The 72,089-nt window shown below is 42.2% G+C and overlaps 2 protein-coding genes across 2 annotated transcripts in view; both read right to left on the bottom strand.

Annotated features, from left to right (window-relative positions):
* Positions 1 to 2,718, bottom strand: part of eef1e1 (eukaryotic translation elongation factor 1 epsilon 1) — an 8,270-nt gene extending 5,552 nt beyond the window's left edge. Inside the window, exons 1-2 of the mRNA XM_070928245.1 lie at positions 2,633 to 2,718; positions 1,615 to 1,812 (exon numbers count right to left, since the gene is read on the bottom strand). Coding sequence (XP_070784346.1) covers positions 1,615 to 1,812; positions 2,633 to 2,716 — 282 coding nt within the window. The 5' untranslated portion in view covers positions 2,717 to 2,718. The remainder of the gene's footprint in view (positions 1 to 1,614; positions 1,813 to 2,632) is intronic.
* A 49,098-nt stretch (positions 2,719 to 51,816) lies between these two features.
* Positions 51,817 to 58,954, bottom strand: slc35b3 (solute carrier family 35 member B3). Its single transcript, XM_070928267.1, has 10 exons — positions 58,937 to 58,954; positions 57,394 to 57,630; positions 56,974 to 57,095; positions 56,646 to 56,800; positions 55,070 to 55,177; positions 54,713 to 54,810; positions 54,375 to 54,467; positions 54,050 to 54,161; positions 53,791 to 53,860; positions 51,817 to 53,042 (listed from the first exon to the last, which is right to left on the bottom strand). Exons 1-10 carry the CDS (start codon positions 58,952 to 58,954, stop codon positions 52,892 to 52,894), a joined length of 1,164 nt encoding a protein of 387 aa, XP_070784368.1. The 3' UTR covers positions 51,817 to 52,891.
* Between the last annotated feature and the right edge of the window lie 13,135 nt (positions 58,955 to 72,089).

Genomic DNA, 72,089 nt, shown 5'->3' with positions numbered 1-72,089 from the left:
CAATGCTGGCAGAGTTTGTAGTAGAATTTAGTATCATTGTACAACAACAGAGTTAGAGGCAACAAATGTGAAAAAGTAATTCTGTTTTTGCCCTTTAATTTTTACATTAGACAGACATGAAACTAATAAACAACTAAGAATACCCCACAAGATATATTTATATATTACTATTGCACTTGTCTTTGTGCCCATTTCTTTCCAATGTACTTTTCCATAGCTACTGTTGACAGGTGTCATGATAGTCTGGAGACCATTTTCTATTGTTGCTGCCTTTCTACATATTTGATCCAGATACAGTGACTGTAGATGCCTCGCTCAGGACTCTCCAAATTGTAATGCCCGGATACCATCAAATCCGAAATGAAATTAATTATGTTTTCTATCACATTCACATTAATGGTGCATAGATTTCAGACAAAAACAGACAGCAATCAAAACTCAGAAATCATTAAGCCTGTAATGCAGTACACAGAGTTCAAGATGTTGGTGCTCTCTGTTGACATAAAACAAAGTGGAACTGACCCAGATGTAATTGGCTGTAAGCTCGAGCATTTGCTTCATAAAAACAATGATAATTGTCAACTTCTGAGGCAGCAGGAAGTCACCCAGTGCTTGCCTAATTGGTTCTTTCCCAAACATTAAGCTAACTTTGGGTTCAGGGCCAAATTGGCCTTGCTTGTTTATCATCACATAAGTGACAAGATGTGCACTTCAGAAAGAAGTCTCAGCTTGAAAAACTATGAATTTCTTATTTGCATCCTGGGGTGAGAAAGTTTAAGAAGTCCTGCAGTTGACAGTTTTTCTCCCTGGATAATTTAATGGGAGTTGACTAGTGTGCTTGAAAGAAGAGTGTTAAGGACGGAGCTGAAGCAGCAGGACAGGACAGGGGGCCACCGGGCACCAGAGCTGAGCTGCTCAGGGCGACTTCCTTCTGTAAGTGGCACCATTAAAATATTTAAGAGGCCTGTCCAGATAACATGCTGCCGCACAGCATGACTCCTCAACCATGCCACAACAGTGTGTCACGCTGAGAAGTGTGCGCGCGCACACACACACACACACACACACACACACACACACAAACAGACACAGACACTTCATGCTGACATGACAGTGCCAAGAGGCGCCTAGCGTCCAGCAGGCCAGTGGCTTGAGATCCATTTCACACTGACTGGCATCAGGCACATTAAAGCATTTTTCTCTGTCGTGTGGGGCCATGTCACTGAAGGGCCATACATCAGTCTGCATTCCTGTCGCTTGTGCCTTAACAAGACAAACACACACACACACACACACACACACACACACACACACAGTGGCCTAGCTGGCGGACAACAAAAGGGAATGCAAGAGAAACTGAGATGCTGTGGCGCCTCTCAAAGGTAGGAAATTATTTAAAAATTATTTTCTTTTCAAAAATCCAAAAAAACAATTCAAGAACAGAATTAGCACTGACAAACTGGAAGCAAAAGCTTTATTCTGAGCAAGCTTGGAATCAACTGCGTTATAATCTGGGAAAACTGTAAGTACAGATGCATTTGAGTCTACAAACAACAGCAGTTTGGAAGGACAAGAAAAGATTTCAAAGATTTCCTTGAATATCAGCTTTTCTACCTTCAGGATGGTCTTGGCATCTTCCTTTGTGCAGCCATTCAGCTTGGTGACTCTGTGCTCCAGCCACTGCTGCACCACAGCCCTGCTCTCTGCAGAGTCACCTAGCAACTCGGGGCGCTTGGCCTCTTTCACCAGGTGACAGGCGATGGTCACCAGCCCTACCAGCGCAGGACCATTACTATTCTGTAGCATGGGTACCTGCATGGAGAGGTGAGACAGAGAGAGAGGGCAGTGAGATGGAAAATTTCGTTTTATTTGATTCACCTTCAGACATATTAGCTTTACACCTCCTTAAAGAACATGTTGCTTCAGTTCCAAAGATAGCAAAATGCCCCCTTCATAATGTTGCACATAAATTAATAAAATTGTTTTTGCTCTGAGGGGGGTGTCTCATATGAACAGTGATTATCAACGTTTCACTAAATAAAATAGATGCATTAACTGAGGTTGAGTATGTAGGTTAACATCCAGATGGGAGTGCTCAATATGGTGATACAAGAATAATTGTTTTCAACCTTTTCCATAAATGTTTTGATTTGAAGCCATACATTTCGAGCCATGCCCTTCTCCATTACTTTTACTTCTCTCCTCGTCCTTTCAGTAATCACTATTTAAGGTGCAATTCATTTTGCAGTGCTACAAATCTATGTAAGACAGTGACAGTGACAGTGCCCACTCCTCCCCTCCCTTTACTTCTGTGTACATGCGTAAAGCATGGATCTATTTCCTTTGTGCTGAGTTGTGGAAATAAGACAGCTGGCATCAAATGTGCTCCCTGGATTTGCTCTGACTAGGTTATCAGCCTAATCAATGAAAAAGATCACCGGCTATCACCGCTTAACAAAAGGTAGATATATGCCACGAAAACTGCCTACATTTTCAACACACATGTCTAGCTTGTTAGCATTATCCAGCTAGCTACTGCGTGCTAATTACAATAGCTTATAAGCTTCCTATAAAATGAAACAGCGGGTTAAAGCCAACAGTGGACGCTGCAAAGATGTCACAGGCTTGTCACCTTTTTGTCCCCCTGTGTACTGTACTTGTTCGGCTTTTTCAATCCTAAATATTTCTCCAGCGACGATAGCTCCCGTAACGCCATGTTTCAGACTGTCGGAGGGGACGTGCAGAGTGCGTGTGACCTGATTGGGTAGATGACTCAACACCCGCCCATGACGGTTTGACTGACTGTAGGGTAAGCCAATAAAAAACAGCATGCGACAAGCCATCATCCTTTTAATAAAATAAAATAAGATATTCGACAGTGGGTAAACTTGACAATTGAAATAGCAAATTAATGAGATTAAAACACCACATATGCATACATTTTTCATTTGTTTGATTGGCTGCAATATCAGTTACAAAAAGGAAATATTTTACTTTAGGTTTAATCTCTGGCAAATAAACTGCAAATTGATCTATTTCTAGGCCACATTGGAAATTATTCTCACACATGTCAGCAACAATATTACAAATGCCGTTCATTTCAAAGGTTGTAATGAATGGCATTTCACAAAAACCCCAAAACAAACAAAAATCTGTAGTAACTCTGAGTATGTTTGACTGAAAATTATTTATTTAATTTGGGTTCACACACACATACACACACACACACACACTGCACCCTATCAGTACAGCATGCTGTTATTGAATATGAGCATATCCCAACATTCCCAGGTGGGCTCAACTCTGTAATCCAAACAACCCCTAGCAGTGTGGGGTGTACTGATCAAAAATGAGTGTTATGCAATCCTGCCAGTTCATAGTCTGTTTTTGCAGAACTTCTCCAGGAGGATTTGCAGTTAAATGGAATCAGAATGACAGTGGAAGGTCTGGAGTTTCAGTCTGAAGTCCTGCAGTCCTGTTTCCCTGTCCTGTCTGTCCCTCTCTTCAGTGTGTCCCGGCTGTGACATTGTGTGTCGTGTCTGTTTGGATTTGCACTGCGCCTCTAGGATTTCTCCATAATGAAATGTCACCTGTCAGTCAAAACTGGGCTTATTAACTATGTATATACTGTCCAAGCGTGTGTGTATGTGTGACACCACAGAGAGTGACAGCTGGGATGAGGTGTCACACTACAAGCTTCCTTTCCATCCCCAGCGGTCCCACTTTGTAACAGCTCACCTGGATGACAAGGCTCGAGGTGATGTCTGCAGCAGTACAAATTCATATTTTGGATTTTTATTGACCTTATTCTGACTGCAATAAAATATAAAAGAGATGCAGAGTAAGGGAGACAAACGCCGGCGAGTGCAAACTGAAGCCCACTGTGGCTACCTTGTACTGTAGTTTATGAGGGCTGCATTTACTTACAGTGACCGGGCAGATTTTTGTCATGGTAGAATATGTATTCTGATCTGTAAGTAAATGTAGGAATACCACAATTTAAAAACACTTCATTGCAAGTGAAAATAAAATTTTACTCAAGTAAAACTAGTAATAAGTATAAGTAAAAGTTCTCATTATGCAGGAACAATTGCTCCTGTCTGTTATATTATTATATACCCTTATACTGGATTATTATTACAGATGCTCTAAGGTAGTTTAACATATGGTATTACTGTACTGTCAGAATCTTAACCTGCAAAGTAACTGTAGTAAGTAAAAGTATAAAGTAGCTTGTGCTTGAGTAAATGTATTTAAATGTAAATGTAAATGGATTTGTGAACAGGAGCAAACTGTTCAGTGCAGAAAACAATTACTAACATTAACAATGTTAATGTAAACATTACATTCACAAGGGCTGCATCCTATTCAAGTATTATTTACCTGTGACATGTTAAAAAGTCCTTAATGAAAAACAGCAATATCCATTAATATATAATCATTGTATTTTCTTATTTGTTCATATTTGCCCCTTTTTATTTGAACTTGGCTCATATTTTTTCAGTACATGGAGGGAAATGGTAAATACAATGTCCATGTTCCACGTCATGGAATTCAAGTTAACGTTGTTAGACCTAAGTATACAAGACTACACTGTTCTGTTCAGCTTGTAATCACCAGATTAAAAGAGGGCCACGGAAAAAGAGTCTCTATCTTTTACCTCATTGTGACTGTACATACTCAGTAGTCCTATGGTGTTCCAGATTACATGGAGCATTTCCAGTGCTGTCATGCCTCTTATCACATATCTACATAGCATAAACTTTAACAGAGCAAGTCAATTGTGAATATCAAGCTCACTGCATATGATAACATAATAGGATGAATACCTGGGTCACACTACTTCCACTGATGTTTATTGCCTTGCACATGTCCATGCATCCACATCTTTCCCTTTCACCGTGTGTACTTAATGTAAAAGAACAGATGATATTTTTAAACCCAATTTGTTGAGAAAAAGCTGTCCCAGAAAACAAATTAATTATAAGAATGAGTACACAGACTATCACAAATGATTAGATGCCATGGAACAAGGTATGGCTAATTCTCTGTGCTTTTTTTTTTTCTTCTTTCATCTAACCTTCCACTTTTGCTGTTTGTTTATAGGCTCCAGCACGTCATACACTTTTACCCTAGTAGGGCTTCCATAAATGCATGCCTGCAGCGTTAAAGTGTGTCTCCTTTAACTAAATGCCTCCAAGCTGCCACATCCTGTCTGTACTCAGGCGGGCTGAGGACAACGATCCCCAGTGCCCAGGACTAACTGTAGCCTGTGGGAGTTTTCTCATGCCGATTGTGATACACAATCTGGGGTCACATTAGTAAGGAAATCTACAGTGGGGGTCACTGATAGTGCCGGGGGCTTCCCAAGGCAGGCATAGCCATAAACACAGCCTCAGTCCTGGTAGATATATCCCCCCTCTGCTTAGTCTGTGGCTTACAATATGCTGTTACACTGATTTGTCTAGCCGGGATGCAGGGCCACAGCCCCGCCTGTCTCCTCTGTTACCTTTCATGACCTGTGAAAGCTCTCTGACTGAATACTGTATTTTAACCACACAGATGCTCGCAGAAGGAGAGGGGAAGGGGATTGGTTGTGAGTAGTCGACATGAACGCTGTCAGCACAGATTGGCGAAATTGCATATTGGTGCTAGGTCGGATCCCCGGCGTGGAGTGAACATGGGGACGGGCGTCAGGCGGCTGGGTGACAGTTTGGGAGAAGGCTGTGAGTCGTGAGATGAAGACAGACAGATGTACAGGGGGTCGGAGTGCTGCCTGCACCTTCCGCTCCTGTCAGGTTTTATTTTTGATTTTATCTTGTCCAAAGGGCTTGATGCATGGTTGACTTTTTGAAGAAACTAACATGACAATAGATTTTGGTAAATGGATAATAGTTTACATGGTACAGTGAATGGGCTTTAAGTTCTAACATCATAATAAAAGCATTTTGGTTTTGGTAGAATTTCTTTTTGTAATAGCTTTGAAATACAAATTGAATTCTCCTTTGCCACAGAGAAAATAGTCAACCAAATCATCAATAACATAACTTCTGGTGTAAGTATTTTTTTAGTTCATTTTCATGATCAATTTATTGTTTGGTGATAGAATATCAGAAAATGTTAAAAATAGCAGTCACAGTTTCCCAAAAGCCCAAGGTAGTATCTTAAATTGTCCTCGTATATTAGTTACCGTCACATGAAACAGAAAAGCAACAAATCCTCACTTTTGAAAAGCTGGAACCAAAGAATATTTGTGATTTTAAATGATTATTTGATTACCAAAATAGTCATTTAACTGATCTATTAATTGTGTCAGCTCTAGTTTTAATGTTCCTGTGTTTTGAACATGGGAACAAAACTTAAACCAGATCTCCATGACATACTTCTCGTTCATTTCCAAGCCAGACCTACTATAAAGTAAGTCACTTTCAGCCAGTGTACTCTATGACTAGTGGTAGTCCGCGCAGTGTGTCTTTTGGCTCTGGAGCTGCTGGCTCTTGTAGTGGAGGAGAGTCGGCGGATGCCAGAAATGTCACACCTCCAGGCGGGGCCCTTTGGGCCTTCATGACGACAACAGTGATGGGATTATAGGAACCACCCTGCTGCTCCATGCAGAAACAGGCACCCAAAGGCTAAAAACAACAAGCTGGTCCCCCCACTCCATCACACACAAACACACGCACACATGCAAATGAGTGTATGTTCGAATATGTTTACAAGGGGGATGGAAGGGCTGGATGAGCCAGTGACAGGAGAGAAGTGATGACATTTTTGTGGCATTTCATGTCTTTCCCTTAACATTTGTGACACAAGATTAGCATTGGAAGGCATGCTCATAAGTGTGTGCGTGTGTGTGTGTGTGTGTGTGTGTGTGTGTGTGTAGAAGGAGGGTGGTTAAGTCTCTGATCAGGAGAGGCCCTGGAGTCAAATGAACAAGTAATAAAGGCACTTTCTCCATTTCCTCCTCCTCTGCTTACATGCCAACCCACAAGGCTGTGGGACATGCTGGGGGACACAGTACCAGCTCACAGTAACAACAAACCCTGTCCCTGCCTCCCATCCAGCAGCAGTCACTTAGGACTATTAATTACCGCTCTGAATTTCCTCCTCCTTACCCGTAGCCATCCGTGTCCCCCTCAGACAAACAACCTCGGTGGGAGGATCTTGATTATTATAGCTTCTGAAAAGTCAGATTGTCTTTTATTGAAGTTGCCCACTGGCCATGCAGGTTTCTCTCTCTCTCTCTCTCTCTCTCTCTCTCTCTTTATCTCACTCTCACTCTGTGTCTCTCGTCCATGATTCAGACAAAATCTTGGAGGAAATTGTTATGCCGAAGCCCTTGTTGTGGCCGGGAGGTTGATGAGGGAGACTCCTGTGTTGTTGGAGGTTTGAACTCAGGCAACTCACGTGAGGTTAAAGCATGCACACACACACACACACACACACACACACACACACACACATGCTAAGCGCTGGCTATAAGCTGTAGCTTCTGTGTGCAGCTTCAGAGTCATTTTGCTGTTTTGTGCTTCGCCAGCAGGGAGCACTGTGGGTCTTTCAAAAATCACAAAGTCCAGCTCTCTTCACAGTCCAGTTGCATCCAAACCAGGGCTCTGCCTTGTAAAAATGAACTTTTCTATCTGAAATAAGAAAGTGACTATTAAAAAGAGATGGGATCATGTGGAACTTTTAGGAGTATCAAAACCACTAACCACTAACTGTACCTTAAAAAATAATGAAACCAATATGTTCAGTTTATTATTGAGAAGACAATGGACCACTTTTACTTTACTTTTTCTTTTAGAAGCAATTCTTATTATAATTCAACATTAGAAATGACTTTATCATATTACTTTTAAGACTTAAATCTATGTGTTGACAAGGAAATGTGCACGTTCCGCACATGACCTTATATCAAGGCTGTGTGAATATGAATAGTTTGGTTACATCATTGTCCACAATATCAGATGAGGGACAGGCTCAGTTGTGGCGTTAAGCACCTTGCAGTTGTTAAAGTGCTGTGCTCCGGGGCACATTAATTTTTTTTTTGTTGCAGTTTTCAAAAGGTTAAAATGGAACTCCATCTTTTTGATTGCAAAGTTTGAAATGTTTAAGAATCACAGGCGTATGAGAACACATTTGGGAAACCTCTGCCCAGGTCCTAATCCTCCCGCTCATCCGTCTTCATGTCTTTAACCCATTAGTTTGATTCACTACCTCTGGAGCGGGGAAGTGAAAGCTCAGGCCGGCACTTGTCTCTCCTATGACTGTGTCCACTATATCCCCTTTTGCGTGGCACTTTATGGCCTGCTGGAGAGGGGTGGAAGGGGCATGTATGTGTGTGTGTGACTGAGAAAGAAGACAGAGAGTCGCGGAAGGGGGGGGGTGGAGAGATAGATATAGGGAGATTCAGAGGGTTATTTGTCCCTCTTCCCCTCTCTGAGAGCTAGGAATCATGGTCTGCATGACAGGTCGCCAGCCCCCGTCGGGGGTGATCTATATGAGACCCTCTTTATTGGCAATTTCAACCCAGGGACAGATGAGACTGCAGCCAGCCAGCCGGACAGCCACACTATGATGAAAGCGCCCAGGACTCACCTGTGACTCTCGCACTGAAGGCTAGAGAAATAATGCATCAGAGGTTATATGTGGAGCTATGTGCGGTGTGTAGATGTATGAGCCGTCTGTGTGTGTGTGTGTGTGTAGTAGAAATAATGTATGGGCGCTGTCATGCCCAGAGGTCTCTGTTTAGTATGGAGAGAATCACTGAGCTGTGTTGCAGGCAGATTTCGATTGAGATGGTTTGGATACTTTACATATTGTTGGAATGTAGGGTAAATAATTCAACTCAGAGCAACAGTCAAGAATCTGTCCATGACTTATTGCTTTTGGCTTCCTCTGAGTAACACGGCTGTTGAACACGCGTATTCCATAACAAAGCGCATACTGCACTTCATGTGAACCATATAAACTCTGTTCTGTGCTGTAGGAGTCGAACACTGTTCTTCCTGTGTGCTGCAAAACATTAAAAAGCATTCTAAAACCTGGATGTAACGCTGATTGTAATAAAACATTAAAGCCACCATAAGTACTAAAACATTACTTTAAGATTCCGACTGAACTGAAACAGAACTCCATTCTCCCACAGACTTTTCTTAACATCCTGCACTGTGTAACACTGATATCACATTCAGCCCTCCGCTCCCAAGTCTGCGAAACACATTTCCCATTTTTCAAAGTCTTGAATCGCACGAGGCAAATCACTGGGAACTAGCATGACAACATTCGAGCTCTGAGCAGACAATATATCCCGAGGCCATTCCTCCATCCAACGCGCTGCTGAATGAAAGACAGAAGCTTGCAAAGCGACGAACACCATGAAATAGCCCTGTAATGAACAATTGCTCTCATATGAGAGGGCCTGTTCAGTCAGGACCAGCCATTAGACCCGTCTCCCTCTGTTCATTCCTAATCGATTAGTACAGTCTGCAAAGCATTGATCAGCGGCTTGCTTTTAAGTGTCGGGATGGTGGAGAGGTTTGGAAAATACAGATTTATGGGTATTGAACAGGTTAAGAAAGAAGCTAAAAATCTCCACTTGTGGTTTTGAATAAAGTAAAGCAGAAGAGTGTGACAATACAACAGGCATTATCAAGCCTTATGGTTTTGAGAATAGTGAAAATTAGGATTGTGGTTTGAATATATGCACACTTTCACTCCTTTCTTGTAGTGCCTGTATAAATCTTTTTAAGACCGTATTACCTTAACCCTAATGTTCCCTTTTTATGATGCAGCACTATGATCCCTCCTAAATCTCAAATAAGTATTTTTCTATCATCTGTCATTGGAGTTTCATAACAGCTTGTTCATAAGAGGTGTAACAGGGAGTCAGACCTCTCTGGCATCCAACTGACCCCAAACATCACTAAGATAACATATTGCGCATTTCTTTGTCTGTAAATGACTTTGTGGCAAACAAGCATGTATTTGTTCATGCATAGCCCATATAACGTGCAATATTTCCATATTTGGTGTAATAACAATGCTTTGTGGTAATTTTTCCATTTTGTCACTTTCATCAAATGTGCAGCCCACTTAAATGCTTTTCTACTTATTTGATTTTAATAATGCCAGAGGAAAATAAAAATATCTATATATTTAAAGGAAATAGGAAAATAGGAATTTTTGAGGTCTATGGGACCCCAAACAATGAGGAAGTAAGTTAATGTCAACAAAACACACGGGTGTCTTCAAATGGACCTATTAATCATTTGATCTACTAACTGAAACAACTGCGCTCCAGCTGTTTAAACACAATATCTTAGCCCAAAGGAGTAAAAGTACAACTCAAAGCTAGACAGAAGGTTTCATGGTGGTGTTGAAATTTGAATTCAGCGATGTTAAGAACCTGCAAATCCTTTAATGTTAACGTTATTGATTGAGTCACATACTGCACATGCATTGGTGATATATTGCAAATGTTTTGCCCTTTGTGGTGTTCTGCGTATTGCTATTGGCCAGATCTCTCCCAACGTGCAATCAATTATGATTTCACTTCCACATTTGCAGTAATGACAGACATGCAGGTGCACAGGCTTATAGTATTTAATTTCAGTGGAATGTATTAAGGTAATAAGCTATATTACACAACGTAATTTTATGTGTGTAAGAGCCTGTGAGTGTCTGCTTCATTGCACAAATAGTATGTATACAGCACTGTGTTTATCTGCACAGTCAATGCATGCATGTATACATGTCTATATATAATTATGTGTGTTTGGCTCCTGTGCATTGTGTTGTATACTCTGCAGTGGCTGTCAGCGCTCCTCTGTATTTGTCATTCTGTCTGTCTGTGTTTGTCGTCCTGTCCCGGCCTCCGTGTACACTCAGCCTCTAATTAACGTAATAAAGTGTAGCAATTTTGACATTTAGGGGCCTAATTTGCTCCACAGTTGCGGACTGGCTGACCAGCCTTGCAGATAACGCGGACTGACAGGATCAGAGAAAAGTCTGTTTATCTGGGGAATTAAAGGGTAAAAAGAGGCCTGGCTTGGTGATAGGTACTCTCCTGTATGGTGTGTGTGTGTCGGTGTGTGTGTGTGTGAAGAGAGAACTTTTGTGCTTGCATGTGTGTGTTTGTGTGTTCCCGTGTGTGTAAGTGAGAGACAGGCCCAGTTATTACTTAAATGGCTCATGATATAGGCTGATACGGAGCGTCCGCTTGTTTAGGCCTATCAGCGTTGTCCATCTAAAAACTGTCTGTCTAAAATGTTGAACTTATGACCTTTGCCTCAGGTTTCTCTGGGCTTGCTGGTGACGCTTCACATGCGCTGTCTTCTGTCTTTGCAAATCTCCCTCTTAATAAAGCTATCAGATTTCCCAATAGACAGAGAAACAGACACATACACACACACACACACACACACACACACACACACACACACACACAGCAGTGCTCTGTTTGCAGATACAGCCAAAGACAATCTTCCCATCTACCTGGGGGGACCTGCTAGCGCCGGCGCTCGCGGCTATACACATCCTCCATCAAAACATCACTGACAGAGAAGTCAAGTCGCTCTCTCTCTCTCTCTCTCTCCCCTCCTGCCGCCTCCGACCCGTAACCCATTTATCTTGAGATAACTTTGTCAGATTGTCAACCAAACTCTCCGGTGGGAGCCGAGCCCAAAGCCTATTACGGAGGAATCAGCGCAGGCCGAAGCCGGTCACTGCTAAACAGATACTCCCTCAGAGCTCCCCCTGCCTCGGCTGCATTATTGGGGCTGCTGTTCCCACATCCGCTCAAGTCAGCCAGTCAGGTGCGGTAATCGTGTTGCTGAAATCCCTCACCATTGGAAATTGCGTTGGTTTATTGATTACATAAACAAGAGAGTGGCTATCAGTGAGCAGATGTAATGCTTGTAAAAATGTGAGTATAACCACGTTCAGTGTTGTTGACCTCTGGTGTCACTCCCGTTCTTCCTTCCTGCCTTCCCTCTGGCTGTTAGGACTGAAATGTGTGCACATACTGAATAACCAAAACACTTAATTTAAGTGGTAGCTGTGTTGGTGGCAGCAGTAGTATCAGAGAGATGGGATTGTGTTTTGAGTGTGTGTGTGTGTGTGTGTGTGTGTGTGTGCACATTTTCTTTAACCCCGATGCTTTGTGACATGTCGCCCAGGCCACTCTGTGCTATTCCCGGCCAGGAGATCTTGGGTTCATGAATAATTTGCCACTGTTAATCTTGAGCGGTCTTGATTTACTCTGGGATGCCTTTGAAGCACCAACATGCTGAGGGCTTTACAGGGACAGCTACCAAACTAAGGAGACTAACAACAGCAATAAAGGGAAGTGAAAGGGGGGGGGGTGAGGGGAATCTATTCTTCTTAGAAAGTTGCAGCTCTGTTTTCATTTTTTTTTTTTTATAAAAGATAACACTCCAAGGCTTTTCACACGGAGAGGGAGTAATTTGTTATATAATAGCCAAGAGTGAAATGTTGTTATAACACTGACTTTGCAATAAGGTGAAGTTAGTATGACTTCTTGATCTGGCATCTGACTTTAAGGTACCAAAGTTCTCGACTTGAACATTTCCATACACACAAATGTGAAAATATGCTGGGACAGTTACGACCATTAAAAACATCAGATAGAACAAAAACACCCTAGCTAGCTACACCCTAGCTTTTTGCTAGCTAACAAACCCAAATATTACGCAATTTACTCTAGCGTGTTTTCTAAATATCTAGATACAGATAGCTAGATAGATATTAAATATGGGCATAGAATGAGAGTGAAAGAGAGATGTCCACCCATGTCATCTCCCCTTTAGCCCTCCGTGTGACACCCCAGTTTAGGAGTGTAATGACCTGGCACTAACAACTTTCATTTAACTCTATCAGGGTCAATGTCAGCCACTGTATTCTGTACCATTGGCCACAAATGGACACACAAGACAGGTGTACTATGAATAGATTGTAAATAGGGTGTTCATTTATTTCTTACTCAGAAAAAGGATATACCTTAAAACCAAACATGTGCTGCGTTGATGACAAGATTACATTTCATGCGCAATGTAGAGTAAGGTATATAGGTTTTTTGTATTTGCTTACCCCTTTACATGTCTTTTCTATCAGTTCACCATCCAGTACTTCATTACTGTGGTTTAAAATGCTGTTTACTTCACACCAAACCAGCACTTTTAACTGGTTTTGTCTTGAAAAATGTTTTTCCAGTTTGTTCCCAGATGAGGTTTGAAGCAGGCGAATTTAGAGTAAGACATAATCAAGATAGCGTTGTAAGTCAATTTGCATCTGAATGACTTGTAAAGATAAACATTTTAAGGCTGGTCTAATTGCTGTTGACTTGATGGATACATTCTGATGGCTACTTTCTGCAGTCCAACCAGCCTCACTTCTTAGAAAATGATGATAAACAACCACTTCGACAAATAAAGTGACCTACTCTGGAAACAAAGTCTCCCTGCATGTGTGTTACTGTTGACCCTGGTTAGCATGGTGTGTGTGTGTGTGTGTGTAGATGTTATAAGCTGTCAGGGTACAGAGTGCGGTCCCAGGTGCTCTTCTCCTTGTTTTGGGACCAAGCCCCTGAAGGCCATGATGGGGGCCTGTTGTTTGGGCTCGCGGGCTGAGCACTGAGATTTATTCTGAGGTGGAATCACTAGACTCGTCACTCTCAATAGGATCTAGTGGTGTTTACCGAACGTACCTGAGGCAAAACATGGCAAACTGTTTGTTGAACCAGATCCAAACACTAATGTTGTGTGCATTCATGGTTTTCTAACTTTTTCTTGGGAGGGACTCAAGCTCAACTTAGTTTTGCACGCTAGGCTATTGTGCAGACAAAGCTAACAAGTATTGCTTTGGTTAAGTCTATTGGACTGCATTGTTTTTGTAATTGAGAAAAACTAATTGAGTTGTTACACTTTTTTACACATTTTTTATATGGATTAAATAAACATGATATAACACGTTAATTAGTGAGCTTTAGATGTGTGGCTTTGATCTTCTCATCTAACTCTCAGTAAGATTGCAAATGAGCGTATTTCCCAAAATGTAAAACAGTTCCTTTAAGACAGCTTAACTATACAGTGGTACCACGTCATCTTTTATCATTTTTTGTTTGCGTTTCTGTGGTATTTATAGCTATTTATTTTCAACAAAGACCACAATGGAAATAACTGCTAAAAATGACTAATTATGCTCTCTCTCTCTCTCCCTCTCTCTCTCTCTTTCTCTTTCTCTCACTCTCCATCCATCCTGGTATTAACATCATAAGACTTAAACAATGCATGGTAACCAGCACAAATACCACTTAAAGTAAATGTTTCAGATCATAGTTAACCTCAGACAACAGAGAGTGTGAGACATACAGTATGGTATACTATTGATTTTGAATAACTTTAGCTTCGGGGACTCTGTGGTTATTTTGGTGGCGCCCTGAAGGGTCCAGACAGAGAAGCACAGCTTAAAAACACAAACACATATTATGCATTTAGGGTTTCTGCCTTTGTTAATTTCCTATCTGCATTATCCACTTACAGACAGGCGAGACGAGATGTGTATCACCCCAGATATAAATTCACTTCCTGGAAACACTTAACCAGGATGTCCTGTTTATTAGTCTTGTCACTCATCAAATGAATGTCAAATACAGTGCAAGCTCCTTCTTATTGCACTTACTCTTTAAAGGTAATCCTGGGAATTATACAGGAAGCACCTCTTTGAATATTCAACCTTTTACTTTATACAGCATTTATTTAGCAATGTAAAAACACGAAAATAACTACATTTATGAGACGAATGCAAGGTTTGATGTCTGAATGTTTTTCTTGGATGGATAAAGATGAGATTATTGTTAAAATAATCATAGCTATCTGTCTCTCCTTGGTTATTCTGGCTCATATTCTTCTAAAGTACCCTTCTATTGCTTCATCGTATTGCCCACCATGTTAGTGACAGGCTTATTTGGATGTGACAACTGTGTGCACTGTGTGAATCACATACTATCCAGAGCTGTAGTATATGTAAGGAGGCAGAGAGTAACAAACAATAAATAATGATAACCTCTATGCATTTTAGAAGCACTAAAGCAATAACAGACCGGAAAAATCCAACATATTACCCGACACGACCTGTCTGAAGACAACCAGACTATGTGTGCATTAGCCATGACTAAGTACACACAAATCATCTGAGCAAAAAAAAATGCAATGGGGATGCATTATATCGATTTCTTTTTTTGGGCTCTTTAGTTTTGAAGGCGAACGGTAACTGACCGAGTCGGACAGCCCCATCATTACCCAACTAGACGGAGCCTCCACCTCACCTTCCCAGTCAACTGGCCCAGTCAAGCCAGCGACAATGGCACCGGAGTGGGGGGTGGGAGGGGGGGATAGGTTGGAGGACTCGTCACTGCTGCAGAACGGGTAGCCTGCCTGTCATCTCTGTCTCGTCCACGCTCACCAATCTCACTAACTATACTCTCCCACGTCCCGGGCTCTCTCTCCCACTCACTGGCCGGGTTTTCTACCAGTGCTGACAACCCACATATAATTAAGGGCCATGAATGCAGCACTACCTATGAGTGGAGATGACAGCAAGAGGCCTACCTATAGCTCCTCTCCTCCTCCTTCTTCTCCTCCATCTCCTCTGCACCGGTTGAGCAGCAGCACAGTGGAGCGGTGGGGAGGCTGAGGGACGGTCGCGGACCCACTGGCCCTAATTGATGGTCCCTTATTCCAGGGTGGGTGGGTCTGGGTGGGCGTGAGGAGGCGTGGGGGTGGCTGTTCTTGGATTGGGGGGTGGTTGGACAACTAGACGTCCCCCTTTTTCCTGTCACCACCACCCCACCCCCTCTTGGTGCATCTCTTGCTCTCTTCTCCTGGCCTGCTTCTCTGCAAGTCTGGCACAGTTACTACAGAGTATGTCTCTTTTTCTTGCGGTCGGACTGTTTCTATCTCCATTCTCGTCTCTTAAAGGGCTGGAGGAGAGAGTCGGAGACCTCGTGTTGCTGCTCCAGCAAACAACTCTAAATGTGCTGCATCTCAATATAGAGCCTTAGAAGGAAGCTAAATTAGTGTTGCGTAACGGGCTTCGTGGAATCTAGAGTAGCTTCTCCTGGCCACGGAGAATGAGAGACACCAGAGATCACCAGACAGGAAAAAGCAAGAATTGACACGTAGACTGAAGGAGAGGAGGGGGAAAGATGTGACGAGTAAAGAGAAGATGGATGGAGAAGAAAAGAGAGTGACAGGGGGAGGCGGAGGGTGAAAAAAGTGGGTAGCACTCTCAGTGGCATACCCCAAGAGATCACGTTTACTGTAGACGTTTCTGTAAATGTGTCAACTCTGAGGCATTGATAATCGCGGGACAACTATCCCTGCGCTGCTTAGCCCGCCCACACCCCGATGTTACCACGCCGACGAGCAAACGAGCAGGGGTAGTGGGGAAGACTAGGATGGGGGGGGTCGAGTGATTAGAGCAATTACTCTTCAAGGATCTGTCACAGCCAATCACATCTGTCCCTTTCGTCTCCGCAGAGACAGGCGAGGGGGTGACCCAGACCTGCCTGCGTCGGACCAACTGCAGCCTTCACTGAGAGTGTGTGTTTGTGTGTGTGTTGCTAGTGATATTAGGTTGTACGGGCCTGCCGTGCCTCGACACACTCCAGGTCATTATCTCTTACTAATGATTTCGCGGTGCAGAGGTGGGAGTGGTGTTGCTATGGATGGCCAGTGATTGGGTGGGTGGTTAGCTGGGGTGGAGACGAGGTGTGTTGGCATGTGTGTCATCAGCGCACTTGAAAGTGTGCCCACAAGACCTTTACTTGTATTATTGTATGTAGCTGTCTGTGCAAGTGGGGGTTGCTGCTGAACTGAAACCCCACAACAACATTGTCAAATATACCAAAATGTATCACTAATATAAAATCATGGAGTGTGTGTGTGTATGTGTGTGCATTGTGCTACCAGTACACACAGCCTTTACAGTATTATTCCTGAAATGACTGTTGTCACTTGCTCTGCTCTCAGTGTCATCACCCCTCTCCTGCCTTCTTGCCTGCTTTGGAGGAGCTGCAGCCAAATTCTGCCTCCTGATTCTTCACATTTTTATCTTTTCAGCTCAGCACAGTCACTTTTTCTCTTCCAGAAAAAAAAACAGCCTGGGCAAGTGGAAAAAAGACACCTCACAGTTTTGTACACTCATTTTGTACACATCAAGTCTGTTGGTTACAGAGCAGTATCTGATTATTGTGTCATTTTACATAAACATTGTAACCATTTATGTGTGATTTTGATCTGCCATGACCTAATTAATGTTCACTTTTCTCTATGTGATTTTCCTGTGTGTGAATATTGCTAACAGAGCACCCAAGGTACTCTAATGTTACTGTATTTTACAAAGAAAAGATAAGAATCACTAGCCAGAGCCAGAGAATATCCCATTGAAATCAATTACAAGTAATCATTTACCTCTATGTGTTATCACCACAAGTTCACTATCAGAAGCCATCTGTAGCCTACTTGTTCTCTGTTCCTTTCACTCTGTTTGTTCTCTCTTTGGTTCTCCTCCTCGCTCTCTCCCCTTCCCTCCTCTCCTGCCTGTTTGACTCTGCTAAATTCAGAGCTGTGACACCAAACGAAAGCTTTTGGCAGCGCAGAACTGTTGTGGAGGACCGACTGGCCCTGCAGATCCCCTGCTGCGAGAACCCTGGCCGCACAGCTCCAGAGATCGCTGCAGATGACCTGCGTTGTTGCTGAGCCTCTCGCGCTTGTGTGTTTGTGCTCTTCTGTGTTGTTGCGCCTGTGTATCTCTCAGTCCTTGCCTGACCTCCTCTGCTGCAAGTGTACAAACATGTTATTTCAGTGTTGGGTTAGAAAGCGTCTCTGAGGTCCATCCGATTCCACTTTTCTCGCTGCTTATTCCTCTCACATCTATCTGGATACCTAGTGGCATGTGGGTTACAACAAACAAGAAAAGTATTTGCAATTATGCCAAATACCAAAATTGACTGGTAGTACTATAAACGACCTTTACTGCATATGCACAGGTGGGCTATTTAAAGGACTTGAAGGATTTTTTAGAGCATATTATTTCACATGGAAGATGACATATATACGTATAGACGTATATAAGTAAGAACTGTATGTCGTATTGAAAAAGTGTACATTTAAATAACCATGTCAGAAAAATTTGTACTTTCAAAACGTACTGTAACAAGCAGTTATAATTGTGGATATGCATGTGTGTGTCTGTGTGCATACTTGTGTGTGTCAATGGTTCCTGACCTCTCCCTTTGTGCTGTGACTGCACCTCCACTGATCGTACAACAACTAGCCATGCAATCCACACACTGTGGCACGTTTAAGTGGTTGTAAATTCACGGGTGTTAGAGTCTTACTATGAGCACACATGCACAATGCGGGTGTCGGGCTTTCTGATACATAAGCATGCATAATTTTAGGCTATATATATATCACACCCCATGTTTTGGAAATAGGGGTGATTACGAGTGATTATCCTCAAAAATCCCCGCATGTAGCACATGTATGTCGTATCTCTGTGATTGCATATGTGCATAAATACAAGGATTACATGTGTGCTGTAGTAGGCCTTTGCAATTTTAAGTGTTCGGGCACGCTGCCATTTTGTTCAACTCTGAACTTTCTCTTGTTTTTTATGACCAAGGCATGAAAGAGGAGAGAATAGCGCATGACAATATTTGCTTGATGTATTTAGTTACATATTTATTTTTGTATGTTTCTTTGGTATATGGACTGTGCTTTTAATTAATGCTTTAAATGCAGTAATTTGTCCTTCTGCAGATCCATGTCTTGTTTGTTAAGTGGGCTAATCTCCCTTAGCCTTTTAGAGAAGCGACCACTAAGAATAGCAAACAGTGACAATCTGCCAGAAACTGTGACTGGCTGGGGCTGGGAATATATGCTCCAGGCGTTTTCCAACCTCTATCTCAAAACCTTACATCATCTATTATTCTCCTGCTCATATTGATATGTAATTTTTTTCTTTTATCCATGTACAAATTCAAAACGACAGACGCAGAAGAGCAAAGAAGAACAAAAGAACTCAATTCGTAATTTTCTCTCCAAACAGACACACACATATTTCTGCAAGTGTTCTTTTTTTTTATTTTATCGTTCTCTATCTTTGGTATGATTGTTTTTGAAGTTGAAGTCAGATATATTGTTTGTGATGTCTCCATGCAGTCCGGCTGTCACCAGCCCCCAATGTCTACATTCTAGATATTATTTCTGGCTGTCCGTACTCCATCTTGGGGCACAATGGAGCCTCTTTCATTTTCTGTGTCATAATGCGATAGCACAAATTTCCCTGCGAGGCATCACACTATTGGAAAAGCGAATAACATATGTTGTGTCTCAGACTCACCCTTCTTCCCCTTATCCCACTGGTGCAGATGACCAGTGAGTCTGCCAGTGCCAAGGGCTGAGGACGAAGAGGGAAGGCAGGAGGAAGAAGAAGAGAGTGTTCTGGAAACATGTCACATAGACTATCATTCATCTCCAGAGTGAAGAGCAAAATAATATGAATCCTCCCTATCAAAACCCAGAAGAGGATGCATTAAATGCATTAAATTCAGAGTACCACCACCACCAAACATGGCCCTGTAATGTATTGCCTGTATGTTTTATTGATATTGGAGGAGAATAGTCTTTGCGCTGCCTTGAGGAACCTTCACAAAGCAGATTATCTTTTCCTTGGCATGTACTCTGACTTGGTGCTGCTTTCCAGGAGGGTGTGTGTGTGTTTATATCTGTGTGTGTGTGTGTTTTTTTTTGTATTGTATCATGTTTCACTAGATGGCTTGGCCATGCTAATCTTTCACTCAACACCAAGCTTGCAGGGCACGCTGGCAGCTTTGTTCTGGAGTAAAAAAAAACAAAAAAACAGAGGAGGATAAATAAGCTAGAAGAACTACATACTGGAAGCAGCGTATCCTGACTGCAGGCCCACACTAATGCGCCCGGGAGTACCGTTTCCACATACATCTGTGAGATGGATGGGGACATCTTTGACAGCCAGGTAACTTCAGATGTCTCGGCTATCCCTTGATTGGACGATGAGGGGCGGTTATTAAAGCGAGATAAAGAGAAAGTGAAATGGAGAGCGAGCGAGCCAGTGAGCGGGAAAAAGAAGGAGAGCTGGTGAGAGTGTGAGTGGGTTCAGATGAGGCGAGAGAGATGATGAAAAGAGTAGCCACTTGGTCCTTTGAGACTCCTTTTCTTCCCTTGCTGCCAAATTAGCCCAATTAGTCAGAGTGGCCTCTGTTCAGGCTGCTGTCAAACTCCGACACCGTACAGCAGCGCCAGCGGTCATTCTCTCTCATTTAAGTCAGGCTTTTGACTCTCTCCTCTGCCTCCTCTCCTGAGCTACCTGCACATGTCTCTGCTGAATGATTACTGTAAGTGTGTGCGTGTGTTTGCATGTGTTTGTGGAAGAAAGCTTGAAAGGGAGATGTTCCCTTCAAATCAATCCCCACCTCGCCAGCATGGTGCCTGCGTGTCCTTCGTAACAGCTGCAGCTTCCAAAGCTGAGGTGTGAGAAATCTTTTCATTCCTCAGGTAAAATCTACCAAGTCTCTTTAAAGCTCGCCATCGCCGCAACTCTTTTATCTTTAAACATCTGAAGATCCAAACTTTTACACAGTGCAAAGGAAAAGATTTGAGAAAAGAGGGTGTTGAGGATGAGTAAAGTCTAGAAAAAACGCCTTGAGCGCGGGTGTATGTATGTGCTGATTTGGCAACACAATAACAAAGCCTCACCCCCCCAAAAAAATAAACTACTGCAATTTACTGAATTGTTTAGTCTGCCGTGTTATAATACAAAAAGCTCCTGGAAAGACTGACGGGCACCTTCACCCTACAGCACCTCCAATGACATCACTCCGTCACCACTAACACAAACGCACTACAAGTCCCTATAAAACAACCAGCCCTTGTTCCCAAGATGAAGGAATCACTTATAACTCGATGGCCACAGTCATCGTTCATTTCAAATCTCTGGAATTGGAGGAAGAACTGGTCTCTGATAATCACCTGCCCACGGGGCCTTGGGGAGAGAGGAACTGGGAGAGAGATTGAAGCAGATACAGAGATGGAGAGAGAGGGGGCTAATTGGACGACCTCGTTGCATGAACAAACACACCTGAAGCCACATGAATGGTGGCAGCGAGACGGGGGAAGTCACTGAGTGAGCCAAAGCGCACGCATTCATCTCTTTAATTTACCTCACCAGTGTTGTATTTCACCCTGGGCCCTGTCACAGGGAAGCCAAACACAGTTCTGACCGGCTGAGACGGAGGAGGAAGTCTGTTTACCTGTGTGAGAGTGAGTGTGTGTGTAGCTAATAATTTGTCAAGGCTCAGAGGCCTTCTGATGTATGACAAATACACACAGTGCCACTTAGATGCTCCTACACAACTATAGATGATAATGATACCAGGTCTGCAGCACAATACACAGCTGAATGGGCTGAAAGTGGATAACGAGCATCGTCATATGTCTACAATTAAACATGTTATGTTTTGTATTTTGTACACGTCAGATTGTTTTTTCTTTAGACATACTGTATCTTCACATGTACTGTAGCAAATATAATGAGATGGTGGATTTTCATATCAATCAAAAAAATGCTGAAGATCAAAGAACATTTGATGTAATGTTCTACCTTTTATTCATTCAATCTGTCTATCTACTGTAAATACAGTGACGCAGTTACAGTTATAGAAATCATTTTCCGTCAAGTCTGCTGACATCGCCTGTCAAAATCCTGTCTAAACAAGGTGTTATTGTTGAAGGCTAATGATGATACTGTTGGATCTGTGTCAAAGCCTGTTTACAAAAATGATGTGAAAAGGGCTGATGGGAGTGGATACAAATCCGCACCCTCTCTGTCAAAGAAAAAAAACCCAGACGCACTGATTTTCTTTCAGAAAGGTAAGTAAAGTAATGGAGTTCTGCAGCCAGTGATTGGCTGTGCCCACATCATATTAGAGGTGTGGTTGGTTGTTTTGGATGTATGGGTTGTCTCATTCAGAGGCTGTAATGCGACCTGATGAGAGGGGAATGGAAGGACTGGGAGGGAGGGGGAAGCCTTGTAATAACTTCCCACTCCTTATAATGTCAATACTTCATACTCATGAAGATGTATGAACACGCAGTGTGACCCCAAAACCCCTTTCCACATAACACTTCACTAAAGTGACCTAATTGTTTGAGTGAGGTCTTCATTCCCTGCCTCCTCCTCCTCCTCCTTTTGAACCCTTTTCTTCCTCTCTTGCTCTTAATTCCTCCTCCCCTCTTCTTCCTCTTCTCTATAATTGCTCCTTCATTCTATTCCCAACCCAACCCCTCCTGTCCTCTCCTTTCCCTTCTCCCACTAGCTTCCAACTTCTCTTCTGTCGTCACCTTGTCGGTTTCACGTTGTTCAGCCCGCTGCAACTAAGGTGAGTAACACGAAGAAGCAGCAGGGTGAACGTGTGCGTGTGTGTGTGTGTGTGTGTGTGTATGTAAAACCTGATTATCCTTGTTGGCTGTCTTGGCTGACCTTCAGAGCACTGACCCCTAGATTTAGACACCTGTTCATATGTTTTGATGGGTTTTTAAATGTCAGTTTTGACTCAAAATCAACCATGACACCTGACTTTCCTGAAAAATTCTACTATCTGTAAAACACCGACTCCATTCTTTCCTCCATTTTCAGGCACAAATCTTCTTCTTGCTCTCCTTGTATCATGTTAAATCAAATTTTCTGTATGCCAACAGTTGCCAATTACACCCCTTGATAAAAACCTACTGACTCAAACAGAACTTAAATTCTTAAGACTCACAGACACATATATGCTCCTGTTCTAAAAGAATTTAGCTGCATAACAACACATTTAACATGTTGGTGTTACAAAGATGTTGCGTGCTTCAAAAAGCAACTTTAAGCACTGTTCACTGAAGTTTTTTCATATTTTCAACATTTGACAACAAATTTCCAATGTGCTGTGTTAGCTCCGGGGCAATGAAACATGTTCTCAGTGCTGCTGACAGTGTCAGCTGCTAATTATGGCACAGTGAACTAAAAGAAATTATAACTAATAACAGTGACGATATTGGACCAACGAGAGGAAACTCTTTTGACATCACTGTCTTTCATTATCAAACATTGGAATATTCATGCTCCCCATATCAATTTGCTCTATTCCCATTTTGCTTTGCTGGAGGGGATCAAGCGGACCACCTCTTAGGCCCTGCTGGCCACCTCTTAACCCCAGCTCTGGCGTATGTCAGGCTGCTCCAGGACTCGCCAGGCGCTTCCGAAAGCCCACCGACTAATTAGGCCCTCCGCATGGGTCTGATAAGAAGAGCTCACCAGCGATGGAGAATCGACACAGTCCTACTGAGCGGCCAAATGAGCCGGGCACGGAGACGGATGAACAGACAGATGGCTGCTGGCTGACTGGTGTGAAGGGGCCGTGCAGGGCTGTAGAGGAGACCCAGGGGCCACGAGGGCTGGGTAAAAGGGGTCGAGGCAACCAAGGTCTCGTGCCATCCAAACAAGAAGAAGAAGGGGAGAGTGAGATGCAAATAAGAAGGAAGTTATGGAAAGATTGATGGAAACATAGATGGAGCAACATGACATCATCTGGGGATGTTTCAGGGGGTGGAGGGAGTAAATGTTGGCATGGAAACTGGTGGCCATGGGGGTCTTCTCATTAACCCTTTGTTTACCCTTCACATGACGTTGTTTACTAGTTTTACCTGAGGCGTCTCTGAGTACAGAGACCTCTGTCTTTGGAAGCCTTTTGCTTCATGTTACATCTTGACACGCGTAATTACAATTATTCACTGGAGAATCACATTGTCATATCTAATGATGTGTGTTGCTTGCTTTGAAAGGTGGCCGTTGATGTGTATTATTTGATACTAATCATAGAGGTAGTCTTTTCAGACAATGATATGTAGTACAAAGTTGCTATGTATGCAATGTTCCAGGTAAACAATTAACAGATGTTGGGGCACCTTAAAGATAAGATGCATTGTTGTTTAGACGAGATCTTCCTTGGTATGTGAAAAGTTATCTCTGAGAGGTTAAGGTACGTGAAACATCATTCTGAGAGGTCTCTTTTCCTGACCCCTAGATAGGGAACGGAAGTTTACAGACTTGTGTGTTGTAGTAGGACCCCATGCATGTCTAAAGGTATAAAAGATGAGCTTGAACAGTGTTCGGGGCAGCATTACTGATTCGGCTACGGGTGCTGTCCAGGTTAAGATGCGCATGCCTGTTGATCCTGAACTATGATGCAAATAAAGAATATTATGTGAAAAGTCAGTATCAGCGGAGTTTCCTTCCATCATCGAATCATCACCTACATCCGGGGAATGAAGAAGAAATTAACAACACCGTACATCAAGTTGTAATATTTTTATCTAATACTGCGCATGAATGAAATAACTTCCTGTGCTAACTTGATATTTTTGTAAAATAGGTGTTTTAACCAATAGAAGAAGAGACATGTTACACAGGCCAAACCATTTCTGAGCCTCAGCAGATTCCCTCCAAGCTACGAAGATCTCAGTGACAGAAAGCTTCAGACCTGTTCCTCAGTGTAGAGGTCTTTGTCTGTCATACAGCCTCCAGATAGAAGCAGAAAGGCATTAGCCTAGGCATCAGTCTCTCTCTCTCTCTCTGTGTGTGTGACAGGTAATGTCCACCCTGGTGACATGCTAGCAGCTAGCCCCTCGGTCGTGCTTTGACATACCTTCAACTATGTGTATCATGAAAAAATAAAAAGGTGTGTATGTGCATGCCTTTGAGTGCTTATGTGTTATTTCCTGTGTCAGATGGGCAATGTTCAGCACTTTGGTGAGAGACTGAGGGAGAGGTTAACAGGTGAATGTGTTTATGTGTCATAGTTGGAACTGTTGAACCAAAGGGAAACGCAATGAAATTGTACACTGAGAGGCGGTATCTAAAATAATTTGTATCTATGAATTTAAAGGACCTTTGGGCCTACCAATGTTTTTTGTAAGCTTTAGCTTCTTATAGTTTAATAATAATAGTTTGACATTTTGAGAAATTTGCTGAGTTTGTTGAGAAGATTGATACCAGAAATAAGCTGTGAACACAGCACATACATATTATCACCTTTCGAGTTGATGTATGGCGGACTAGCCTGGTAGCCTTTTCTGGCTCAGAATTTTTTTTAAAACTAATGTGTTTGAACTGTTTCTTAAGAGACCAAAGGCTAACTAGGAATGCACAGTAACTAGCCAGGGTAGCTGCTTCCCCTGAGCTGAGCTAAGTTAATGGGATGACGGCTGTCACAGGGTACATAGGGTACAGGGTACATAGGGTAGAGGGTACATAGGGTACAGGGTACATAGGGTACAGGGTACATAGGGTAGAGGGTACATAGGGTAGAGGGTACATAGGGTACAGGGTACATAGGGTACAGGGTACATAGGGTACAGGGTACAGCAAAAACAAATAAGCATATTTCCCAAAGTGTCAAATGTCAAAATCTACAAATGATGTGTTCTTTACAGTGCCGTTTTGGAATGCATGCCTTATAATTTCAGATAAAAATCAACAAGACGACTCTTGAAAGATGGTGACAATTGTGCAGAAAGTTGCTGATTTCAGTTTCATCAAGTTTATCTTTCTTGTGCAGCCCTGGCAGCTCTCTTTTATTTACTAAGCTATTTTTCTAGTGTTTGACTGCTGAGCCACGAGGCAATGTGTGTGTGTGAGATGCACTTAAACCTCCCCATTAGAGGCTCTCAGTGCTACACCCACCCAGACAACCCACAGTTCACAATTTCAGAAATAGAATAGGTTCAATCTCTCTCAAATTTGACTCACAGAGCAGATGTACATGCCCTTTGTTGGACGCTTTTATCCACAGTCCCTACAACACAGTGAGTATGGGTGGGCCCAGAGGGAATCAAACATTTCTCTTTTTCTCTCTGTCTTCTTTCCTCTCTTTTTCCTCGTTCTGAGGGAAGTGACTGAAGATCTGTATCGGCTTCTGAATGATCAGAGTTCAGCGACTCAGCAGTCTGTCTGAATATACTCACAACAGAAGGAAGACGCTCAGGGGAAATTATTTCAGGTGCTGTAGTTTGATAAATGTGTTGTACAAATAAAAAAATCATACTGTGTATGTATGAACCTTTGAATGTTCAGATTTAAACAGATAAAATCTTCCTCTCACAGTTATTATTTACATATAAACACATGAATACACACTTTTACTTTATCTTTAATCATTGACGTAACTGTGTTGGGTTCATCTTTTCTCTGGTCTGTATTGATGTATATGTAGGTGCACTTGTCATGTAGGTGTGCTGTGTGTGTGTGTGTGTGTGTGTGTGTGTGTGGTCTATGTGCTTGTGTGCTTACGCTCCATTCCTGCTCTCCCAGGAGACGTGCTGGTCCAGGCAGTTTAAATTGGAGCTGCTGAAAGGCCCTTGGCCCAGATGTCACCAGGCCGGAGTCTTTTCCAGGCTTATCAGATCATGTTCCACTTTTTGGACGCTTGTTTTTTGTCTCCCTACCTTCCCACTCCTTTCCATCCAACAGGCTCTACCTGTCTCAGCACCAAAGCAGCTGCCAGGTATCCCTCTCACAGTCATTTTAAGTCCGGCCAGCATTCATTCGCTGCCTGGCCCGCCGTCCCTCGCAATTTGTGTCTCTCAAAGGCAGCTTGATTTCTAAGTAATGGACCTGATGCCAGTTATTCTTTCATATCGAGGCTAAAGGACGTCTCTGGTTCCGGCTAATAGCTTAGCTTCTGTGTATAAAGGGTCTTTGTGGCCACCTGAGTGTACAAGTTCTTTTTAAAATCCCCAAATACACTGTAATGGATCCTGACTAACCTTTTGATTTAAAGAAAGTGGATTTAGACCAAAACCACAGGCTGCTGAATTGGAAAGGCACGGCAAAACTGAAGTTAGTTGTTAAAAATTATATGGAAGAATGGAAAAATAATAAGGGAGAAGTGGCTGCTCCAATTTGAGGCGCAGCCATGAATGAAAGAATTCCTTAGTGGAAGATGTAGAGTGCGACAGTCGTATAGTCGCCTGAATATATTAAGATTTATTCAATTTTTCCGCCCTTCTCAGACTTCATGGTTACAAACTGTTAGAAGTTTGACCCGTGGCATGCTGCTGCATAAAAACATCAATCTAAACCTAGTCCATTTCTGACAATGGGTAAGTGCTGCACATTTCATATAAATAAATACATACACACCCCAGTAAGTGCTTATAAAGATGTAAAAATGCAAAAAAACATTGCACATTAAGTACACAGTTGTTTGGGATTTTACCCTTGCTGCATATGAAAAATGAGGCCTGTGCATGAATTTACAATTCAGATGGGTTTCCTTAGGGATGCCCATTTAAGATGCATTGGTATAATATATTTGTTGTCTTTACCGCTCACCACTGCCATTGAACATCATTAGGTAATGCGCACTCACTGGTGGAAGGAGAGCTGGGGTTTATCATCATTTACTTGGCAAGGAGTCGTTAGCCGGGGCCTTGGGTCGACTCTGTTGTGAACCGGGCGTAGTGTATTACCGCCACCACTGTGCTCCAGCCTGCTCTGTGTCTCCTGTGATCATCTATCATATCAGTTTTACATACTAAAGACCACAGAAGAAGAATACCATTAGCAGCATGTTTAGAGAGGGGGGTATGCGTGAAGAGGGTTTGGATGGCGCACAAAACGTCGACATGCATGTTTCTGTTGTGTGCCTGTGTGTATGTGCATACATCTGCCCGACAAACTCATTTATAAGTCTGTTGGAAACTGCAGACGGAAAAATAAACAGAGAAAGTCTGGACGGCCATATTGGTTATGGGAGCGACAAGTCCATACTGAGTGGATCCCCCCTGCCTGCTGTGAAGGATTATGAGAGTCATTTTCTAGGGTCTTGAGAAGAGGTCTATATTGAACTCAACAATCCCTGTTTTAACTCCATTATACATCTCCCTGTGGGGTGCAAAGGAAAACCATCCATCATGTTTTGGGGGAAAGAGGGAAATGAGGAATGGCCACATCAGTAACCTTGAATAATTTTCCTTCTTTCAGGCTTTTTGTGGTCTTTTTTATATGTTTTATTTCAGTCCTACAAATAGACTTTTATTATTTTCTTAGTTTCTATAATGTAAATACTACAGGACGTGAATTGTTTTGCCTATTTCCTTAAAATATTTTATATTTACATGCTCCACATTCTTTCTTTCTCCCTCCCAATGCATCATGTCTGTTGTCGTCCTAGTTTTAATAAATACAAAATTCTATTGTTATCCGCCCATATCAGTAGAAAATGGATGGACAGATGAGAACAAATACACATGGACGGATTTGCATTCATAAGGCAAATAATATATTTGGCTTCGTATAGAGAAACTGCTTATTTGCTTATGCTGGATTACGATTATTGAGGTTAGCAAGCTACATACAAGGCAAACTCTAGTCTAACACTGCCCTGAAGCAAACAGGGCAAAAACAGCCTCTTTTTACCATTTTGTTTTTTTTTTAACAGGGGCAGGCTGGAAATACTTTCTGACTCTGGATAATGGGGAGACTCATTTGACATGGCACTGCATGTTCAATAAGATTTCTTTCCCCCCTCTACTTCACTTCTTACACCACTCGTGTTGATAATTGAATTAGACGTTTAAGACTATTATGATACTGCAATTAGAGATTATTTAATTCCCCTTTATCAGAGGGCTGTTTAATTTAAGCAGCCCACTGTCATTATGTTCCAAACAGACTGTCAGAATGCCATTAGTGGGGCCCCGCATCTCTTAATCCTTAATATTTTTGGTAGCCTCTAATAGCCTCTAATTGCACCATAAATTGCGTTTTTATCCGCTTTATATGTTAGGTTTTCCACATTATTTGATTATAATAATGAATGTGTCTCTTCAGCTTATTTCAAAACTATCTGAATATAATTAGGTGCGGTGTGAAACAGAAAGAAGCATGCATTAAATAGGTACAATAAATATGAAGCTACTTAGCTTAGCTTAGAAAATACATCTGGCAATAAGAAAAAGTCACATAACCTCTCGTAAAAAATGATGTGCTGTCTTTTTCACAGACTGAACAAACATAACATGTTAATTAGTGAGCTTGGAGCTGCTGTAGCTTCATATTTAGCGTACTGGCATCAGAGAGTTATCATTCTTGTCTTCTAAACAACATAAATATTCATTAGTGTTCAGTTTGCTTCTGATTGAAATGTTAAAGTTTTCAGTAGCATATCCGGCATCGCATCAGAAAATGTCTCTCTAGAGACTGAAGTTCTTCAACCTTTCGCAGTCTTTGTACCTCAGGAAGTTCTATACGTCTTTCACACAGACACACAAACACACACTTTCTTTTATTTTGTTCCTCCCTGTCCTCCCTGTCCTCCTCGTCCTCCCTCTCTCCTTCCCTCCCCCTCCCCCGTCCCTGGCCCGCCACGCAGCTTCTCCCACAGTGGGTAATGTGAATGGACTCAGTCTCCTGGGTGTCGTGGCCCCCTCTCTAGCCTCGCAGGCAAATCTGCGGAAGCTGCTCAGACGGGGGCAGCAACACACGGAGTCTACAGCAGTCTGTAGGGGCAAAGCACAGAACGATGTGAAAGGATGATGGGTTTCGTCTTGGACTTGGAGGATTGTATCGCCCGCTGCATGCAGAGCACAGCAGAGCGGGGAGCAGGCTGCCCAGCCAAGGCAGAGCGTTCCTGACAGTGCTTTGTTTTGAATCCACAAGGACTTGACATATGCCTCAAATCGTTTGCTCTCACCACGCTGCAGATCCATGCTCCGCCGTGATCGGAGACAGGGCCCTGCTGTCTACTGCTGAGGGTGTGTGTGTGTCACCGCACATATGTGTGTGTGTCAAGAAGATGTGCATTCCATCTATGTGTGTGTTGGCGTGTTTGCAGTGCACGTGTGTGTTTGGTGTGTGCGTGATGGGGAGCATAAACAGCAGCATCCGACAGTGCTGTTGCCTGCTTCACCGCCTATCTGTCTTTGTTCAGTTTCCCTTCACGGGGCAAACTCCGCTCTCCAAAGTGAAACATAGTAAACATCCACTTGACAACTAAAAACATCCAAATCAATAACCCTTGACCTTCTTCAGTCTAACTGTTCCCCTTTGGAGCATTCGGAGTCTTTTCCAATTCATTTCACCATGACTTCTTACATATGAAGCAGACAGTTTATCCCCTGAGTCGATTTACCTAATGTAGACAGGGTCTGTTCCGATAATGTAGCCATGCTGAAAACATATCTTGCAAACTAATTGATTTTCAGCTTATTTTCTTCTTGTGTACGAACTTTCTTACATTGACCTTGTTGACCTCTATGTGGGAAATGAGTTCCATACTCCAGTTTATTTGACAATTTGAGATGTCTTTGCCATTTCTTGAAATGTATATACTGTATGTTTGAGTAATTGTACATTTAAATGGAATATTGTGCATGTAAAACTGTCAAACTGATTGAAACCCTATTGAAAAGACATATAAGATAATACCAACTGTACATTCCTGTGTGTGTGTGTGTGAATATGTGTTTGTCTGTTGCATCAAGAAGTGAGAGACTTTGTATGGAGTCGGTATAAAATAGGTCAGTTCTCAGAGCTTCTGATCGCTAGAGCATGGCTGCAGCATTTCATGCTACATTAGTCTGGTTTTAAGACCTAATCTGCCTCTATTAATGTTTTATGCTTAATTTCATGGAGGTGAGGACTGGCTGATGCTGCGTGGGCACCAGAACTGTTACCTGGTAGCAGTGGGTGGCACTGGGTGGCATGGGTGAGTGAGCATAGTGCAGGTTTGAACTGAATGCACATTGTTATTCTGCAGAGACGTCACCCTGCACTACATGAGCAATATGATAAAAAAAATGTTTTAAATATGTGTGCTGTGTAAGATACAGTACATTAATTAACCGCATGTAAATGGTACGGGAATAATTCCACTGTGAAAAAGAGATGCCTCTTTTGTTGACTGTGATGGCAAACATAAAGAGATGAAGACTGAAATTTCAACGAAACTGTGAAAAAATAAAGCTCATGACAACATTACTTTAACAAAGCTTGGCATCCGAGGGAACAAAGGTAAAAAGACAGCCGAGGTTGGTCATAATTGATGGCAAAATTGCCAAAGTGGCATTGCATCCCTTATTGCCTGAAACTGTTGCATGACCTAGACTTTTCAGGTTAAATTTTGGCTTGTGTGTTTTTGTAGCATCAGTTTGACAGCTCCACCATAAACGCACTACGGTTAAAAACCAAGTACACTTGGCAAGAAGAGCAGAACAGCCACACTACAAGATGAAGGGAGGGAAGGAAAATGTTGGAAGTTCCTTTGAAGATTCTTAAAGCAAACTAATCACTTAAATAAAACACATTTAACCTGCATGTCGTGAAGTTGAAGTTGCTGCTGTCACTGTGCACCAAGGTGGCGCGGTGCAGCGTAGCATAATAAATGACTTGCATCGCCCTGGAGCCAAGTGCTAATCAAGGCTGTCCCCTAACTCCAATCTAATTGTCCACACACCCAGCTGATCAGGCATAGGAGGCCTTTTTACCAAGCACTTACTGAGATCATTGATTTGAGAAATGATCCAGTGGACTGTACTAACTCAGATATGATTGGGTGGGCATTTAATAGCGTTCGGGGGATGGTCTTGTCGATGTCTGCTGCAGCGCTAATTGTGGCTAATTTAGTGTGAAGCTTATCCCGAGCTGCAGTTGTTGGGGGAGCACCCATAATGGTTTTTATGCTCGCTATTTATCGATGTAAGTAGGAGAGAGGGCAGGGGAAAGAGGGGGAAGATCTAGATTAGTTTACATGCAAAGGTCTGCGTTTATAGTTGGAAGATTTTAATTGCAATTAATTTTGGTTGTCAATTTCTAACTGTATTTAAAGTCATGCAAAAGACTATTTTGCTTGACATTTTAATGAGGTACTGTGAAGGATTTGTTTTAAATACCATCTCAAAGCATACAGATAGAAGCAGCCATTATCCAACATTCATTCAGTCATTGCTTAGTATTGTGTTTATCACCATATCCGACTACACTACACACCCATCATTAGCCATTTCCTTATGTTATTCAAATATCCACGCATCCATCCAAAGCAAGGCACATGATAAAGAAGCACATACCACAATTTGTGTAGTCATACAGTAGGTGATACTCAGTTGATTGCTTGGTCAAGTGTTCAACATAATACATGCAAATGTCGAACAGACATCCTGCAAATGGCCTTCTTGTTGGATACTTATTAATCTTCTCCCTGCCCATGCCATCAGCTTTAAGGCTGTCTAATGACTCGTAACGAAGGCAGTGCTCAGTTCTTAATGTGGGCCTACTGGGATCACCCCCATACTCCAACACCAGGCTGTCCACTCATCAGTTCCAAAGGACAACCTTTCCTTCCTCTTTCAAAACATGTTGGTTATGCTACAGTTATTTTTCTTTGTCTCTTTCTCTTTCTGTCTTCTGCAGTGGTCCCAATACAGTAAAACTGTGAAAAATATTAGCTGTGAATGAAACTGAAACAAATGCACTAGTTCCACTTGTTTGCTAGGACTATACCAACACTCCTCATCTGCACTCCTGACTGTACTATTATATCACATTCTAACTTTGTTTCAAACATCTCCTTCATCTCACTTCCATCCATCCAAAAAAAGAAAAGTCTTATTATTGCTTCAGTTGCTCTCCAAGCGAACTCGTCACCTCTGTGTTACCTCTGGGTTTGCCCCCACTCCAGGCCCTAGCTCTTTTCCAGGCCGCATTATTCCATTTAAACTTCAATCCTATTTACGGCCTATCCTTTCCCCCTCGCCCGCCTGGGGCTATAAAACTATTCATCCAGCGGACTTCATGTCACCCGGCCCTGTCATAAAAGCCTCTGTTAGGATATGTGTGCTGGAGATGCGTGTGTGTGTTTGAAAGACGAAAGGTGTGTGTTTGTGGTAGAGAGGTATGAGTGTGCATGTTTTCAAGCGTGTACAGTTGCACACACACCCGTTGTGAGTTTGCTTGTGGCAGAAACAAAGGCTTTGTATGTACATGTGTACATTCATCAGAAATGAAGATATACGATAAGTTAGTTTGTATGTGTTTGCTACGCATGCCCTTAACTTTGCACACAGTACCTGCTCAGTCAGGTGTGCAGGTGCAAAATCAGACTCATAAATCTGCTTCCTCTTTGACTTTAGAGCAGGTGGCCTTCTGTGTTCCCACATTTTGACAGACACAAACAATATTAAAGAAAAGCTGAATGTGCTTGCGTGGCAATATTTGGATACATGTGTCATGACTGCGTGTGTTGTCAGACAGGCAGACAGATCCATAGTATCACCAATTATCGTCCTGTTTTAAGGGAAACTACCACGCTGTCAGCTGACTTGTTCCAGCATCGTGAATCAAGTAAAAGGTATAGATAGACATGAGGCAACAGACAGCATGTAGACACCTTAGAGGGATGTGATAGGAAGAAGTGGTGGTAGAGAGTCCAAAGCAGATAGATAGACAGATGGAGAGAGGTTAAGACAAAGTATGAAGGTACAGAGGAGATTGACGAAGACAGATACAGCACATTGACTGAAAGAGAGACTAAGAGAAAGCTACAGAGAAAGCTTGAACATGAGCTGTCAACTTATGGCTTAACAGATTCTCCCCTTTGACTCCCTCCCTCATCCCAATTTGTGCCCTGGTGGAACCTCCCGGATCAGCAGAAAGGGGAAGTTGGGGAAGAGGCAGGATAAAAGATATGCCCATCACCGTCCTTTTCTCCCCTGTTTTTGTTGTTGCTTGTTGTTGTTTCCTCCTTGTCTTTTACGTGGTGTCTCCCACCAATTAGTCTGGAGGATGCTCCTAATGGGACGCTGCAGCGATGTTTCAGGCGAGGCTCTTTGCTCTTTGGTGTGCTGGAGTCAAGGGGTGTGGGCGATACAGCAAGACAGGCGAGATGAGGCATAATGTGAGATAGATTGACAACCACAAGAAGGCATTAGGCAAATGGCATCATTAAAAAGTGCAGTTACCTGCGCCAGGCTTCATGTGGCGTCAGATGAGAGGGAAAGAGTGAGAGGGGGAAACACATCGGGGCTGTACGCCCCCAGCTTTGCTGCTGCTCTGATAATTTTGATCTTCTTGCTCTTCTTCTCCTGTTTTAATATCCGCACCACTTGACTTTCAGGCTTGCTCATGAGACAGAGACCAAAGGAGAGGTGCTGCTGTTAGGGGCGTCCCTCTTTGATGCCGTGTGCGCATGTGTGTGTGTGTGCTGTGGTGAAATGCTGAGGTCCTAATGAAAGAGATTCAAACAAACAGCTAAAGGTGTTACAAAAAGATATAAAGTTTTATAGCCTCACATATTGGATACTCAGGTTGGATAAGAAAGCCAACAACCACGACTTTTGACAGATGATTTGTAATTATAAAAATAATTAACAAATGTTATCATTTTTACTATGGCTATTTTGTGTCTGTGTGTGGACATGACTTAATTTCATCAGTTTATTCATGAAACTGTGGACTGATTGACACGAGGCTTCTAACAATACAATCAAAGACAACTGTGCCTCTGTGTATCTTATGCCTTTGACACTGCATGTGAGTGGAAGTTGGGTTTGTGCATGTAATGTGTGTGTGTGTGTGTATGTGTGTATGTGTGTTCTAGGCACATATGACCGTCCTCTGTTGGTGCTCTTTGTAAATGGCAGCACAGGCAGCCAAGGAGAAAAGGGAATGTGAAATCATTTGACTGCAGAGATTCCTGCTGGGGTGCCTCTGGCAGCTAGTGACACACACACACACACACACACACACACCCACACACATGCACACACACTGTATTTTATGTTCAGACCACTGTGTTGAAATATTATCTCTGTAACCCAGTTTTCTTTACTGGTCCATAATACACACTGTAGTAGCAGCTGGTGTAGAAACTCCATATCTTGCATAAAAAGACTGCAACAGGAACGACTGCACCTTATCTTTTTTTCTCAATTGCTGTATAGCTGAAAAGGCATATTACACTGTGTAAGTAGCGTAGTTTCAACCTGTTGTTCGACCCCTCTTTGTGCTTTTTGAGGGTTAAGCAACACAGTGTGACATTTGATTTCTTATTGAATTTAAACAGGCACTAAAACTATTACATGTAATAGTGTAACAATCTAAACACTTATTGTGAAAGTTACGTTTTCGACTCTATAGGGATGGCAATGTCGGATTACCATTCAGCATGCTAGGATTGTCATTATGCACATGTTAGCATGCTGACATTAGCCTTTAGCTCAAAGCACCGCTGTCCCTTAGTACAGCCACAGAGCTGCTAGCATGGCTGTAGACTCTCGGGTCTTGTTTCAACTCTAGCTGTTTCTCAGCTGCATAATGACATAATAGCAGATGATAAGAACATCAGAATAATACAAAGGACGGAAAAATGATAACGGATCAGAAAAGGAAGTACTGAAATGTAAGAAGCCAAATGATCAAGTTGCAGGCCTTATCAGTCATTCGCTTGTTATAACGTAAGGTTGCTCATTTAAATGTATAAATAACATAGGTGTAACAAGGTACCAATATTGATGTTGTGTGTGCACAAGTCCCCATGCCTGTGTGTGTGTGTGTGTGTGTGTGCACGTGTGCATCTGTGTCACTTTCAGAGGTCTACACCGGCAGATGAAACAGTTTTCTCATTCCCAACACAAATTGGATTCCGGCACTAAGCGTAGTCCAGGACGGGAGAAATGTTCCCCTCATGATTGTCACAGACCGACAACTTGCTTGTTCCTGGGTGCAATAGACCAATGAATGAATAATGAAATAAATAAAATCAATGCCTCGCACATGTTTCAAATCCATAAACCTATCTAATCGGCTCGGCAGAGAAATGGAAAGCAGTTGAGGCCTCACTTTCTCAGCGTTCCACCATTATGTAAATTGAAGCCAATCAAACTGCCGCCATGGAGAAGCTTTGTAATAGAGCGTTGATTAGCTAGGCGGCTTTGAATCAGCCATAAAAAGAGTCATATAAATGGGTAAATTCAGCCTGGCATAATTTAGCCCAGTGAACTTAATTTGACTCTGAAGTCACACTGTGTTATACATATGAACATTATGGTAACCATCGACGTTCAGTGGAAATTTATCTTTCATCTTTGATGTTATTAATGGATTTGATACTAATTCAGCTTAACTTGAGACTTTCCCATCAGTCTCCAGTGTGTCTGCATAACCAAAAAGTCCCCTTGACATTTTTTTCAGTGAGCCCCTTAAACCCATAAATAATCACATATTGGGGGTATGCGGGGACCATATTAGTGAATGGCACTCTTCTTCTACACATGAACTAATTGTTATCAACATGTCAACCGCCTCATGTACATGAAAACCAGTAAGAGCCAAAGCTAGTAACTGATCTAAAAGATGTGTCAGGAACTAATAAAGTCCAAAAAAATTGCTGTACTTAAAAAAAAATAAAATTAGTAATTGCAGAATAAATGATGTTGCCTTTGAGTGCAACTTCCACTCATTCTGCACCAAACTCTGTTGTGCACCCTCTCTCCTCTCTGCCCTTGTTTGTTTTTATCGTCCCTTCCAGAGTCAAAGATAGGTCTGGCCTGTTTGGGTGTCCTTGTGTGTCCCTCCATCTCTGCCAAAGACATGTCCATGATTAGAAATAGGTGAGTGAGCACTTCCTCTAGTTGTGTCCCCTCTGACTTGCTGTTGTCCTATTTAGTGTTGTTAGCCAAACGATATCACTCTGGCGTTTCCCCTTGGTGACAGTAAACTGCTGTTTCTGCCGACCTTGTTGCACACTGAGCCAGGCTGCAGTTTAAAGTTTGGTCTTTGGTGGACTTGCCCCTCTGTGTTGGTGTGTCTGGGAGGAGGAGGCGTTGAGGTTACTGTATGTTTGGGCATGTGAGTAAATGTATGGAGAAACACATCCTAGTAGTGAGGCAGCAAAGTGTCATACAAATGAATACTGTCATTCTGTAAAAACATCAATCATGCCATTCTTTTTATTTAATTTAAACAGACCAATGAATGTCATGACGGATTTTGCAGAATCATTCAACATTAACGTTCTTGTTTGGTGCTTGTTTGGTACTTTTGCACAGCACCAACAATAAGCAATGTCAAGAAAAACATTCAAATGACTTGATAATTTCTGAAGTAATGAGATTAATTTAGTGATTAGTTATCACATAAATCTATCAGTTAAAATGATTTGAAGTCTAGAAACTGTTTTATTAACTGAAAGTTAACCATTCATCCAAATAACAAAACACATATTTTCCAACATACCCCTACTCGTATCCAGCTATGTATACAGTTTCAGTGACTTCCTCTGCCACCTAAATACAATGGAGGTTAATTGAAATTAATGTGGAGTGTTGAAAGCATTTAATTCTGCCATTTGAAAACTTCATAGACACCATAAACAGTGACCCAGTTACTAAGGATAATGCACAGACGTTACAGCTGCAATTTTCAATTATGAACAATGTTTTATTGGTGGTACAAAATACTGAAAACATGGCTTGTCACCTCTAGGAACTAGTGGGAGAGTGTGTTGCTGAACTTGAGTGATTGAGTGATGCAGAAGAATGTTTTTTAACAGTCCTAATTTTCTTGCCCATGGATCACTGCAATCTCTGTGCATCTCAGTGCATTCCTTTACTCCAGAACTGAGGCTGACTGGTAGGTAGGGCAGTGACAGTGCATATCTATTTTAGTGAGTCCTTGCCTCTTTTCACCTCGCATCTGGAGAGCTTTGTCTCATCGCCCATATAAAGCCACTTTGTATGGCTTGTGCATATCTGCAGGCGGCACACCTTGCTGTACACATATCATTTGGTCTAGTGGCAACACCCAGAAGACAGAAGACATCACACTCTCACACATGCACACACACACTCACACAAAGACGGATACATATTGGCCTCCTGAGGTCCCCTTTCCGCTCTTTCATCTTTTATTCAAAAGTGATGAGTAGGAATAAAAGAATTGGACAATCCAGTCAGAGTGGGTCGAGAGGGAGGGGAGGGTGGTGTGTGTGTGTGTGTGTGTGTGTGTGTGTGTGTGTGTGTGTGTGTGTCTGTGGGTAGTGGTGCTGAAGACACATTTGCGTACTCATCTTTTTTTCCTCTCCTCTTCGCCTGCTGTCGGCAGGGGGGTTCTCTAATCATGTTTTTAGTAGTGTTTACTAATGTTTCATTCATTAAGCATCAGCAGCCACGGGAGAGCAATGCGGAGAGGCATCATCCATCCGCCAAAGTGGAGGTTATTATCACCTTAAATCATCTCACAGTGTACCTGTTTGGTTGGCTGTCATGGGCCGAGGGAGGCCAGCCCCTGTTAGCCCCCAGGGGGAGAGAGGCTGTCACTCTCCCTCCCTCCATTTCTCTCCCTCTGCCATCCTTATTCCTCCACATTATTCTCCCCTCTTGTTGCATCTTTTTCTTTCCTTCTTTCCTAACCACATACCTGGTATAACTGTCATATTTGCTCATTATGCCCTTTTAACTGGAGTTTAACTGCAAGAATAAATAAATAACAGACTGCTGAAATAATAAAATAATAATAATAATAATAATAAACAAAAACTAGTTTTAATAACTGTATAATTTCCTGTCTAAGCATCAGGGCTGACCATTGTCCTCGCAGCGCCAGTATGCTTTGTCCCCGGATCTGCCCTCTAGCAGTCTCACACACACACAGACATACACACATATGCACCGGATGCACTATTCTGTTCTCTCCCTCTCTTTCTCTTTCTTCTATTCATCTCTGCCCCGCCCTCCCTCTTTCTCTCTCCCTGCCATCCTTCACTTTTTGCTGCTCTGCACAGCAATTATCGTCCCACCTCGCTTTGCGGTGACCTCTGAGATGATTAAGTGAGATTACCTGTTCAGTACTTGTGGCGAGAAGCATGCTGTGAGACATTTTGTCTATGTGCGTGCATGTGTGTGTGTGTATGTGTGTGTGTGTGTGTGTGTGTGCGCAGGATACAGTAGCTACAGTCATCTTTAGCCACAGGGCAGGTGAGCCCCTACAGTGTCTGTATGGCTGGCTGGCTGCTTACAGTATGTAACAGTGATTTGTAGCCTGGCATACAAATGCAGCGCCTATCATCTGAGGCCTAAATGAATAGATTGGAGTGAAAGAGAAAACAAAAAAAAGTGACAATAGTCTCTTGTGCTCACTTACCTCAGACAACTCATCACATAACACAATCCGGGTGCACATTTAAAAGTGGCCCAAGACTTGTACAGTGTTGTTAGAACTGAGGATATTCATAAAAGTTGTCATCCTATACCTGCTCCATGAATACAATACAAATTATATCCCCTACAGAGCAAGAAATATATACATTGCTCAGTACGTCTCAGAAGTCTTTCCTCACACCCTAATTTGAGAGCCCATGCCTGGATCTGGGCGATTGTTGGTTCCCTGCTTTCATTACAATATGCGTCTCATTAGGTGTTCGTTGCTCAGCACCACCTCCGGGTGGAACTTACACTAATGAGGACACTACATCTAACGAACATCCTCCTCCCTCTGTCCTTAATTACAGCGCTGTGCCTCTCCCCGAGCCAACACAGCACCCAGAGTTGCAGCACAAAAGCCCAGCTGAAACACAAGCGCCACAAACCCCTTCGTCCCCAAGAGCCGAAATAGAAGACACATGTCCGTGTCCGCTATGCTGCAGTGCCATGTTTGGAGGGTGTAGCAGCGAGGCTGTGTGTGTGCGCGTCTTTGTGTAGGGAAGCGGGTGTTTGTTCATTACACGGTGAGCTGTGCTATTATTTGATATTAGTTGAAACAAGCTGTAGGCTCCTGGGTAGATTGGTGATTAAACATGCCGTTACAAGTCCATGCGTGTTGCGCGGTTCGTCAGTGGATAATAGCTTAACAAGGAATATAATGACTGATACACTCGCTATTTACATACTGATGTAACCACTATGGAAGTGTGCTGGTTGTACTGTACAGTAAACAAAGTTGTCCTGTAATGTCTTCTTAAAGGGGAAACATTTGCAGTTGAGATTCTGCTCACAGTTGGCTTTCAGAAAGTGCAAAACATGGAGCAGTAATCAGTTTTGCTATTACAATGCTGGAATGTTACATGATCTTTTGGTTAATGACGTCTTAAAGCGGGTAAAACATTGAGATGTAGACTGGGATAACTTCAGACAGAACCTCATCATCCAGAGCTCCTGCTTCATGTTTCATTTGAGACTAAACACGCTGTAAAACAAATGCACACTGGCACTTATATGACAGTGAAGGAGGTAGACTCAGAACAATATATCACAATGCTTAATAATACCTTCAGTGGAGGCATGACGGCTCTGTCAGTTTGCCATTTTGAGTTGATTCCCAGACATGAGCTTTGTTTTATGAGAATCAAAGTATACCACACGCCTGTTGACCTATATGTTACACAATACCACATGCACATGTTCACATTTCTTCGGACTATCTGAGGATTCCTTTACAAATCGGTGTAGTAATTACAATTCATGCCTTGTGATTCAATGAATCATTTAACTGTGCGGAGCTGCTGAGCCCTTGAAAGGATGAGTTGTAGCTAATCCTCAGTAATAGGCATGAATTATGAACGGAACATGTTGACCGATTCCTGCATTATCTCTGGCCAAAATAAGGCCTAATTGGTCATTTTGAGCTTTTGAAGACCTCCAGCCCCATTCCATGTGGACATGCTTCTGGGCCTACATTTCCCATGAGCACCCAGGGCTATTGTGTGCAGATTCATAACAATTTCTCAAAGACTGACCCATGGTCATGGCCGCTGGCTTCTCCTCCCTCCCAGGCTTAGTGAGGATGTGAGGCCACTAATTAGGGCAAAGGGGAGATCCAAGTATGCCTCAAACTTTTGGACCCATTTTCATTTTCCTCTTTCTCTTCTTCCTCTCTGGGGATGTTCTCTCATGGCTGAATTAAGCTGGGCTGAGTTCAGCCGGCCATGTACAGTTAAATCCTTCCTGTGTCTTCATATCCCCCTCCATTTATTCATTTGGTTTGTGGGCAAAAAAACGGCCTAGGTTATTAAAGCATCCTCCCATTCCTCCTTCCATCCTTGACTTCACTTTCCTCTCACTACTCTCTATCAGCCTTTACTCCCTCTTCCTTGCTGTGTCTCTGGTACCAAGGGCGCCCACAGCTTATAATAAAAGGCATAGGATTTTAAATTAGAAATTAATTTGGATAATTTGTCTCCAACGAGCACCCTCCTCCTGCCGTTCCTGCCAGAAATATGTTAATATATCATATTAAGTAATTTCTGGGCCCAGATACACGTGCTTAGGGAGAGAGAGAGAGAGAGAGAGTGTGTGTGTGTGTGTGTGTGTGAGAGAGAGAGAGAGAGAGAGAGAGAGAGAGAGAGAGAGAGAGAGTGTGTGTGTGTGTGTGTGAGAGAGAGAGAGAGCACTCATCAAGGTTGGATCTCTAATTAGTTAGGTTGGCTCTTTGGGCATGCTCAGTGCCTAGCCTGCTAGCACCCTGCTAGCACCTTAGCACCGTCACCACTTAGAGCACCTTGGAACCAGAGATGACAAGTTTAATATAGGAGAGGGGTGGTCAGAGGGGAGGGGGAGGTAAGGGCACCACAGAGAGATGGAGGGTGGGAGGAGTACAGATCAAGAACTGGGTGGAAAAAAGAGAGGAGAGAGGAGGCAAGAATTGGTGGAGGGGGATTAGGCAGCAGCGTAAAACATTTTAGTGACAGATGCCTGCCTCAGTAAAGTCACTATTCCGTATCACACATAAAGCAAGGTTTAGTTTTAAAGAGTAACTTTTAACCCTCTGAAAATCTTCTTTTTGCTGCAGTGATGTACAAATGTACTCAATGGTGTGGTCAGTACACCGTCACATCACTGTTGGGTGTGGTCAAAGGTGCAAAAGAGCCCACTTTTGACCAAATTCAACCTGTTTCATTAAAGGGCTACATTTTCAACCCCACCAAATGTTACTATTGTGTTTTGGCCACTTTGGGGCAGTGGAAACGCTGATATCACCATTTAAGTTGATTTAGCAAACTTGCTAGCAAAAAGATGTCTATGGACGCATCCAACAGATAGCCAGGCATGCCCGCTTAGCTCTGTTTTTGCTCTCAACTAATTCCTGAGGAAAATCCCTGGCTCTTTAGATGCTAAATGCTCCACTATGTTTACCAGCTAGTCACTAAATTTGTCTGTCTGCTGGGGAGGAAGTGTACAATTGCTTTTTAGAGCTTTTTCACTGAAAACCAACCTGCTGCAGCTGAAAACGACACTATGAGAGTGGTGAGAGTGAACCACAATGAAAACAATCTGCTGAAAGATACTTTAAATCTCTGTAGAGCTTTTTTATGGGTTATTTACTACAAGTGACCCCTTTCAAGTACAAGTAGTCATGTAATCCATTGTTTTAACCACAAGGCCACAAGCATGTTAAAACACAGGACAGCTTTTAATGGAGAATAACATATAACATAAAATGGGTAGAAGATCCGATTTTTTGACACTAGCATCGATACCCAAAAGAAGTTGTATTGATACTTTAAGTGTCAACACGCCCACCCTCGCCAGCCATGTTCGTACATGTGTGATGGAGGCTGTTGGTGCAACTGCAAGTGTTCTGTGGACTCAAGATAGTAAATAGGTAAAGGTAATGAAAGAGGAATCTGTCAGTGGCGCTATTCAACCTGCCTGCTTAATCAACGTTTGTGTGTGTGTTTGCCCAGCTACGTATCATCAAATAGACCTGTGCTGGTCCAGCATGTGCAGTGTATTTCAGCCAAAAGTATATGAGCATATTTCCACGCTCTGATGAACTGAATCATTCTCCACTATGCAGAGAGAGAGAGAGAGAGAGAGAAAAAAAGATGGACATAATACGCTTTGCTACTGCTGCACACGCTGGGAATTGAATGGGGAGAGAAATGTCATGGCAGCAATGGGGGTGGAGTGTGCCGAGTGGAACTGGTGTGTGTGTGTGTGCACGTGTAAGCGACTACAACCTGAGATCAACTTCACATTAAGAAGTGCCCTGTGGGTAGTTTAACAATGAGGGAGCGGGCCAGCTGGGAAGAAATATGCATCGCAATGAGACAGAGAGAGCGGCAAGGTGATAGACGCACATATCATGCTGTGTGTTTTGACCAAACACTGTTTAATCTGTTATGGATTTTCTTGCCCTCTCTTTCTCTGTCTCTCTCTATCTCTTGCCCCGCATGCTTGACACTCTTTATGTGACTCTCCTCAGGTCTAGCGACTTGCCATGCCTCGTGGCCCGTGATTAAACAGTGCGTCATGATTCAAAGTCAAATCTACCTCCGCCGTGCAGCGAGAAGCTGTCATCTTGCATGTTTTAGGAATCAAATTAGTTTCCAGAGTCTCCTCTAGAAGTGTGCCCCTCACCCCCCGCCCTGCCACCAAATCTTTGCAGTTAGTGAAATGTTTTCAAGAGGAACCCAGAGGACTCTAGTTGAAGGGCGAGAAACACAGCATTCCCAATTACAAGTTTTCTTTGAATCTTCAATTATGGAAAGACAAACTGCAGTTAAAAGGCACTCTAAAGCGTCTTTTGCATTATTAACAACCATGATGTAACCACAAAACAACTTTTAGGGAGGGGGGCAAGCCGACGATTAGGCAATCGTGGCTCATCAAGAGAAAAAAAAACAACAACAAAAAACAGTGCAGATAATGCATTTCACAAATGTTTAATTAGACCGTATTAATTAAAGACTTTCTCTTTCTTTTCCATCTCCCTTTCTTTCTCTCTCCCCGTCCCTCTTTCTTTTTGTGATAGATCTGCAGCGTGACCCCCAGTTAATTGAAACCCAGGAGACTCTTCTTGCATAAAATCAGATTTATCTATCCATAAAAGGATTTCGTTAAAAATAGTCCAAATCCAGTGGCTCACAACTAAAAGCCTGCAGCTACCGAGGCGAGCCTGGCTCCAACCCCTTTCGCCCCTCTCGCAGTCGCCACGGTGAAACAAGTGCTGCCTACTGCTAACTAGCTGGGGACCCATTAATTAATTGCAGGAAAACACAGACATTATGTCTGTGGGGCACATTTTTTTTTCTCCCCCAAAAAGAAAGAAATGACTGTGTGTGTGTGTGTGTGTGTGTGTGAGTGTGTTGTCCCTCATCCACAGCTCTTCTGAACTGTCTCGAATGTCCCCCAGACTATAATAAGAGGAAAGTAATGATGGGCCATAGTGATAATGAAAATCCATGCATCAAACAAAACACTGATTCTATGAGACAGGTCAAATGAATAGCGAGCAGAGTGGCGTCGAGACGGTCCAGTGTTGCTGTTTGCTACCAAGGATGAAGAATCGCTGTGTCGCTGGTAAACAGAATTCGTTTGTGGCCAAATATTTAAAACTTTAAGTGAAGATAATTCTTCTTTCACCCTGCCACTGAGGAGGAAGTAATGCTTAGGCTTGTGGGATGGGGAACACATCACATTGTTCTCTATTCTGAAATTGAAGAAACACTGTAAGAAGTTCAGCAGCTGTGATGATTTTAAGATCATATACTTGTTGCCTGTGCCCCCTGCGTGCTTATTGACACCACAGTGGTCGTTTGGGACCAATGGTGGCCCATGTCCAAATACCTCTGGATTTATAATGCCTCCCTCCCCATGGTGAAAGAGGTGTTGTTGTTTGGATCAGCGCCAGTGATATTGGTGCTGCCACGCACTGATGTGAGGGAAGGAAGGGAGGAAGGATAGGAGGAGAGATGGAATGAAGGAAAGAAAGAAAGAGATGGAAAGAATGAATCCATGTGTATGGAAAATGGACAGAGAAACTAAAGACATTCCTATTGTACCTGCGGAAATATTTGTTATTTGGGAAGCAGGGGAGGGGTCGGAAGCAGGGTGTCTAATTAAAGCGGACTGGGATTTCCAGCAAATGCATAGTAGAAGCAGGGACATCCTGCCTGGGGGGCCTATTATTGATGCAACACCCTGAGGACAAGAGTCACATATGGGCCTCTCTATCTGTAGGCTTTCCTTTTTAATCCACTATCATTAGGCATATAGTACCACCTCGCAACCACTGACATTGTGGGAAACAACAGCACGATTACAACTATGACTTCTGCTTGTGTTGGCTTGTGTGGATTCATGTGTGTGTATGTGCATTTATGCATCTATTTGCGTGTTTGTCTTGTTTGGCTCTGAAGTGATACATGATGCGGCTGTGTTGTCCCTCCAATCAGTGCCCCCATCCTCCCCCTCTCTCCTTCTACAGGAAATTAATAGGAGGCTGCCACTGATGCGTTAAATTGCTTTGCGTTGGGCGCTGCAGACAACTGGATTATTTATTCTTTATATTCTCCATATTGGAACAACTGCCTTCTGCTTTGCTATTGTTTTTAAATGAGATCTTGTTTCCTAGTGTAGCGTTAAAAGATACTGTGGGTAATTGTTCCCAACCGTCACATGGTTGGAGGTTTGGTATTCTGTTTTGTGATGTTTGATCAGAAATTTATTTTGCCTATTTTATGAATACCCCCTTTGAATGAAATGAACAAAATATTAATAAAAAAATAAAAATGTAAAATCACAGGCTAAATTCTGCTTCCAGTTGAACATCTAACTGGTGGATTGTCAGAGGCTTAGGGATTCATAAACCACTGTAAGATATCAGATGAACAGAGGAATACAGCTTAAAAAGGACCATATCTACATGGATCAGCAGCATAGGCAACATAGACGTGTGTCTGGTGAACCAACTGTTTGAAGGCATCATGTTCAAGCGCTCAACAACCTTCTCACCTGACCCTCGATGAATGTGATCTAAAGACAAAAACAAAGCTTGGGTGGTGTAATGCTTTAAGGGACCACTTTTAAGACTCACGTCAAAAGATTTCACCCTTCCAAAGTGCCCTTGAACAACACATTTTCACCCACACTGATTCTGACTGCAAGAGGTATTGCCTCATGGTTTTAAGTATGCATTTTTATTGTTAAGACTTGACTATTACAGTGTCCTTAATCCTCAACTGCTGCCAGAATCTTGACCAAAACAAGGTGATTTGACCTTGTAAGAGCCCGTTCACAAAGAATGAGACAAAGTAATGGTGGCGTGAGACAATTTTCTGTTCAGAGCTGAACGAAGAGACTTCAAGCTCATTGAAAAAAGTAAGAAAAAGGCAGTTTGACAAAAATGCAGCAGTCCTGACTTCCAGCTCCTCAGTGGATTTGCTGCTTTTCTTTGTCTTACTCTATGTGATGGTATCTTTTTCTGACATTTTGTAGACCAAAGGATTAATTCATTAATTAAGAAAAAAAACAGCACATTAATTGATAATGAAAATAATTGTTAGAGTCTATGTTAGGGCTGCAACTATGTCATTGACTAATAATTATTAGTAATAACTAATAACTATGCTAATTCCAGTTCTGGCCAAATGTGACTTCTATGTTGTATGATATTTTGTAATTAAACATTGTGCCATCATGTAGTGTATCTGTCTTTGTATAACAATGTTAGTAACATGGCTGAAACAAAACATACTTTAACAATGTGTGATACTTCATTGTTTCCCATTATGGAGATAGATGACTATTGTACACTCTTGTCATCATTTAAACATGCAGTATGCCAGCTACTCACACACCAGCTGACATAAACTGGCATTTCTTTTATCCTTTAGTCTCTCATTCTCAGCACCCATGAGGCTGCGCCTCTCTCTTTGTGTTCCTACCATGTAGTGAAGAAGGCCTGCCGAGGTCTCCTCTCCCCCCACCGGACCACTGTCAGTGGGAATCTCCTTCAAACCCCTGCTGCTGCCTGGCCTGGCATCGCCTCACGCTGCCTCCGCACATATGCATGTCATGTGGTGTCAGCGCCAAGGTGTACTCTGACGTTATGGGGCCTGATGGTAGCATATTCCCTGCTGATAGCGATGATTGCCACTCAGGTATAGTATAGTATGTGTGTGTGTGTGTGTGTGTGTGTGTGTGTGCCCTCTGAGCCTGCCCTTCACGTTATGGGTCTACGCCCGAGCTGACTGGCTAGCCCCCTGCACTTACGTGAGTCTGCAGTGAGGATTCAACATGGCAGCTGCAGGTTTGTGAGGATGCTGGCCCTCCTCCCCTGTTCTATATGCTCTATTTCACCTGGTTCTCTATCCTCTTGCCCCCGTTTTTTGCCCTTCTTCCACTGACCCTCCCATTTTTCCACGTGGCTGAGCTTGGAATAGAAGGGGGTGACTCACACACTGTGGCACTATCAGTGATCCACTGCTTCAGTTTGCATCCCCCAGTTCAATGTAAGTGAGTGAGTTGCCTGGTGGGGAGGGACGCAAAATTGGATCTACCAAACAGTTTCAGTGCAAATGCAGTGTTATGGCTCCATATTCTCTTCCATTTCTGTTCCTGCCAAGATCACAACAGACGTCACTCGGCTTGCTTGTCTCTTGTTTTTTTAAGTTTTCAAAACATTAATAAAATATGACATAGGATAAGATATAAAGGCCATCAGTGAAGATGAAATCTGCAAAAGTTATTCAGATAAGGCCTTGGATGAGTTTTTCCACTTGTATTAAAAACAGCGCTGAGTAATATTCAAGTTAGCTGTGATTTAATATGACATTTAGTAGATTTTCCTCTAGCACACAGCGCACACCAGGCAGCACCCATGGGAATCCTCTCTGCTGGTATACAGTTAACATTCCACATTTGTCCGGCACTCTGTAATTTATTGGATCTCATCTGTCCGGCCTTTGATTTATATATTGATTTGAAAAATAAATAAAAGTGATAGGAACCTGCATTGGGGTGTAATGATGGACTGTGTCGACATGCAGGAGTAGGGATATGAAACATTGGGAGGAAATTAGATATTATGCCCCCAAGACAACTGCAGCCAGCAGCACATTCATTATTGGCTAGATATTTATTATTAAGAATTTCTCTTCATGAGTGACTGCAGCGGAATATTTCGGCCCTGCTCGAGCTACCAAAAATGGTGTGTGTGAGGCTGTGTGTGTCTGTACAGTATCTACATGCCTTTGCATGCGTGTGCACAAATGTTTGCTGCCATGTTGTCAGTGGATGCTGACAAGCCGAATACAAGAAGATTTGGTTTGTCATGTGTTAGACTCTTATAGTAACACACGCACACTCACACTCACACATATACACTGCTGTACAAGCTCCTCTGGTGAAACTGAAAAGTACATGCAGTACATGTATAAAAAGCCCTGATTTTTGGTTATACAAAGTACAGTCACACCCTCCAACTAACCGTTTTTCACCACATTAACAGAAACAGTGGGATAGAAAAACACTAGACAGCTGTTAAAAACCAAAACTCCCTGCCAGGACTTCCACCACCGCTCTGCAGCAGTTTTAATCACAGCACAGTGAATTTTAAACAGCAGTATAGAGAAAGGCCGCTGTCCAAGCCTCCAGAATTTTTATTTCCTTTTTTTTCCCCCTCCCACCTCTCCGCTCTAATCCACTTCAATTATGTTTCCTCCCATTTCTCCTGATCACTTTACAGCTCAGCAGCACCTGTGCTAATTGTAGTGGTGATGATCGCTGATATGTTTTGCATTCTTAAAGGAGTTTGAGAGGGGGACGACAGATAAACATCTAGCCTCGGGGCTTTTGGAAAGCGTGGCTCAGCCTAGCAGATGGCCATCATATTATATGAGGAGAGCTTCTCGCAGAGGCTGGGGTACGGGTGGGTGGGGTGTAATGAGTCTGAGGTAGGAGGAGGAGGAAGAGGAGGGGAGAGGGGGGCTGATGTGAGGGAAGGAAGGGAGGAAGGATAGGAGGAGAGATGGAATGAAGGAAAGAAAGAAAGAGATGGAAAGAATGAATCCATGTGTATGGAAAATGGACAGAGAAACTAAAGACATTCCTATTGTACCTGTGGAAATATTTGTGTTAGTTCTTTAGTAGTTTGACATTTTGGGAAATATGCATATTTGTTTTCTTGCCAAGAGTTAGATGAGAAGATGATACCTCATATCTTTACGGTAAATATGAAGCTACTGCCAGCAGCCCGTTAACGTAGCTTAGCACAAAGACTTGAAACAGGGGGAAACAGCTAGCCTGGCTCTGTCCAAAGGTAACAAAATCCTCCTACCAGCACCTCTAGAGCTCACTAATTAACACGTTTTATCTTGTTTGTTTAAGCCATACAAATACCGAAGTGTGACAAAATTACTGAGCACAGCAAAAAAATAGTAACATAACCTCCTGTAAAACCACAACAACTTAACATAAAGACTTGAGGCAGAGGGAAACAGCTAGCCAAGCAAGTCACTGTGTCCCACAACTGGGAGCCAAGTAATAGTGATTCCCTGTAAAACCACAACTTTGGATTTACTTCAGAGACGTTATCTTATTGTGCACAGAGCCTGGCTAGCTGTTTCCAGTCTTTATGACAAGCCAAGCTAACCGACTGCTGGCTGTAGCTTCATATTTATCTTACAAACATGAGAGTGGTGTCAATCTTCTCATCCAACTCAGCAAGACTATAAGCGTATTTCCCAAAATTTCTTATTTATATATAAGATATATATTATCTTATATATTTCTTAAAAACATGACACAAGACTGATCTAAAATGTTCTCAAACTCAAGAAAAATATAAGAAGTGAATCTTAACTTTCAAATACTGACAACTGTCATACAACTGGCTATGTTCAAGTTTAAAATTCCACATAAATCTCTGTTTGTGTGTACTTCCTATTTAGCCAAGGACAACAAGGATTGTGTATGAGAGAGAGAGCAGGTGTGTGCGTACATGTCTCTGTGAGAGTGGCTGTGTATCCCTCACCTGGCCACCTTGCTGCCCCCATTGAACCGATTGCACCCATAATGAATGGGCTGCCAGCCCTCACTGCTGTGGCTATCCGAGGTCGGACCACATATTTTATAGCAACCTATCTGAAGTGGACCGCATATTATACTGCAGCCTATTTGCTGGGATGATGAGCTCCGGACACCTCCCATTATTTACTAGGACGGGCTGCAGCCATGTGAGAGCGGAGGTTGGATGGGTTACCAGGTGTGTGTGATGGGAAGTGGGGGGTTGAATGATGAGGACGAAGTAAGACAAGAAAAGTAAAAACAATACAGTGCTACCACATATGAATTATGAATTTATTGATGAAACAGGACATCCCTTAATCATACACAGAAACAATTCCACACGTTCACATTTCATAGCCTTACTAAAGACACAACACCTCAAAAATGTTAGTCTAAAACAATAAAAAACAGCTGACTTCAGTGGATGGAAAATTCCTATGTGGCTTTGAAAAATGGCCCAAATCCTCAGCGTTCTAACAGGGGTCAGCCTGCTTTGTTAGGTGTGTTCTCCTGGTGCTAAAAGACAAATGATGTACTTTGCCTTGGGTCAACTGGGCTTTCCCATCCCATAATGACCTTTCAGGGAGCTGGAAGAGAATGGCCGTTCCCATAGCGATGAAGCAGTACTGTACGCTGCACATCAATAGGTGTATATAGTGGCAAACTAATGTTTTAACACTGCACCATGATCTCTCAACCTCTAATGGACTGTTTCACTGTTCATCAATCAAATAAAAAAAGTAGTTTAGCGAGGCGCTGCGTGTCATAAAAGGAACATTTTTCCCATATCGTGCCTGTGTGAAACCTGAATCTGCAGCCAAACAAGATTGCATCCAAAGTCATTTTCTGTTTTCATCTGAGTTACGTGCTCCCAATATGTTCTCACTCGCCACTTTGCTTTGGAAGAAACTTAGCAGCTCTGTGTGTGTGTGTGTGCGTGTGTGTGTGTATACTGCTGTACTGCCAAAGGTTCCCTGGAGGAGAGAGGATCTTTGTCAGTTTGTCATCAGACACAAGCTGCCAAATTTTATGAAATACCAAATTACTAATTGGCCCAGCGTTAGGTTTCCCGCCTGGAAGTGAGACTGTAATATCTGGGCCTCTATTAGGATCACAGAGAGAGCCACACTCAGCTACCTCCTGCTGAGCTGGCAAGTCTCTGTCATTTCACACCACGCTATGGCAGTGTCACTGTCACACACACACACACACACACACACACACACACACACACACACACACACACACACAAAGCCATCATCAAGGACAAAAGACTTCTCAAACATTTCTAAGTTATCCCTAGCCTATACTTATATACTACTATATATATATGTATATTTCCTTGATTGTGCCTTTTGGGTTTGCAATCAATAAACAAAAAGTGGATCAGATTTCCAGTACTGGACATGTGAATTGATGTAATATAACACTTTACTGACCTCTGTAAGGAAATTCTCTTCTTACCTGTACATCTCCATTGAGAGGTCAAAATGCATGGTATGCACGAGACAGCAAAGAGAAAAAAAAAAAAAAAAAAATCCAAAATGTACCACGCAATCACTTGTTAGAAACACTATTGTCATTGAGGAAACCGTTTTAACAAATGGGGACAAAATAAAACTTAAATCTGTAAATCTCAACACAATATCTTTGAATGGCCCAACAGAGGAAACTGTAGAGTATTGCTGAAGAACCAGGTGTGAGCTTCATCACATCATCATCATCATTTAGAACGAATGGAGACTGGCATTCATGCAAATGACACACACACAAACACAGGATGGACCCAAATGAATAGGGCAGCCTCGGCACAGTGAAGACTGCTGTTTATTTTCTGTCTAGCAGTGCTATCTTTTTTTCAGGACTCCTAATCAAACATGCCTAAGGCCACTGGATGGATAAACACACACACACACAGTTTGGCAACATTTCAACTCTTCTCTCAAGCGGTGCAAGGGGAGAGAATAAGGGTTGGCCGACGACACACACACACACACACACACACACACACACACACAGAGAGAGAGAGAGAGAGAGAGAACACTGGACTTGAAGAAATATGTCTGAGTTTGTTTTAATGTAAAAAGAATGATACCCTTTAACCCAAACACATGGTTAGCAAATTATGGCAGTTGACATTTCTGATGTATTGATGTACACAGGAGCACATGTCTCCATATGATCACACAGATCCACATTTTTCATGATTTGGGTTACAGTCAGTCAGATATAAATTATCAATAAACCATGAAAAAAGCCACTTTTATCAAGACAACGATTATGTAAAACAAAGTTTTGTTCCGTCTTTCTGGCACATGCAAGGGCAAATATGCCTTTTTATCAATATGTATTTTTTCTTTTACGGTGGGAGGGGGCAAACATTCATTTCAGACATGACAGGTTAACATGTCACTGTGCTCTTCTCTTCCAACATTTCAGTTTTCTCCAACCACTCAAGGGTTTAAGCGTACAAGTCATTTCCAGTGCAAAACTGTGCGATTTGGTTAGCTAAGGCGTTGGCTTCCCTTTAGAGAGTCTTAAAAGTCCTCAGTATTGTCCTCCATGTTGGGAATGTTTCGGTGGGGCTCTGAAGCATTGCTTTAGAAGAGCCTACTAGCATTGATCCCCTTGTAAAAAAACAGTTCAGAGTTCCTTCAGTTTGCTGCAGAGAGTTTGTGGAAGTTCTACACCAGTGGTGTACCGATAGATAGAGACGGGATACAGCGGCTCTATCACCCATTGTAGTTTAATCGTGTGTCAGCTGTTTTTGAGGCTGATTGGTGGTCAGACTCCGTATACCTATCCTGGGCTCAGTGTTGGTGGTGATGAGGCCCGTAGCTCGGTACGGACTTCAGCATGTCCCCTGAGACAGGTGGGCCAACTCTACATCTGAACAGTCGTGCAGTCTGCCAGCGCAGAACTTCTGCTACGCCTGTGGGTGCCTCCTATACGTTTTGTGAGAGAAATCGGACTTTCTTTCCCGTCAGAAGCCAGCTCTTGAGGTCCTTGATGGAGGGGAGCTTCATTTTCTCTCTGTTTTTACTGTAAATATTCAAGAAGATACCGAAGAGCACCAGAAGGCCGCCCCAGATGTACCTGAAAAGGGAGAGATCGAAAGGTTAGATATTTTTAAAGGGATGCCAGAAATTAAGTACAAAAATGCAAAATGCAAACAAAAAAAACAAAGTCCCTCCAGTAGAGCTCCACATACTTGTACAATCTAAGTCAAGGAGCATTGCAGCTGTTGTGGTGGCTCGTGGTGGCCCAACACCATACTAAAGCCACTCTGTTGGTTTCCCCTTTAATTTGTCACCAATCTATATTTCACCATGTACAGTTTTCCAATAAAGGTAAATAAGTCAAATTTGGTGTTTGATCAAACTAACTGTTTACTGACAATATTGGACAGATACTGATAATAAAATATTTTGGTTTAAAAAGTGTAAACTGCAGCCATGAAAGGGACTGTGAGTCCAGCAATGGTGGAGGGCAAACACCAGCTGGAGGGAGAATGAAATTGGCCATGAAGATACACAAAAAGTTTTTTGTATCGTGTGTGTGTGTGTGTATGCATGTCAAAAGTCACGTTGGAGAAACAGAGCAGGAGAGGTACAGAAGAAAAAACGAGACCCTTTTGACAGCACGGAGGAGTTGGGGTGAGCAAGAGTGAAGGACAAGGAGAAAGAGCAGAGGAGTAGTCAAGGTCTGAAAATGGATTGAGGACATGAAAGAAAAGCGGGGGCAGGGGAGCCAAATCAAGTTTTATTGGTCAAAGGAGAGATCAGTGTAGAGTTAGTTTAAACTAGAAGAACACCGATCAAAGTCAGAAGGTGACTGTACTTACTGAAAAGTGAAAGGTTTTGCGAAGAACATGAAGGAAAGTACGATAGTCATGGCCTTTCTCCCAGTGGTCACTGCAAAGAAGGAAAACACATTTGTGGTTTGACTTAATTACAAATAAGAAATGAGGAACAAAAGCTCAACAGATATGACTTTTGCTCAAAGAGACATTTCTAGTCCACAATTTTCTGTTTAAATTAAAATTACAAATCAATGACTCGTCAGATTATCCCAGAATGAAGAGAAGAAGAGACTGTTCTGACCTGTCACTGCGACCAGGGCACCAAAGAGCTTGATCAAGGCCAACACGAAGGAGATGCCAAAATAACCCGTAAGAGAGAAGAAGAATGCATAACCGTACGTCTTCACAGGATGCTGGGAGGGCGGAGAGGACAAAAGATCATTCAACAAATTTAACACGGAAACATTACTGAAAACTGCTGCAATAACATCAGGACTTACAATAAGCAAATAGTGTGCGTATTGTCAGCCATTATGAGTATATACGGCCTAAATGAAAAAGCCGCAGTGGGCAGCCACATAAAGTGCAAGGGGTCTCTAGTCTTATTGTCTTAAGGTATACTTCACCTCCGAGCAGAATGCCACTGCTGGCCCCAGCCCGCCCACACAGAGCAGGCCTGTCAGTATGTAGACAAAACCGATGGAGTACGAGTACAGCACCTGTCAACACAACACCATGTGACCAGTCAGTGGCTCTCTCTCTCTCTCTCACACACACAGAATAATAACTATCATCATAATTCACACAGCCTAAACATGGGACGCAGCAGTCGAGCAAAGCTACTGTACATATTCTGCACTCACCCCCAGTATTGTGTGAACAGATCTAGTTGCCAGTAGATTTATATATTTTATCATATGTACGTGTATATATATATATATATACTGCTAGATAAACAGGGTACCATTTCAGAGTTGGAGCCATTATGGAGTTTCATAGCTTTCTCCTGCACGTTTCCGATGGCTGCGTCTGCACACAGTGCCAGGGAGATGAGGAGAACACCTGTATGCAACACACACACACACACACACACACACACACACACACACACACACACACACACACACACACACACACACACAACTAAGAACATGGATATTTGAACACATGAGTACATGTGTATTTTAGCTGACGCTGTACAGAGATAGAGATAAACTAGTGAGTTTGTATGCCACACGTGTCTTTTAGTAGTGACAAACTGACCATGTGAATATAGTATGAAGATGAAGGAGTCTTGCTGTTGGAATCTAGAAGAAATTACCTGTGACATTAAAGTTTGGGGCCACTTTGCTGTCGGCTAGAGTGAACCAGATGAGTCCCAGACTCATGCAGAGAGCAGCGGACACATCGGCCAGATTATAGCGTTTACCTGGAACACAAATACACACCACTGAATCATTCTGAAAGTCTATCTACAATTCTGTAATCAGAAATCTAATCACAAACCTAAACTCCTAAAATCTTCACTCCACAAAGAAAAACAAGGAATACGTTTTAGAGATTACTCCAGCATGAAATCTAAACTGAAACGCATGCAACTGGTAAAACTTCCAAAACCTTTTACAACATCACAAACACAGAGTAACCAAACTGAGACAATGCACGGGGAGAGTACTTCCCTTCAAGCACAGCTTGAAAAGAAATCTTCAAAAGATGACCCACGTCTTTTTAAATAAAAGACGTCTTTTTAAATAAAAGACGTTGACATTGGACTCAGGTAAAAATGTAACAAAAAGTTTTTGCAATGGATACAATTCAAAGTTTCTGAGGTTGTGCACGTAACAATGCACCAAAAAAAAAAGCTGTGTGAAAAAGCAAAAGTTGGGGGAAAAAAACAACAGGATGAAGGAGTCTTCCAGAAACAGGCTGACGGATAGATGCCTTGAGGTTGACAAGGGGACGCAACATCAGGTCGGCCGTGGTCGGCTTTGATTCCCTGACTCGCCTTTGAAGGGCCTCACATCAGATACAACCCCACACCCCCCTCCCTTCATCCATCCATCCCTCCCTCTCTCCCACTTTCTTTCCTCTTTGCATTCTAAGTGAACAAATTCTTTTTTCACTCGAACCCTTGAGGGACCGTGGTCCTCACATCTACCCATCCAAAGAGAGAGAGAGAGAGAGAGAGAGGGGGACGCAGGAAGACAAAAAAAACACATAACCTGTCTGACGTTGAGGACACAGAACCTTGAGAAGGCCGGTGTGAGGATGAAAGGACAGACAGAAGCAAGAGGGTGAAACAGCCGACTGGACTCTGACAACCGAAAACAACAGTCATAGATCAAAAGGAGGTATCGCATGTTGAAAGGTGGTCATCTGATGACTATGGTTAAATCGTTTTAAGTTCATTAAGCAAAACCTGTAATTTTTTCTTCAAGTAATAATGCAACCTTTATTTTCCTCTATCTTCTGAATAAAAATGCTTATTATTTTGTTTATTTTTGAGTTTTTAAATTCTGAAAGAAAAATTCAATTCCTGATGTTCTTGAACTATTCAAGGCCCAAATCCTTACCCTTTTGGGATAAATTCAAATGTGCAATTTAAGAGTTTGTCTGAATGATGAAAAAGTCGAAATAGGTGTGTTTGTCAACTGATCACAATACTAATACTGGTCTGTGGGTAAGGCAGGAAAGCCGGACAAGAAAATCCTGACTTTGGTTAATCTAAACTGTCGATTCAGATTTAAACTATTCCACAAAGCCAACTCAAGTGTAGATCAGGTGTCAAGTGTGGATCAAATAATTTCATAAAGAGACAGCTGATATATTCACAGCAACAAATGCAGTTGCATCTGTAAGGTCTGTGTATAAATACATATATGGTAGGACCAGCTTACCTTGTATAAACACTCCTCCAATCATGACTGGGATGAGTTTACAGCACTTGAAGATGACCTGTGTGGGGTAGTTCAAGTAGCCCAGAGAGGTATTGGACAGGCCCATAGTGCCCACTGTTAGAAAGGCTATTATCATATAGGTCTTTCCTGGTATCCTGGAAGACAGGAAAATATAAAGTAGTTGACAAACGGATTTCCATGTGACACTGCTCCAGAAAGAGATGGGGTATACATCTTTAAAGAATAAATTAAATTTGAATTATAGTGTCACAAAAAAACCCAAAACCTTTTACAAATGAGTGTCAGTGATGAAGCTGAGATTATCTACCTTCTGCGTTTGTCCTGTGTGAGCTGAAGCTCCACTAGTCCAAACATGGAGTAGAAGCCAAACTGGACCAGAGTGAGGTACCAACCAAAAGGTTTGAATCCTTCCACGGAAAATATCAACTCCTGGGTGGAGGGACAAATAAAGAATCACAAAGAATGTAATGATATTCTTCTGAGGCCCTCATCTGGGCTGTCTTGTATGCCATCTGTACCAGCATCTCTTTCTAACTACGCCTTAACTACACCTAATAAAACAGTACATGTAAACAAACCTTTGAGAGACTAAAGTTGCCAGTCTTTTGTGTCTGTACATGCAGACAGACACACAGATCCTTTACAACCTCACTATCCTTTCACTGTAACAAGCTACATCTGATTACTTCACGATATTTTACCATATCCATGTGTCTTCCTGTGTTACCTGTAGGTATCCATAGATGAGGTAAAAGAGGAAGACTCCAGCCACACAGATGAAGAACTGTGTGGGGGAGCTGAAGCTGCTCAGGTTGATACCCAGGACCCTCAACTCTTCCACAGACTTTATGTGGGGCGACATCACCTCCGTGGACGATGGGATGGAGATTGAAATGTGCTTCCGTGAACTGTTGTAGCCCACCAGGCCATATTTGGCACTCATTGTGTCTGTGGCTGCCGGGAGCTGTGGAGAGAGATTTAGGCAATAATCATCATATAAGACAGTGGCGTCAAAAGTAAGACCTGTTCAACTTGTTGCACAAAGGGAATCACGCCAATAAAATGGGTGATGAGATGAAGACAATTTCTCTATTATTTGAACATGCAGAGTTTCTTGTTGATAAAGTTGTGCAAAGAAGTGAACATAGTGTAAACATTTGCTAGTCAGTCTCTGGTAACATTATCAAAAAAGATGCACGCAAGGACCTTTTGAGCACCTACTTGCATTCATGCTCAGACTGCTACTGCACCATAACAGTTATTACAGCATATGCCATGTATCCCTTGCCTTTGTTAGGAAATGTAAAGCATTCATAAGCGGTTGTGTTGTTTTCATTGTAAAACATGACTCGTTTTTGTATTGCTAATCACAGCCCTTACTTAATTGCAGTCAGTATACATGTTGGAGGGGAGGTTTTTAAACAAGCATGCCGTGTCAGCTCTGGATATGTGAGGGGAGAACAGTTAAATACCTGTGCTCTATACCCCGATCTGGACCAAATATATTAGTCTAAGACCCCAAACCACTGCATCACATTCAGCTTCATATCCAACAAATTGTAAATCTTTAGTAACTGATTTAATTTTGATGCAAGAATGTGTTTAGAAAAAGTATGACGTTAGCTAGGCTACATGAAGCAGCCGGTTGCTAACCTCAGTAATATTAGAAACTGTCATTGGATTAGCTAGCATAGATTAAGCATCTAAAGACAAGTGGTAATCCTAAATAATCAATGTCAGTTTATGAATCGATTACTATAAGCGATTTATCTCATCCCTGACTTCGATTTCTCAGCCAAACAAGCAAGCTACAGTAGCAAGCTTGTTACCTTCAACAACACTTCCGGGTGTCTTTACGTTAGCTTCTCCTCTTCTTCAGAGGCGATACCGGTAAAAATCATTTCCCTGGACGTGCCGGCTTCATCTTTCGCACATTTCGATCGTTTTCGTGTTATTCCTTTCTAATGACAAACAGCCAAAAGACACTGAGAAGCGTGTTAGCCTGCTAAAAGCTGCCTGCATTTGCTGCAGTGGCAGAAGCAGCCAACAACTTCCGCTCCGCTCCGACCTCTGAACTGTGACGCTATTGGTCTACACAGCCATGCGCTGCAGCAGGTGAACCCCTTCTCAATATTAGCCCAGTAAACAGGCTAGACTTAAATTCACTCTTAAATATGTAAACGTATGTCATCCTGCGCCATGACCAGAACAATAGTACGTTCAGAAAATGCTTTTAGTGGAAGTAAAACAGCTCAGGCTGTATGTTTTACCTGTGTTGAAGAATCCATCTTGAGTTACACGGTGAGTTTGCTGCCTCCTGTCATCGCCGTCTTTCACTTTAACACATGCCAGTTTAGCTACTTTGTCCGGATTAGCATCATACTTCCCTGCTGTTCAAGCATGGTTTTCTTCCTGTAAAGACTCATCTGCAGAATATCAATTTATGGATCATGTCCTATTTCAGTTGTCCAGTTGATATATAAAAGTTGAATGGACTTCAGCATTATGCTACTTTATAATTATAGTCCACTACATTTAAGAAGGAAATGTTTAACTTTTTATTCCACACTGTTTTTGACAACTATAGTAGTTTTAAATCAATGTGCATGTATCAGTAAGAATATTCTAAATATGTATAAATATATATAATCTAAATTATGATGATTTATCTGTGACTGTGGCCATTCTGTCGCATATTGAGTACTTTTATGTTTGATACTCTAAGTACATTTTGCTGCTAATACTTATGTACTTTTACCCAAGTAACATTTTGAATGCAATGACTTTTTATTTTTAATATTGTGGTACTACTCAGTAAAGAATCTGAGTACTTTTTGGACACTTTAAGATGTCTTGGTGTGAAGCTACAGCCATGGTCAAAGACATAATGGTCTGCTAGCAATGAAATGACAGAAGCGTAGAGAAGTTAAGTTGAACAAGAAAATAATATTGTGATGATCATGTGCCGGTATCATCTTAACGTTGTGCTTAGGTATACACTGTAACACTTCTTTCCCTTCAACTTCTCCAGCCTTTCCCTTGCCTCATTCACCATTTCTTCCCTTGCAGTCATGTCCATATATGCTCTTCTCCCCCCTTTCCTCCCCCTACATTTCTTTCAGTCTTTCTCTCTAAATCCTTATTGCATTATTCCCTACTCTCCCTTCTGTTCTGGCTCTGTTTCTCGGCCATCTCATATCCCTGTCTCTCCCTCTTTGGCTTCCCCGACATATAAGACATGGAACTCTCTTTTGCCCCTTCATTCTTCTCCTCCCTCTTCTAGCCCTCCTTTCTCCCTGCTGTCCAATCTCACCCCCCCCACCCCGCCTGCATTCTTTCTCTCTCTCTCTCTCTCCCTGTCCTCTTTCCCCAGCCAGAGGTTAATACACTCCAGGATGGCATTATTTCCTCCCTGGCCCTCTGACAATATAAAAATTCAGAATGGACAGCTCAATCCCTCTTCCATCTCAGATTTGATTGTAATGGTATTGCCTCCTGTCCCTGGGAGGCCCCTGCCGCCTCACCAACCCGGCCTTTATGACACTAAATGGCCAGGCTACAATTTTTCCATCTATTCAAAAAATTCTGTTAATAACTCATTTGGAATGAGACGTCTGCACTCCCTGGGCCGTCTGCGGCCAGGTCTCACACCCCCCTGCTCATAGGGGTCACAATATACAGAAAAAGATGCAGGGCTGAATCGCAAATGTAAAAGGTTAATTAATCTCTCTGAATTTACAATCCCCTTCCCCCATTCCCTTTGCACTCCAATTGACAGTCCCAAAGAGACAAAAATGTCATATTTACAACCTCGCATGGAGAAAGTGCTCAGCAAGGCGCAGCGGTTGGGCGCAGGCGCAGGCCTGTCCGACCACTTTCCCCTCTCCCCCGTCCAACTTTACAAGTGTACCCATTCATCACGCCTGATGGATTTATGTAATAAAACCCATTTCCTTTTCCCATACGATCTTATTAAATAATAAAATAATTATTTATTGATTATTCAAAAAGGTACATATGCGCGGGTAATGGCTTTGTACCACACCACTGGACCTGCAATAAATAAAGCAGGCAGAGAGAAGGCGTGAGAGAGACGGGGAGGAATAAAGCGGAGAGAGGGAGAGAGGGAGAAGTGAAGGGGAATGAAATGACTTTTGAACCAGTGAAATCTGGATCCAATATGGCCTCTTGCAGCGCGGATCAGGAAGGACATTATTCAATCTTCAGGAGGCTCATATGGGAGCATGACCTATGAATGGTTTTGATATACTATATGGACCATAGAAATGAAAATAGACAACTGGGTGAGTGTCCTGCACAGCGTTTGTGTCTCGGATTTTAACATTTGTTGAATTGACAATAGTCAACGTTAAACCACAATATCTGTTTTAATGAAAATGAAGTTAAGGACGACATACATCTTTCAACCAAAATGTCTTCTGATAAGATTTTGCATGATCAACCAAGGCAACTGAAAACTCCATTCCCTCTTCTATGAAAGCCATTTCAATTTCAGGTTAGTGGTGAGAGTCAGGAAATACTAACAATGCATATTTTAATCATTAGCAGGCATTTAAAGTGTGTGTTTTGGAGTTTTTTTCTGACAGAACAGGACTTCTTGGCAAGGCACATATCCACACATATAAACACCCACTCCCTTTATAATGATCCTTCATATTATTTATTCAACATCAGCATCATAAAAAGCCCCCTCTCCCCAGCAGTGGATCCTTTCAAAAAGAGACACTTTAATGTCAGCCAGATATTACGTTGAGGGCTTCTTAATAACCCATTTGTGTTTGGTCTTATCCTCGGCTAAAGTGCACTCGCTCTCCGTTGTCTTTTTCCTGGGCTTGTCTCAAGCCTCCTGCATGCTACGGAAAACAGATGCTATCTAGGCTATATTACTTCTCAAAGCACTCATATCCTCTCCCATGTTATTTTCTTTGATCTGCTAGGCTTGCTGCTCTTACATTTTTCTTTCCCCCTAGTCTCACGCCCTCCCCTCCTCCCCCAGCACCCCCTTCCTCATTTTCCCCTCCATCCTCCATCCTCTCTGCCAGTGACCAGAGAGCAGAGACAGACCGGCCAGACTGGTTCATGGTGGCTGTGGATGTTTTTTGAAATTCAGCTCATCTGTTCTCTGTCATCCGAGGGCAAAGGGTGCATGGCGGGTCGGACCTCTTAGATTCTCCATTTAATATGCCTTTACCATCAGAGGAGGGCTTCATATCAGGGCTGTGGGTCAATCTACATTCAGTGAGAACAGTCCATTACATTGAAAACAGGAACTGTACTTATGATACTAGCAGCTTTATAGGAAATTTTTTTTTGTAAATATTTCTAGTTTATTCATTGAAAGAAAATTCATTTCCTATAATGAATATTTGCTGAATTGAAAGGGAAGTAATTCAACGCTGGTTCCCTTGGTTTCTGTTAGAACTGAAAGGATGAGTCAAGTAGTTGATAAGTCAAATGACAGAAAAGGAATTGGCAACAATTTTGATAATGCGATAGTCATTTAGATCCTTTTTTAAGCAAAAATACCAAAAAAATGATCCAGCTCCTCACATGCGAATATTACTTTTGAGTTTTGGACTGTTGGTCAGACTACTTGGGCTTTAGGAAGTTGCGTTGTGCATTTTATTACTTTTACATTTTACATGTCATAGGCCAAACGATTAATCGATTAATCATTAAAACATTCTTCAGATTAATCAATAATGAAAATAATTGTTAGTTGCAGACAGTTTTAGTTTTTTTCCTCTTACATATTTTCTATGAATGAGAAGAATTAAAGAGAAGTTAAAAGTGTTTTTGAGTTTATGAGAATTCAGTTCGTATGAAAGTCAAACTTTTTTCACTAGAGCAAGTTCAGGCATTGCACTACATTGCTCTATGTTGGACAGCTAATGGTTGACCCATTAAGGCGTGTCTTACCAGTACCTCAGCTAATCATAGTTACTCGATATAACAGTTTAGGAACTGTATCTCCTTGTTAGAAATGATTTCTTGTAGGATTTGAAGCTAGACTTTTTTAGACCCTCATGGGTGGGTGAGAGAGAGGGGAGTGACATGCATTAAAGGTCCCAAACTGGAATCGAACCAGGGTTATATGGTATACCACTAGGCCAGAAGGATGCCCCATGAAGCAATACTGTCGCCACACAAAATGAATGAATTCCCACTTTTTAATTGGAGTATGTGCTCTTTTGGATGTATCATATATATATATATATATTTGCGTGTGTATATATGTATGTATGTATGTATGTATATGTGTGTGTGTATTATGAAGCAGCATAGAGTCCAAGCCCGATTCATAATCCCTTGTAAATGTATATATTTACGTGAGTGTAGTGTCTCTTAATCCCGAAGTCACACAAGGAATCACAAAAACGTCAGTGAAAATACAAACTTCACAGTGAACTAAAAGTGAACCTAGTAGCTGCTAACGTTTTTGGAAATGTTATGGGGATGCTTGCTTGCATGAACACACACTCACACAGACAGGTGGCACTTAGGGCAGGCACAGGAGACCGGGGAGTCTTTTGGCTTTCTTATGAGCAGCCAGGAGGGGGAAGCATCCCTCTTTGCAAGTGTGCTCACAAGAAAAGGAAAGAAAAAGTAATTAAACAAACAATTTACCAGGAATTGTGTGTCTGCTTATCCAATCTACCACACTCGCACTTGCTCTAATACATATAGACAGAAAATGGGGTGGAGGGGGGGGGGGCAAGAAAAAAAAAAAGATTGTTTGTTGTCTCCTCAGAGTGACGGTAAATGACACACATGTTTCATTGCCCATTCATTTAACCTGCGCTGTGCTTATGAAGAGAAAGGGATTGAGAAACAAATTACGTAGTGTCATTTAATTAGGAGTTTTGCTGTGAGCAATAATCCTGTTTTTTTTTTTCTCATAACCTTTAACTACTTAATGGATTTGAGAAGCTATTACCTTTCAAGATTTCTGTTTTTAATTATTTGGAGTATTGTCACAGATATGAAATGTCAATCACACACAGGATTAATGCTGTGGTTTATGTGTGAATATTATGTACTTATGGATTGAAGCTGGAGGAGTTCTTTTCCGTCGACAGGTTTGCGACAACAATGGAATTGTGCAGTATGCAAAATTCTGCTCTGTGGCCTAATAAGCTTCTCACATTCATTTATCCTTATGTACCCATTTGTTATTTAACATAGCCTCATCTTAAATCCACGAGAGGTGGTTATTTACATAGATATTAACATTGTATTTATGATAACGGCAAGCCATGGTAAATCTCAGAGTTATATTAGAATCTTGGATGAGATTATAATAATGACTCAGTTTTAATATGTACAAACTCAATTTATAGTTTTCCTCCCTTGGCGTTTATACTGTAGGTGTGCATGTGTAAAAATATAACCCAGTAAGAGTGTGTGTGTGTGTGTGTGTGTGTGTGTGTGTGTGTGTGTGTGTGTGTGTGTGTGTGTGTGTGTGTGTGTGTGTGTGTGTGTGTGTGTGTGTGTGTGTGTGTGTGTGTGTGTGTGTGTGTGTGTGTGTGTGTGTGTGTGTGTGCTCTGCAGCCGAGAACCTACCTCTCACCCTGATCACGTTTAGGCAACAGTGTGAAAGTGGCAGACAGAGTTTGTTTAGTTTCCCCTGGAGGACATCGCAGTTCTCTGCCAACAGACCAACCCACGTGCTGTGACATCAGGCCCGACTGTGTGTATATGAATATTGCCTTAAATACATGAGCCATGTGAGGTACGCTCGATTTATTTTGCCAGACACTCGCAGGACGGTGAGGGCATGTGTCCTGATCTTAAATCAGTGCTGCTCGTACGACAGCAGGCTGCACACCTGGGCAAAATCATCTATTTTGAATACTTAAGTGGATCAAAAAATATATATTAGGAGCGCCTGATATAGCTTGTCTGGAAGTTGATAGTTTCACTTGAGGATGTGCAAATGTCTGGGAGGACAAATGGAGCACACCCCGAGCGGTTCAAATATTCAAAACCTTATTCAAATAGATGTTTTCACCCAGGTTTGACACGGCTCTTAGGCTGGCGTGTTGGCTCCTCAGACCCCCCATGGCACGGGGCATGTAATCATCCTGAAAGTCTCTTTGGGTGTCTGCACTCTCATAAAGCAGGAAAATGGATCGTGTGGCCCAGGAAGGGAAAATGAAAGAAAAGGAGAATGAAATTACAGACCTGGCTGACTGCACAAATCATGCATATCATGTTTTATGGCTTGCCAGAAGAATTCAACACCTGTGGATCACCGTAGCTATAATTGTACATGAACGTACCGGGATGGGGGGTGGGTGGAGAGTTGTGGTTTGTGTGTCACTGAATATGTGAGTGAGAGTGTGTGAGCCTCGTAGGTGTCTGCGTGTACGCAAGTATGTTTTTCTTGGCATGGCCGGGTTTCAGAGACAGAGAGAAGATGATAAAAGAAAGTTACGGGAACGCCTGTTGTTCACTTCTTCAGTACATCCTGGGTGAGCCGCCCACAGCCCACAGGGCTCGCTCACAGAGGCTTCATTTACCATTGTAATTACCCTGTTTATTTACCCTACCTGCTTTTGGTGGTAAAACGGGGGCCAATTCATCAGATCAGGACAATTTGGCCTTGCTTTTGCTTTGCCATTTGCTTTAATTAAATGAGGCAATCAGTGAAACATAAATCACGATCCGTGTGACCACTGGCTCTGTTTGAACCTGGTCCTCTTCTTTCAAGCCGACTCACCTTGTGCTAAAACTTACAATAGACTCACACAAGCTACTGCTCCTGAGCCAGATGGGCGTGGGAGTTTTTTCTCAATGTTCATGCAGAAAAACATCCTTTAATCCTCTAAAAGTTTTAAAAGTACAGCTGGATATGTGAATGAAGGCTAAAACCTAAATAAGATGACAACATAGGGGATCGAAGAGTCCTCCCTCGCCTCCTCCCTCCCTCCCCCTCTCCCTCCCCTCCGTCGTGGATGCTGATGCTTGAGTCAAATTGATTACACCACTCCATCTGCATCATGGCTGGCCTCCTCCTGTGTTTGCCGCCTCTGCCTACAGCACAGAGTTAGTGTACAATTACATATAGTTTAATATATCTGCCTGAGCACCTTTAAATAAGCATCACAAGTCCACAAGGTGATTTGTCTTCTAGCCCCATTACTCCATTGTACATCTTGATAGCCAGGGATCGCTCCTAGCTATGTTTAAGCATTAAATAGTGTATTATTATTTCACATAAATCAAGCTGAGATGTGAGGGGGGTATTCATAAATTTTGCATTTCACACAGACAGTATTTTAAAGCCTCCCTCTCTCTCTTTCTCTCCGCCGCTCTGAATTTTGAGACTAAAGCAATTCTGCTCCCCGCACTTGATAGTACATTAAAGACAGGCATATCAGGGAGGTATATTCAAAACAACATGTAATGCAGTTTAGATTAAGTTTGAGTTGCTCCAACACATTCATCACAGCACTGTTTCCATAATAAGTACCCTTGCTTTTGTCAGTGATGCAGTCGCACACATGCACCATTACCATCAGGGAACATTGTATTGTTATTGTCATGAAAAATGGTGGAAAATACTAATAAAAGCCCATTTATCATAATATTTTCCCAGTTAACCGTGGCTACTGAATCTGTTATCTGTGCTTGACGATGAAAGGGTAAAATTCAATTTAAAGGTGAATATTTGCTGTCAGCCGTTTCCTTCAAGACAAGTGCCCCAGAACCCCCCCCCCCCCCCTGGATATTAGTCCTGTGTTTGTGCAAAACGTCTACTGAGGAAATGACTTCACTCAGGAAACTGGATGTCAGCTTCACACACGGGCAGGAGAGCTGCCAATGTTTTAGTCAGGCCGACAACACGTTCTTTTCTCAGCTCGCTCTCCAGTTGAGTGTAAAGCTACAAAAAGTGACAAAGGAGGAAATTGGACTCGCAGTTGTTTTGGTTACTCCAAGGATACCTCGCACATTTGTTTCCATTTCCTGTCTTCGGCCTGGTTTTCTGATGTGCGCTGATGTACGTGTCAGGGACTATAGCGTGCCGGGTGAAACCTGGAGTTTGTCAGTGGCTAATGGAACTCGGAGGAACTTGGAGTTACTGTTTGCCAGCTTGGTCCAGGATCTGGGCTTTGCGTACAAGCTTACGTTATCACTTGAAATAATAGCCATTTCTTGAGAATGTGCTTCTCATTCTCGCTCAGTCTGACAGATGTTATAATGTAAACAGATTCAGAAGAAAATGGTCCAGTCATATTCTAAAATGTGTCCAGAATATTACCTCAACCATCCCGTGATACTGGAACCAGCCCTTGAAAATCATCCCAAAGATAAATCAGCCAAATTGTTTAAATAATGCAAAAGTCTCATAAGTTTGACTTTTTGTGATTTCATGCTCACATTGCAACCATACACTACAATTAAACCTAATTTTCACTTTTAAAACATGCTTATCATTTCCAGCACATAATAATTATATGACCCACTGGCCCGGGGGCTTCAGTGTTGCAGCAAAGTCAGTAAAAAATCTTGTAAAAGTCATTGGAAATTGGAAATTGACTAGATGCCAGGACAGTAAGTTGAGGATTGGGGGGGAGTGAGAAAAAAATGTCTTTGAACTAGTTTTTGCTTGTAGAAAATATCGCTTCTGGGTTGATTATTCTTTCTGAAGTGTTTCATGGCAATGAGAATTAAGGAATAAAGCGCAGCGCCAAATGATTCAGTGAAAAGATGGCACACACCCACAGGTATTCTGTTCACATGACATCACCCTGTGTAAAATTGACAACTTCATGTTTTTTTTTATTAAACTAGGTGGGTTCTCTGGGTGTATGAAAATCTATTTGCAACAAAGACCATGGAGAGGAAGCAGCATCACACTAAAAGAAAGCTGTGGACAATATCAACAAATGCAGTATATGTGAAAGAAAATCAGTACAAATGTAGTTTCTACTTTATGTGATGATAAATGGCTTTAATTGATTGGTTGCTGTTTTTGTGACTCAGATCTTTTACATCCTTTGTTGTAAAGCTCGTCAGAGCCACATCAAGGTGCATGAGAAGGAGATCTGTCTCTACCTCTCCCTTCATTCCTCAGAAGAATGCATCTTCTGACCTTGACATGTGCAGGCTGGCTGCATGTTTCCCTCTCAGTGCACTCTCACCTCAGCTCATGAACTGGAAACTCTGCTCCTGTCATACCTCTCTCCCCCCCCCCCCCCCTCTCTCTCTCTCCCATGATCACTCTGCTTCTTTAGCTTCCACACACTGGCAACAATACCTGGGAGGATAAATGCTCAGTTAAATTGAATAAACATAATCCAGACATGCTCCATTCCTGCCTGTCTGTCACGGAGAAGTTGCACTGCGAGCCCCTGATCCCATCAGCGGAGAGAGGCGCACAAACATGCAAAGATTAGATGTCAGCTGGAAGGCCGGTGTCAGATAAAGGATTATTCGCAGCTCTCCTGATAAACATAATTTTAATCAAACATCAGATAATCAGCGATTTTACTGAACCGGTTTCATTGCTTCCTTTGTTATCTTTTTGATGACAGATAGCAGTATGTATCGCATACATTCACACAAGTGTTTCCTCTTTTTACATTTTTTTACACATTCCTGTTGTTTGCTTATGTTTCTGAGGAAGGCAAATATTACATTTATCCGGTCACAGGTTAGGAATGCTGTGTTTATCTCTACAGTGTAAATGAAAATACTGTGCATATACATATATCACCTGGCCTGACCGTTTATGGCAGTGTGATAGCTTGCAAGTGTTTCATTAATGTTGCATAAACACAGAAGTAAAGAATAACCCCCCCCCCCCGCCCCATCCCTGTCTGTGCTCCCTGCGCTCCGATGTCCTCTCATGTTAAAACAAAGCATCTGCCTGTCTATCATCTAACCATAGGTGCTCTGGGTGGGGCAGGATTCCAGTCTTTTGAAGTGAACTTGTCATGGGAAATCTGCATCAGTACAATCACAGGCTCAAGATTAATTGTTTGTGGTGCACCACTTCAAACATCTTTTAGACACTGCATTATGGGATGAGCTTTTGCAAAGCCCGTCGTCACCTGTATACACACCTGCACACACACACACACAGTAAAAAAATATGCTCACATTCCTGCGTGGCTATAAAAACACACACACATGCTCAGATTCATACATCATACTTCAATCGTAATCAAACACATAAACATAGCATTTACTTACTAACATGTACATTTACAGATGCAGTTGCACACATATGCATTAACAGATGTATAAAATGACAGTTTAATGTGTATTGACAAGTAACACCCCCTCTCCCCTCCAAATACACACACGCGCACACACACACACAAGCGTGCACGATTCCAAACAGACTGCAGTAACACAACATTAAGCGGTTTTCTCTTCTCTGTTATCTCCAGCTTCCTTTTTGCCCTTTGGTTAAACATTCTCTTGGCATGCATGATCTCATTTAACTTTGATTTCCTCTTTTTCCAGGACGGCATCCTTGGTGGTTCCAATTTCCAGCCCATTCCCCAATTTTCAACCCCAATGACAGACAACACACGCTTGAATGGCTGTTCAGCTAAAGAAGGGAATTGGTAAGTGATGATTTTAAATGCTGTTTAAGATAAAAAAGAAGAAGAGTTTGCAGCAGATAAGGAGTTGCCCGGGTAGTGAGCAGGAAGCTGGAGCACACCAGTTTGAGTGTGCTCTTGCAGTAGCTGCATACCGCAAATGTGATTTATGTTATTGAGCTTTAGGAAGCGCCGCTGTTTTTACCTCAGTGGAAGTTTAGTTATATTAAGACAATCATTTGCTTCAGCCTGTATGTGTTTTGATAAAGGGTTTATGTTGGTAACACACAAAAAACAAATAAAAAAAAATATTTTGTCTTATTTTTTTACTGAAAGAAAAGTAATATTTTTATTTTAAAAAAGCAATTACTTAAAAATGTTTGTACACTGTAAAATTAATGTTAATATTGTATTAATTATATTATTAATGTTCCCTAAAAAACAACATTTCCATGAGATGCCTCCTGTTTGTGAACTAAATGTATAATTTTATTATAATAAAATGTGGAAATGTGGAAAAAGTCCCAAAACAAAGTGGTCTGAATACAAACAGCTGTGTCCGAACCATCCTGACTGATTCAAACTGGGACATCGTAATAGTTTAGATAGGGCTTTAAATAAATTCAGAAACTCATGTCATGTTGCAACATTTGCTTTTATAAATGAAGGTTTTGCATGTAAAGTTTTGATTGCCCCAGTTTTGTATTTCTCTATTTATTTCATCATAGGAACAGTACATGCCTCTAAATAGCAATTTTAGCTATTCCCCTATGACATTAAACAATATTTAAATAAAAAGTTGTACTTTTCTGTCAACAAAACAACTTGCCGTAAATCTATAAAATGTAACATTTATGATACATAATGTTATGTTTGTTGATGCTACCCGACGCAGTCACAATATTTACTTAATTAACTTAATTAACTTAATTGATTAACCTCTTCGGTGTGGAGAATGGTGTCCAGCATGAAGGACTTTTTTGTTGGTTGAAAAGAGCCGCTCATTGTCAAGCTCTAAGTGGTCTGTGTAATCCCCTATAACCAATACCATGAAGCCAAAGGATTCTGAAAATCTGTTTTCAGCACATTTTGAGTAGGAGCGAACCTGGGAATTCTCTCTCTCTGTCTCTCCCTCTCCCTCTCTCTCCCTCTCCCCAACTCTGTCATGAAACACAGCACCCCATTTCCATATCAATCGGATTAGTTCCAAGACCAGGGAAGTAGGAGTAATGTAAGTAACCGTACAAATTTAAATATAGGACATCAAAAACATTGTTAGGCATTCATTTATTTTTGAAGCAGCCCTGGCTCTCTGTGTCTCTCTCTGAAGATGAGATGAAAATGCGTCTCTTCAATTTTATTTTCATTTTATTTTGAAAAGGTGCTGAGCGCAGTATTTAAACATTTCATGTGGGCCCTGGCGTCCCGTTGTTCTTGTGTGCTTAACCCTGTTTGTGAAATGAATATGTCGCATCAAGTAATACACTTGTTCAAAATGCAACATCAAAACAGTTTCAGGTGGGCAGCGTTCACACAAGCTGATTGTTTTTGAGTGTAAAATGGTGGACTCCTGGCTCCTGTGGTGTTGATGCCAGCTGGCAGCGCACAGTTATGGTTCAACATACATTTCATTATGTATTGTTACATATGCGTTTTCAGATTTCCATGGTTTTGGAGTTTGGTGAATGGAAGGAAAATAAAATATGCAAAACTTTATGAGCCTATTATCCCTCAAATTACAGGTCTCCTTCCCTGCTTACAGATATTAAAATAGCAGTAAAATGAACTCCAGGCTAATAGATGACTGCAGATCCAAAGGGAAAGGTGGTTTCAATGTTTCAAGAGGGGATGCTTGATTACAGATATACATGATTTATAATTTTCCTACATGATCTGTTGGGATTTTGTCCAAATATATTCCACAAAATTCAAAAGCCTTGGAAGCAATGGGAATGAATGTTGGAACTGTATTATATAATGTCAGATATTTGGAAAAACTCTTTAAATGACCTGTTTTCAATAAAATATTGCAGTTAGTATTAAGAATTGGGGAATGTTCGTTTAGAAAGTTTATTTTGCGGCATTTTACAGAGCTGTCTGTGTGTACTCACGTATGTGTGTGTGTGCCATGAAGAGATTATTCAGCAGTCTGTGACTTGCTGACTGATCTGACCAGCCGGTAGCTCCCTGTCCGGATGAAGACAGGGATAGATGGATGTCTGCCTGAGCTTCCTCAGCCCTTTATGACTTAGCCTGCCTCTGTAATTGAAAAAAGTAGCTAGACTGTGTTGTCTTGGGATTTTTTCCCTTTTATAATGCAGCTTCAAAACAGGAAAACCAATAGTGGGAATAGACCCCCGAATGTAATTAATTTCGTGGGGGTGGGGTGGGGGGTGAAGAGGGGGGGGTTGGGGGGACTATTATTGCAGGAGGAAGAATTCTAATCAGTTGCAGATTCCTTCCTGTTTGGTTAGCGTGACCGTGGCCAATTACCAGTGAACTCTGTGTTACAGTTTCACTTCCTGTGCTACCCAAAGAACGGACTGAGGCTGGCGCTGCAGAGCACAGGCAGGATGGAGGGAGACAGAGGAGAAGAGAGGGAGAGAGGCGATAGAGAGAGAGGGAGAGAAAGACGGAACAAGCCACATGACGATGAGACTGCAGGAAAGTAAACAGAGCGGAGGAAGGGGAAGAAAAAGCAGAAAAAAGGAGGGAGGGTGAAATCTCTAGTCAGATCTAAGGAGCACAGACATGAAGGCACATACGTCCTTTATCCACCTAATATAGAACATGACATGTGGTTTACAAAGGAAATGAAAGGATTTTGGACCTGACTTCTCTTGTT

This window comes from Enoplosus armatus, chromosome 21, assembly GCF_043641665.1.
Source record: "Enoplosus armatus isolate fEnoArm2 chromosome 21, fEnoArm2.hap1, whole genome shotgun sequence".
Taxonomy (NCBI): Eukaryota; Metazoa; Chordata; class Actinopteri; order Centrarchiformes; family Enoplosidae; genus Enoplosus; species Enoplosus armatus.
Note: the sequence above shows the minus strand (reverse complement) of the source record. Positions and strands in the feature narration are given on the sequence as shown.

Excerpts from the sequence above, each read along its gene's own strand:
- slc35b3 (XM_070928267.1), bottom strand. Across the intron at positions 56,801-56,973 it reads ACACAGGACAAACGCAGAAG|GATACCAGGAAAGACCTATA; the intron begins GTAGATAATCTC and ends CCTGTCTTCCAG. Across the intron at positions 54,162-54,374 it reads CAGTGGCATTCTGCTCGGAG|CATCCTGTGAAGACGTACGG; the intron begins GTGAAGTATACC and ends CCGCCCTCCCAG.